Raw genomic sequence first — 72089 nt, forward strand, 5'->3', positions numbered from 1 at the left:
GGAGCGTAATCACAACTGATATTATTCACTCTCCAGGAATGTGCAGCTGAAGCTGCCCGGCTCCGGGCTCCCGGAGAACAATTGCGCAGCTGACAAGTGGGAGGAGTTTTACATTCCCAGGCCTCTTCCATTCTTTGCTCTGTGATGACTAAAGGGGACTCCAGGTCCAGGTATCCACAGAAGGAAAATTAACTTGTAGTGAATTTCACTGCCGGAGACTGGGGAGGAAGAGAGGGGGGAGGAAGAGAAGGGAGAGTTCTTTGATGTTCATTCAAAAGGATGCAGCTATGGGGCGAAATGCCTGGCTTACCTTTTAAGATGTTCAGAAATGATGCTCAGTGGAGGAAACCCAGATGGTTGAGTTACACGGAAAGGAGAGTCAGATCCTGTTAGATGGCACAGAGGATAGAGAGCTGGGCAAGGAGGGAGGAAGAACTCAGTTCAAATCCGGCCTCAGATACTTACCAGCTGTGTTACTCTGGGCAAGTCCCTTCACTTTACCCCATTTATAAAATGAGGATAAAAGTATCACCTACCTCCCTGGAGAGCACAGTGCCTGGCACATAGTAAGTGCTTAATAAGTACTTATTTCCTTGCTTTTTTCCCCTACTTTATGGGAAGCACATCAACTATTCTGTCCACCAGGTTCTGCTCAATTCAACCCAATAAACATACATTAATCACCTATTAGATTCAAACTACACAAGCTGGGAGGAGCACCAGCCCTGGATTCAGGAGTACCTGAGGTCAAAGCCAGCCTCAGATACTTGACACTTACTAGCTGTGTGACACTGGGCAAGTCACTTAATCCTCATGGCCCCACCAATAAACAAACAAACAAACAAATAAATGAATGAATGAATGGATAGATAGATAGATAGATAAATAACTACCTTGGGGGCAACTAGGTGGCTCAGTGGATAAAGCTGGAGTACTGAATAAAGGAAGACCTGAATTCAAATGTGACCTCAGACACTTGATACTAACTGTGTGACCTTGGGCAAGTCACTTAACCCTCATTGCCTTGCAAACAAACAAAACACATACCTTTCAGTACCTCAGGGGTCTGGACACAAATGCCTATAAGGCAAAATTTATTCAACAAGCATTTATCAAATGCCTACCATATTCCAGTCAGGGAAGCATCTTGGTGTGGAGAGGAAATGGCCCTTTGAATTAGGCATAGAACAAAGGTTCGGGGAGTAAAGCAAATGGTGGTGCCGCTAACAGAAAGCATGAAGGCAGGAGAAGCTGTAGATTTAGGGGGAAAGATGAAGCCCATGTTAAAGATAACTCCTCTGTGTTCTATATCTTGGTGGGGTTTTTTTGGTGGGGGAGGGGGGAGGGCAATGAGGATTAAGTGACTTGCCCAAGGTCACCCAGCTAGTAAGTGTAAAGTGTCTTGGCCAAATTTGAACTCAGGTCCTCCTAAACCCAAGGCTGGTGCTTTATTCACTGTTCCACCTAGCTGTCCCACCCCTTTGTTCTAGCAATCTTCCATTGCTGCTTCTGTGCCTTTGTCTGAGCTTTCCTGCCCTGGAATGCTTTCCAAGTTCACCTCAGCCTCTGAAAAATCTTTAGCTTCCTTTAAAGCTCAGCCTTATCTCCAAAGGGAAGCCTTTCCTTATCTCCTGGCTGTTAATCCTGTCTCTTCCTCCTTCTCAAATTATAATGTTTGTGCTTGGGGGCAGCTAGGTGGCACTGTGGATAGAGCACCGGCCCTGGATTCAGGAGGACTTGAATTCAAATCTGACCTTAGACACTTAACACTTTACAAGCTGTGTGATCCTGGGCAAGTCACACATTGCCCCCACCCCCAAATTATGTGCTTGTCATAATAATACTCATCTGTCTATATATTTTATCCCCCAGCAGAATATAAGCACCTTGAGGGCAGGGACTGTTTTTTTTTTAATTTTGTCTTTGAACTTCTAGCACTTTGGCACAGTGCCCTGCACGTAGTAGGCACTTAATAAATGCTCCCTGGATTTGTTTGTTAAAACAGGTAGAGATATCCAATGGGCATTTGGAAATATGAATATTTCTTCCCATTGTTTCCCCCCATTAGATTGTAAACTCCTTGAGGGCAGGGACTGTCTTTTACTTGGTTTGTTTTTTTTTGTATCTCCAGCATTTGGCATACAGTAGGCACTCAGTAAATATTTATTGACTTATGCGTTTGATCTGGAGAAAGGTCAGGGATGGAAGTATAGATTTAGGGATCATAAGGACCAATGTAAACCACCAGGAGATACTCCTTCCCTTCATAAGCAACATCTGTCAAGTGGGCAGCTGTTTCATTCTGTCATGCTTGCAGGAAGAGCAGGTCCTCAGCTTCTCACCTTGACTAAGCTTTTCTTGGTCTGGCACCCATGTAGGATGGGAGAAGCAAAGTCAAGAACTAGCTATAAAAGCTCTAATAGGGTGGGCACTTAGACATTTCTGGAGTGGAGTAGTTTGACAAACTTTAATAGTGAAATGCATTTGGTTCATTCAGAATCACAGAAACACAGAAAATGTGAGTTAAAAGGGACCTTAGCAGACATCTAGTACAACTCCCAAAGGACCGCTCCCCACCATAATAGTTACAGCAAAGGCTAATTCAACTATTGTTTGAAAACTCCCAATGAAGGGGAAACCATTACCTCTAGAGAGACACTATTATATACTTTGGGACAGCTTTAATTGTTAGCAAGCTTTCCCACCCTGGCATCAAGCCTAAAATAGCATCTTTACAACTCCCTCATTGCTCCTGGTTCTGCCCTCCCAAGTCTACCAGAACAAGTCTGATCAGGAATCAATGAAGAGTGAGCTGCAAGAAAGTATTGCTCACCAATGACAAGCTTCTCACTCTGACATGAATATCTGAGACTTTCTCTCAGTGGCTAAGCATCTCCCACACCTATTTACTAAGAGACCTAATATCTTAGGTTCTCTCCTTTTCAATCCCTCCTTTCCTAGGCCACAATTCTCCAGGCTAAGTCCTAGTTCTTTGGACTGCTGTTTTGGGCAACATGGATAGTTGAATTAATAAATTATTAATAAACTATCATGTTTTGTCTTGGGTCATATAACAGGACTTAAAAATAATAATTCTACTTTAAAAGTACATTAAGGTGTGGGCAGCTAGGTGGTGCAGTGGATAGAGCACTGGCTCTGGAGTCAGAAGGACCTGAGTTCAAATCTAGCCTCAGACACTTAACACTTACTAGCTGTGTGACCCTGGGCAAGTCACTTAACCCCAATTGCCTCACCAAAAAAAAAAAGTACATTAAGCAGGGCAGCTAGGTGGCACAGTGAATAAAGTACCGGCCCTGGATTCAGGAGGGCCTGAGTTCAAATCCGGCCTCAGACACTTGACACTAGCTGTGTGACCATGGGCAAATCACTTAACCCTCATTGCCCCGCCAAAAAGAAAGAAAGAAAGGAAGGAAGAAAGAAAGAAAGGAAGGAAGGAAGGAAGGAAGGAAGGAAGGAAGGAAGGAAGGAAGGAAGGAAGAAAGAAAGAAAGAAAGAAAGAAAGAAAGAAAGAAAGAAAGAAAGAAAGAAAGAAAGAAAGAAAGAAAGAAAGAAAGAGTACATTAAGAAACATGGGCTAAATTTTATGTTTACAACAGTTGGTTTTGACTCTTCTGATTTTAACCTTCAATTTCTTTAAGGGATGTAGACATTAATTTTTGTAATCAAAGTTAATTCACTTGAATGATTAAAAAACATTTAAGGTAGGGGGCAGCTAGATAGCACAGTGGTAAAGCACCGGCCCTGGATTCAGGAGTACCTGAGTTCAAATCTGACCTCAGACAGTTGACACTTACTAGCTGTGTGACCCTGGGCAAGTCACTTAACCCTCATTGCCCTACAAAAAAAAAAAACAAACAAACAAAAAAAACATTTAAGGTCTATGATCCAAGTCATGAAACAGTGTGTTAAAGACAAAGTAAATTTATGTTCAAGTAAAATAAATAATCATGTCTCCTCCCCTACTACTTTCCAAATCACTAATGCTTTGCCGAGGAAGCTGGTGACTTTTAAAAGATGAACACACAACTCAGTTCTTGGTATTTACCATTGAACAAGATTCTAAAAGGGGTGAGCAACTCCATGCCCCTCCTTTACATTTACTCAAACCTGGGTTATATTAGAAATGGGATGAGGAAATGACCAGCCTGTTTCTCCCACTTGGCTCCAGCTCACACATTCTCAATCATGAAATGAGAGAACAGACAAGGGCCTGTGGGCCAATGCTTTATTTAGAAAGAATGAGAAAGAGAGGGAGACAGAGAGAAATGCTGAGAATAACTTATCAGAACACAGGAGAATATTCTTTCCAAACAGAAATAAAAAACATGCATCATAATAAAGAATGAAGGCACCCGTCTGGATCTCAAGAGAAGATGCAGGGGCCAGATATTCTGCAATGCTTTTCTCCTTCATAGCCTTTTCTTTGGGATTTTTAGATGTTTTTGCTTGAAGCTCTCTCTTGTCTTTTCCCCTTGAATCTTTCCTTTACCAAGTTCTGAATAACATTGATTTTTAAAATCTTATTAAAAAATGTTTACATTGCCTAGATTTCCCCTTGTTTTTTTTTTCTCCTTCCCTCCAAGAGAAGCAAGTCTATAAGCATTAATTGCTCACTATGTGCCAGGCATTATACTAAGTGCTGGGGATATAAAGAAAGGCAAAAACTGAGTCCCTGATCTCAAGGAGCTTACAGTCTAATGGGGGAGACAACATGCAAATCAATATTTACAAATAAAGATATTTTGGATAAACTGGAGATCATCTCAAAGTGGGATTGGGAGAGACTTCTTAAAGAAGGTGGAATTTTAGCTGAGACTTGAAGAAAGCTATCGATTACAATAAAGAGCTTTTTAAAAAAATAAGAGAAAGAATAGGAACATTAAGAACAAGAATAACATTGTAAAACTCAGAGGAAAAAATCTGAAGAGAAAAATCCAGCAAGACCAATTGACATATGGAAAAAACAAAATCAAAACACCTTCAATAGGCCCCACGTCTGGAAATGAGCAGGATGCAGAATCTGCTCACATATCTTCTTTGGGGCCAAACTTGTTCCTTATAATTTCAAAAACCCCTGTTTCATTGTTTGGCTGCAGAGGCTGTTTCATTGACATTGCCATAGTCATCAGACATGTGGTTTTCCTGGATCTGCTTTTTTCACTTTGTATCAGTTCATGTAAGTTTTTCTGTGCCTTTCTTCATTCATCATGTTTATTGTTTCTGACAGTACAGTAATATGCCATTACCTTCATGGACAGAGATTTATTTAACCAGTCCCTGATCCACTGACATTTAAAGAATATCCATAGATCAGAATATCAACACTTCAGGATTCAGAAAAGAGATTTTTTTTTCTCTTAATCCTAATATTTTATCCATCTGTGATGAGTAAAATCTAATGTTTGTGTCCTTACTTGCCCCTCCACCCCTGCCACCCCCCAGTGTGGGGGAGAAACTAGCTAGGATTTACTTCTAAATTAGAAACTTCAGCAACAGTGTTTGGGCCTTAAGCATTTATTAAACTATATTAGAAGTTAGTAAAGATTGAACACATGGAGTACAGAAAGTACAGAAAGAAAAGCCTATTTCCCTTAGGGTTCAGAATCAATTCCTTCTTCTTTCCTTTCTGCCACCAACCAGAGGTCCAGGAATGAAAAGGGCAGGTCTCTGGGGCCAGCCTCCCTTCCCACTTCCTGTCTCCCTCCTCTGAAGGGGTGGTCCTTCAAGCTGATTGATTGAGGGTGGTCTCAGTGTTGATATCATAGTCCACAGCCTCTGAGAACAACACCCCACTCAGGGCCAGCCAGGAGTGGTCTCGATTTAATCAAACTTAAGTAGGTTCTCAGTTAGTCTGTCAGTCAGTCTCACCCAATTCAGTCAATTCCAAATCAATCTTCAGGTGGGGCCCCTGGGCTCTACCAAATCCCATTATTTTCTCACACATCCAAGGTGGTAATTTTTTTTTCCTGGCACCTGCTTTCTTTAAACTTATCTAGGAGGTATAAAAAGGCAGAATTCTTGCCTTAGCTGTTAGGCCTGTCCCAGATTTCAAGTCAGAAGATTGGGGTTTAACTATTCTAGCTCTCCCTCTTACTGGATGTTTGACCTTTGAAAAATCACCTAACTTTTCTGGGCCTCAGTTTTATCATATGTGAAATAGAAGCAAGAATATTTGTGCTGCCTACCCCCACAAGGTTGTTTTCATGTTCCTATGAATATACATGAGTTTATATAAAGATAAGTTATTATAATTGTTTTGATCAGGAGTTCTTAACGTTCAGGAGTCAGTGGATCTTTTGGGAGAGGGACCTGTGGATAGACTTCATGGGGTCCAGGAACTTGGATGGCTAATGTGTGTGCGTGTGTGCGTGCGTGCGTGTGTGTGTGTGTGTGTGTGTGTGTGTGTGTGTAAAACTTTATTTTTATTTTCACTAAATTTAGTATTTCCTTTTGATTATTTAAAAAGACTCTTCTGAGGAGGGGTCCATAGGCTTCACTGGACTGCCAAAGAGCTCCATGAGACAAAAAAGGTTGAGCCCCTGCTCTAACTTATTCCCATATTTCTTCCTTTTTCTCTTTTCCTTGGTATAACTAACTCCTCCCCATTTTCTTGCCCTAGCCTTTCCTCTGTCCTACCCCCATGCCTTAATGATGTTTTCCCATTCTAATACAAGCCATCAAAAATTCTATGCACTGCTTGACCAACATTGCATGAGAAGGGGTAGGATAAGGAAGAAAGGAAAACCAGCCAACTCACCCATAACCAAAATATTTTGCAACCTACTCAGCTGATATTTCTGTGTCAAAGGATGTTGACTTTATACGGAGAGCCCAATGGACTGGGATGCTCCTGTGTGATTCAGGCTGTCCCTCTGGCAGGATGCCACAGCTAGAGAATACAAAGGTCACTCCTTCCCCTTGATCTGGGGGGATTCCATGCAGAATAGCCTTGGTTGAGCCACAGGAATCACTGGGCTTCTGTGTCTTTGATGGTAGCAGAGCTTTAAATAGGGCCCAGGAAATCAATGTTGTGGAGGTTTATTAGGGCCAACCACATCCCCTTTCTGAGTTATACTTCAATGCAAATCAAGATAAGCTCAGAGTAAACAGATTATTAAAGCTAGAAGAGAATGGAGATATCATCTAGCCCTACCCCTTCTTTCACGGATGATCAAACCAAGCCTTAGAGACCATGGGATTTCCTTGTTGCCTCAAAGCTAGTTAGGGACCAAAACCCCAATGTTCCTAATTTCTAGTCAGGGTCCTAACTAGCAAAGGGCAATTGGGCCTTTTTCCTGGGGCAAAAGTTGTTTCTATCTTTAAGGCACTTAGGTAGTTCAGTGGATAGAGCACCGGCCCTGGAATCAGGAGGACCTGAGTTGAAATGTGGCCTCAGACACTTACTAGCTGTGTGAGCCTGGGCAAATCAGTTAACCTCCATTGCCTCAATTTAAAAAACAAAACAAAACTGTGTTATTTGGTATATAGATGATAGAACCAGGCTGACCAAATATGTCAAGGAAGTTTCTGGATTTGAAGTCCCTTAAACTTCCTGCCCTAATTCTAATGTAGTACTTCTAGAGCTATTTCCCTAATCGAACACTCAGATTGGCAGGTTGTGTTCCCCACGGAACAACTGACGACTCCTCCTCGAGGTTCTAGAAGTAACCATGGGGGTGTAGTGTTCTAATACCATTAGCTCCTTTGCCCCTATGCAACTCAATAAATGAGCAACCTCAAGGCAAGCCCTTGTCTATGCCAGATAGAAAATTTTGTATCCCTGTTCCCAGTAAAATCTCAATTGACCAAAAGTGTTTGGGGTTTGGAGGAAGGGAAGATGAAAGATTTGGATTCATTGAATTTTCTGGTTGACTAAGAAGTAAGCAGAAAACCTTTTGTTTCAATGTTCTTTATAACACGTGTTTCCATGTTTTAGTACGTTGAAGTCTGGCTGATGATTATAAATTTTCCAATGCTTAAGAGCCACTCTTCTCAACAGAAGCAGTATGGTGACATGGAAATAGTCAGAAAATTTGGAGCCTGAATATAAAGGCGAGCTCTTCTTACCTGTGTGAACTCAGGCAAAGCCCTTAACTTGCGTGGTTTTCAATTTCCTTATTTTTAGAAAGCTGGGAGGAGGTTGGGGGGTGGTGGGAGAGGCAGAACAATATGCCCATTAAAGTTGTTTCTGATTCTAAATATAGGAACACTGACTTTTACAGTATAAGAGGAGGCGTGTGTTAAAGTGTTAAGTCTGTATCTGGGCCTCAGTTTCCTGAGACCGTTTGTGAAGTGGGGAGTCCCTTCTCTAGTCCTTGGTTCCTTCGTGGCTAACACATCTTCCTTTACTCTAAAGTCACTTCCAGCCCCCAGCACCTTTGAACACAGGAGCTGCTTAATAGATGTTTGTTGGATTGAATTAAATTAGATTTGAATTGGGGGGCAGTTAGGGGGCACAGTGGATAAAGCACTGGCCCTGGATTCAGGAGCACCTTTTCAAGTCTGGCCTCAGACACTTGACACTTACTAGATGTGTGACTCTAGGCAAGTCACTTAACCCTCATTGCCCCACAAAAACAAAAACAAATAAACAAAATTAGATTTGAATCTCAACTCTAACATATTGTCTCTGAGGGTCCCCTCCACCTCAAAATCTATGAATGATGAGAGAGGTGACCCAGTGGGTAAAAGTACTGGACCCAGAATCAGGAAGACCTGAGTTAAAATCCTGTCACAGGCACTTACTAGCTCTGTGACTCTAGACAAATCACTTAACCTTCCTCATCATCAATTTCCTCATCTGTAATCTATGGAAATAATAATAGTTACCTCACAGGGATATTGTCAGGATCAAGTAAATACACAGTGCTTTGCAAACCTTAAGGCTCAATATAAATGCTAGCAATTATTATTGTTATACTACCTGTGTGATGTAAGCCAAGCAACTTCACTTATCTGGGCTCAGCTTCCTCAGTAGAATGAGTGAGAATGGTAGACTGGATAAATAGTTAATTTAATTTTAAAGCTTGAAATCTTCTGGTCCTAGGATAGCTTTCTTTTTTCTTTTCTTTTTTCTTGTTTTTAAAATTATTATTATTATTATTATTATTTGGTGAGGCAATTGGGGTTAAGTGACTTGCCCAGGGTCACGCAGCTAGTAAGTTAAGTGTTAAGTGTCTGAAGCCAGATTTGAACTCTGGTCCTCCTGACTCCAGGGCCGGTACTCTATCTACTGTACCACCTAGCTGCCCCCCTAGGATAGCCTTCAAGTAAAAGATGTGAGATATTGAGCTGAATTTGTTTTTAATAAAAACCTGATATGTATTTTTATAATTTGTGTATTTCCCCTTTACAGTGTGGAAAAGAAGCTGTTCCGTTAAATATGCCAGTGGAAGGCTTCAGTTACTTACAGCTAACTGAATGGTTCAAGCTATTTTTTTTTCTTTTTTTTTTTAATGATTTTGAACATGTAGAAACTATCAGATGAGGAAGAGGGAATCAGCACAGAGCATCTATGATGCTGTGACCCAAGTGACAAATTAAATGTCAGAGGACCTGGGTTCATATGTCGCCTCTGCTGTATACTACCAGTATAACCTTGGGTAACTTATTTAACATCTTTGAGACTCAGTTTCCTCATGTGCAAGACAAAAGGCTTGAGCTGAATCACCACTAATATCCCTTTTAGCTCTAAATTCACAACCTAGACTTTGGTTCATTGTTTTCTTCTCATTAATTCCCCTGGGATACTTCTTACTATTTTGGCAATGAGATTAAAGTCAAAAGTGTGGGTTTTTTTTTTATATACAAAACTTATTTTCTCCTCTAAACAAATAGCTTGACATTTTTCTCTTTTAGCATCTTCAGCAAGACCCCACCCCCAACCACAGTTTTCATATTTTCTTCTGGGATTTCAGGGTGATAGGGGCAAAAAATTAGGTCTGTTTCTTGTTAGATGTGCTGCTTCTTGCCCCCCTCCTAAGTGCATTACATTAACTCAGAGGAGTTCCCAGAGAGAAGCTATTTTCTCAGCTTTCTCAGCTTCCCTCATTTTAGGAGTTGTGGTACAAGTGAAAGGTCTAATGTGTAAGGCTAGGGTGACTGACTAAATCAATCGAGTCATTGCACCTCACCCCACTTAAAGTAAGTGATAAGATATTCAACCATTAAAATTTCAATCATGGACTTGATGTTAAGCACACAGTTTTCGAAACTGGAGTGACTTTACAAGAATTCTATAGACACTGAAGAAACTTGTTCCCACCATAGGAATCAGCCATAAATTATCAAGTGAGTTTAACAATTCCAGAAATTGTAGCGAATGTGGAATACCATCTAAACTCCAAGAAAGAACTGGGGAGCAGGGGTTGGAATGAAGAGAGATTTCTGCAGCAGCTTTGGTTTAGGTCTCCTCCTCCTCGCCACAGACAGATTTTGGACTTCCCATCAACATTGTAGCAACATCCTCAAATCAGCCACCAGTTGTGCCTGCACTGGGAGCCAAGGACAGATGAGACCTAGATTCACATCTCTGCAAAAGAATAGAGCAAAAACGTCTATACCATAACTAAGGGGAACTTCTTAAGCTCCCCAAGATACCCACTCTGCAATCTAGCTATACTTGCCTACTCTCTCTGTTCCAAACATCCACGGATGATCCAGTTTCTGTCTGATTGACTTTGCATGGTTCTCCATGTTTGAAATATACTCTCTTTTCTCCTCTACCTCTTGGCATCCCAAGTTGCCTTTAAGATTAGGCTCATGGGCCACCTTTGCTATGTAAAGTCTTTCCTGATACCCACAACTGATAGTGCCTTTTCTCCCCAAACTACATAATACTACATACATATATGTATATTTTATTGTTATGTTTTGTTTTTACATCACCCAAATTTCCCTTTGTAGGCCTCCCCCTCCCCTTCCAAAAAGTCTCTGTGTGGGGGTCTTTCTCTCCATATGTGTTTATATGTGTGTGTATAAAATGAATATATATAATTTATACACATATATCTCTCTATATGTACATATGCGCATATATGTATATAGTACACATGAGTACGTACAGATGTACATTTATGTGTATATACATGCATCTGCATATACATATATGTATATGTGTATTTGTTTTGCTGGACTACTCATTTATGTATTGATGACTTTTTGTTTTTTAAATTTGAACATGGGGGAAGTGAGAGAATAAAATAGAAAAGGAAATAACATATATAATAACTATATATTATAATATATGAGACAGATTAATAGACAGAAAAAAGAAAACTTTTAATTATTAATAAGTTACTAATTCTTGTTGTTGTTCAGTCGTTTCAGTTTTGTTTGACTCTTCATGGCCCCATTTAGGGTTTTCTTCAAAAAGTAGCTTGCCATTTTCTTCTCCAGCTTATTTTACAAGTGAGGAAACTGGGGCAGTGTGAAGTGACCTAGGATCACACAGCTAGTGTCTGAGGCAAGTCTTCCTGACATTAGGTCCAATACTCTATCCACTGTGATAACTAGCTGCCCCCAAATTGTTAATTAATTAAAATAATTATATTCAATCAATAACATTACATTTTAATTAAGGATTAATAAAAATATCTTTCTTTTATTAATCTCTCACATATATTATACATAATAATTATATATCTACCTCACTTTTTGTTCTATTTGTTTCATTAATCTGTCTCACTATGCAACTCTCCCCTACCCCTGACCAAATTAAAAAATAAACAAGGGGCAGCTAGGTGGCACAGTGGATAGAGCACCAGCCCTGGAGTCAGGAGGACCTGAGTTCAAATCTGGCCTCAGACACTTAATGCTTACTAGCTGTGTGACCCTGGGCAAGTCACTTAACCCCAATTGCCTCACTAAAAAAAACAAAAATAAAAATAAAAAACCTAACAAACAAAATAGAATCCTCAATACAAAGATGTATAATCTAGCAAAACAAATTCAATGAGATTACTTTTTAAAAAAAACAACTTTGGCAGACAAACTGTATTCTCTGATAAATTGTTTGTCCTTCATTTTTGAAGGGGACCAGTGACATCACAGGGTAATGCCTTGACTCATGAGTGAATTGGATTAAAGTGAGGCAGAGTTGCACAAAATAATCAGCCTCACTCTCTCTTCCAGTCATTGAAGTCCAGTGGGGGGACAAAAGTCAAGATGACTGGGGATGATTTGGGATACAGTAGATGACCTTGGCATCTTCCACGTCTGACCAATCTTTACGTGCTCTACAGTGCCTGCTTCAATTGCCTTCATGGCCATTGGACCTAATTGTTCTTATCCACCCATTCCTCCAGAGAGAGTCTTCACATGCTTGTGGTAAACATTCCCTTAACTCATTGATGACTTTGTGGCCAGTCAGTTACCCTCAATATGCTTTAACCCATCTGCCAAGAAGGTTTTTTTTTTTTTTAAGTGAGGCAATTGGGGTTAAGTGACTTGCCCAGGGTCACACAGCTAGTAAGTGTTAAGTGTCTGAGGCCGGATTTGAACTCAGGTCCTCCTGACTCCAGGGCCGGTGCTCTATCCACTGTGACACCTAGCTGCCCCCTGCCAAGAAGGTTTTACTGGAGTATGGCTGCTGTGCATGCCACTACTTCTTGGAGCTACAGGAAAGAGTTGGTTGAAAGGTGGATACCAAAGGTGGATGAGCATCCCTGAAAAGGGCTCAGCAAGCCCTCACACTAAAGATGCTAGTCCTCCTTGAACACTCATATACCCCTGATAAGTAGAGCAAATTGGGGAGAGAGATGAGCAATGCCTGCTGAGAAAGCATGTGCAAGGACTAGGTATTCTCACTAAAGGTGGGGACTTAATCTCTATGACTAAGTGTCTTTATGTGTCACAGGGATGAGATAATGTGTGTGAAAGTACAAGTATGTAAACACAAGATAGCATATTGTTGTTATTAGTATTATTATCATTCACCAGTTTCAAAATTTCAACTCTTAGAATCAAGGATGTAAATGGATTTTAAGTCTGAGCCACAAGTTTAAATTAGTACTGCTTAGGGCTCAAAAGCTAATATGTATAAATGACAAGAGTTGAGGGATTTAATAGTAGCTCCAATTACCCATCTTCTCTTAGAAATAATCTCAGGATCAGGATTAGGTTCCCAGGGTAACAGTGTATTTCTGATAGTCCTTTTGTCCCGAGGTCAAGCAACAATATCCCCCTATATCATTTGCTCACCTGATTTGCTTCAGAGTGCCCAGAAGAGCTTAACTGAACTGAGCAATGCCTTAATCTTTTGGGAAAGTACAAAGCAAATGCCCTGGAAGTGGTGGGGAAGTATTTAATAGAGTGGCAAGAGACGAAACTGGGGTTTGCCAGAGCTGGCTTGGGAGAGCTGATTGTTAAATTTTTCATCTATACATTTACACCCTGGAAATCTGCAAACCCTACAAATCAGGGCTTGACTTATTGGGATGGGGGGGGGGTGGGCAGAGGTTGTCAGGACTTAAGAAAGTGATGGAGAAACCATTAAAAATGCTGATTAAACTTAAAAGTATGTACTGCCTAATTTTTTTTCTTCCTCCCAGAGAGCTGGCTGTGAAACATTTACCAGTATGCCCTTAGATGGAAGCTAACAAGATGAAAGTGATAACTTTTAATGTTCTTATCCTCAAGTCTCACTCTTTTCCCAAAATGCAGCCCTGGGCATAAGGTGGTCCCTACCTGATATCAGGAAAAAAAAAATTGATCTTTTGAGGAAAAGCTTTCGTTAAGGGCATGTGTTTGGGGAACATAAGCAAAATAATAAGAAGAATAAGAATAGTCTTACTCTTACATGCATTATCTGAAGACTATAAAGATGCCTTTTGTGGAACCAATTTCTTTTTGGGGGGATGAGGCAATTGGGGTTAAGTGACTTGCCCAAGGTCACACAGCTAGTATTAAGTGTCTGAGACTGGATTTGAACTCAGGTTCTCCTGAATCCAGAGCCGGTGCTCTATCCACTGCGCCACCTAGCTGCCCCATTAAAGATGCCTTTTGGAAACATTACTTTTTTTTTTTTTTTTTTGCGGGGCAATGAGGGTTAAGTGACTTGCCTGAAACATTACTTTTAAAGGGTTGGATTTTATAAGTTGAAATATTCTCTGTTTGGTCCTCCATGCACAGTTTAGCCAAAAAGAAGTGATTGAAAAATCTACGTGAGAATGCTTACAGTTTGATATTTCAGGAATGCTTTGCGTAATCATAATTATTTCTGTAGCCATGGAGTTTTTATAAATTTACAGCTGATGTTTGCAAGTTAAGGAATTATAATCTTTCCTTTCAGTGCTTGTCACAGTCAGAAATCTCTTATGCGTACCATTCATTCCTTCAATTGATATGCATTTATTAAGTACCAACTATGTGTAAAAAAGACAGTCCATACCCTCAAGGCACTTCCACTCTAATGGGTGGGGGAAAAGAGATACACAAAAAGTCAGGAAAGGGGAGGAAGACTGCGTGGGGAAAATAAGGTACACTGCATTGGGTGGAGTTAAAACGGGGGAGGACACCAGACAGAGTACAGTGATCTATACAGGAAGGCATTAGGAGAAGTTTGGGGGGCAGCTAGGTGGCGCAGTGGATAGAGCACCGGCCCTGGAGTCAGGAGTACCTGAGTTCAAATCCGGCCTCAAACACTTTACACACTTACTAGCTGTGTGACCCTGGGCAAATCACTTAACCCCAATTGCCTCACTAAAAAAAAAAAAAGAAAGAAAGAAAGAGAAATTTGGTACCTCCCAAAAGTGGGGAGGTAGAGTCAATCAAAACTCGAGTTAGAAGTACAATATATACAAAGTTATAGCCTAATGTAGTGAATAGAGCAGTGGTCTTGGAATTAGGAAGACTTCTTCATGAGTTCAAATCCATCTTCAGATACTTACTAGCTACTGATAGTCTACTAGATACTGGGATCCTGGGCAAGTCACTTAGCCCTATTAACCTCAGTTTCCTCCTCTGTAAAATGAACTGAAGAAGGAAATGGCAAACCACTCCAGTATCCTTTGCCAAGAAGACCCCCAATGGGGTCACAAAGAGTTGGACATGACTGAACAACATAGTGAACAGAACTCTGGACATGGAGTGAGGAACACAATGGGTTCAAATCCCATCTCACATACTCTAGCTTTCCAAGTCTCTCACTTTTCTCATCTGTGGAATGAGAAGGTTGGACCCCATGGCCTTTAAGGTCCCTTTTTGCTCTAGGACCTGATGATCCTAGTAACAAAAGGCCTCTTGTAGGCAGTGTCACTTGAGCTGAGTCTTTTTTTAAAAAAAACAGTTGGGGCAGCTAGATGGCGCAGTGGATAGAGCACTGGCCTTGGAGTCAGGAGTACCTGAGTTCAAATCTGGCCTCAGACACTTAACACTTACTAGCTGTGTGACCCTGGACAAGTCACTTAACCCCAATTGCCTCACTAAAACAAAACAAAAAAACACAGTTAATGTGATGTGCTCAAGATAATATTGACAATATGGCTGAGACAGAATTTGTTTTTGTTTTTGTTTTTGTTTTCGCAGGGCAATGAGAGTTAAGTGACTTGCCTGGGGTCACCCAGCTGGTAAGTGTCAAGTGTCTGAGGCTGAATTTGAACTCAGATCTTCCCAAATCCAGGGACAGTGCTTTATCCACTGTGCCACCTAGCTGCCCCCTTGAGCTGAGTCTTAAAAGAAGTGAGAGATTCAGAGGTGGAGATGAAAAAGGAATGTGTTCATCACAGGTCCTTGGCACCCAACCACCCACTTGGTAACTCCCCCTTCTTGAACAAAAGATTCACCCAATTCCTACCTCTCTTTCAAACCTCCCAATTTCTTTTCTTTTCTTTTTTGCGGGGCAATGAGGGTTAAGTGACTTGCCCAGGGTCACACAGCTAGTTAGTGTCAAGTGTCTGAGGTCACATTTGAACTCAGGTCCTCCTGAATCCAGGGCTAGTGCTTTATCCACTGCGCCACCTAGCTGCCCCCCAAACCTCCCAATTTCTCTGGAGAGTACCACCATCCTTCCTAAGCCTCCTAAATTTGCATCCCCAGAAATGTCCTCCATTCTTCTCCCTCATCAAGTTAGCCCCCTTAGCTCATAGACTGCCTCTATAGCATCTTGCATGTGTTTGCTTCTCTCTATTCCTATCACATCATCCTAGCTCAGGCCCTCACCACCCTTACCTAGACTGTATGTAATAAGAGTCTCTCTCCTTCCAGGTTATCTCTGCTCTGCTTAATTTTCCATATACTGATCAACTTAATCTTCCTAAAATATTAGTTTGACAATGTCCTTCTCCTATTCACAAACCTTGCATGGACTCTAGGATAAAATACAGACTTCTGACACTGGCTTTTAACATCTTCCATAGTGATAATTCTCATTACCCACATTCACGTTTAAAATCTAACCAACTGCTCTAATAGATTTATCCCAGACTTTATATTTTGTCTCCTACCTCCAAGGCTTTGCTGGGGTCATTCCCTATGCCTGTGATTTTTCTTCTCTTCTCTAGTTATATTTAAAACTAAGTTCAAAAGTTACCTTCCCAGGGCAGCTAGGTGGCGCAGTGGATAAAGCACCAGCCCTGGAGTCAGGAGGACCTGAGTTCAAATCCGGCCTCAGACACTTAACACTTACTAGCTGTGTGACCCTGGGCAAGTCACTTAACCCCAATTGCCTCACCAAAAAAAAAAAAAAAGAAACAAAAGTTACCTTCCCCACATGACACCTTTCCTGATTACCTATATTTGGGGTGTTTTCCCAACAACCTGTCTTTACTTCGTTACAGGATTTCTAAGTCGTTTGGTTTAACCCCCTCATTTTATAGATGAATAAACTGAGGCCTAGGGAAGTCAAATGATTTGGTCCAGGTCACCCAGGTAATAAGAATCAGAGACAGGATTTAAATCTTCTGACTTCAGATGTAGTGCTCTTTCTTTTCCTCAGGGCCTCCACATTTTTATTTACTTTTTATGTATTCGTAAAGACTAATCTGTGCAGGAAGGGCAGCTAGGTGACACAGTGGATGGAGCACCCAGGACTGGAATCAGGAAGACTCATCCTCCTGAGTTCAAATCTGACCTCAGCCACTTAACAACTGTTTGACCCTGGGTGAGTAACTTAACCCTGTTTGCCTCAGTTTCCTCATCTATAAAATGAGCTGGAGAAGGAAATGGCAAACCACTCCAGTATATTTGCCAAGAAAACCAGAAATGGGGTCACAACTGAACAACAACAACAACAACAAAAGAGACTGAACAACAATCTGTGCTCATTGTTTTCCCACCCTCCCTGCAGAATGCAAAATCCTTGAGGGCAGGAACTGTGTTTTCTTTTCTTCATCAGCAAATTGATAGCACCTGGCTTTTGGGAAGCTCAAAACTCCAAACAACATTTCATGCATTTCCCCAACATTCCAGAGAGGTAAGGATGTGACTCACTTCAAGGAATCAAATGGAACGGAGCATAACAGGCATTTTTTAAATGCTTAGCAATCGAAAATGAATGCTGCAGAATCACAAAGAACAAGCTGGGGCCCCTAGAAATCACAGGAAAAGACACCTTCCAGAGATGGGGATGAGGGGTTGGAAAGAGGAGCCACTTGAATGGTGGATTGTGTATGTTAGCAGATGTTTCGGTTTTGCCGATTTTTTTTCTTTTAAAAAATTTCTTTGTTATATGGTATTGTTCTTTGGAAGGGGAGATGAGAAAGAAGACATATAAGTCAGTAGCTGCTATCTTCTATGTAGTAGTAGTGGTGGTTGTTGTCACTGTGGTTCGGTTTGGTTTTGACACTGGTACCAGCTACTATTTTTTCGTATCTTGGCCTCTTTGAGATGATCATACAAAATACGATCATGAAACACGATCATGAAAAAATCCTTGAGAGTTTTAAAAATTGCATTATGTAAACCAGATCTCTTCTGGTTTGCATGTAGTCAGCTCTAACTTCTTAACTTCATCTTCATAATGATATCGACGCTTCCTTACAAAGAATATTAGAAACCAAGGTGGCATAATCCAGATGTACTGGTCCTGCTATTATTGCTAAGGGGAACAAATAATAGTAAAACAATGGCAGATCTGTCCCATTTTGTATGTAATTGTTATTCTTCCGGTTCCATCTACAAATACTCTTTTAATGATCTAGCTCAGATATGTTTCATGCTAAACCCCTTGCAAGCTTATTTTCTCAACAGCCTGGTATTTTTTTAAATTTGAGGAAGCCACACTCTACAGATTCTCTCATTCTCTTCTGTAAAGTTTTATAAATGAGCTTTCACTCTAAACCAGGGAAGAAGATCAAGGATATTCTGGCAAAGGCAAATTTCTGAATTGTTTGGCTTCTTCAACGTGACTGTTTTATATCAGTTACATATCCCTAAGAAATAGTGATGGCCAGCCAATTCATCTTGTGCTATCTATTCTTCAGTTAACTCATTTAAACAAATATATCATAGTTGCAATGCCTGTGTCCTTCTCACCTCTAATTTGGTACTAATTATGAGCTTTATTCTAGCCAGTTGATGATCTGACTTCATTAAGCAAGTGATTCTGAAATAACTTCCATGTCAGTACCAAGTTATTTCTTACATGTTAGATGTAACCAATTTCATTTTTTTGTGTTGTTATTCAGTACTTGACACATCTGCTGCCTCCTAAGTCACTTCTTGGAGAAAGCCATGATAGACATGTGGAGGACTTTTGAGCAGTCTTTGATCTTGTTTACTTCTTGCTCTTGAACCCTTTTATCTAGTGTAATTTTCACCATCCTTCTTTGTACCCACATTCACATTGAAGTCAAAAGAGTAGAGGAATAAGATGTATTTGGAAGTTCTTGCCATATTGGATTTGAATTGGATTCCTCTACTTCTTCCTCTTCTTCAGATGCTGGTGCTTTAGTTGTAATTATCTTCAAAATGATCTGTCTCCAAATACTGATCATGAGCAATGTAAGACTGAAGGGGGCAGCTAGGTGGCGCAGTAGATAAAGCACTGGCTTTGGATTCAGGAGGACCTGAGTTCAAATCTAACCTCAGACACTTGACACTTACTAGCTGTGTGACCTTGGGAAAGTCACTTAACCCTCATTACCCTTCAAAAAAATAATAATAATAAATTAAAAAGACTGAAGGACCAGATATCCCAAGAAATTATGTTTCTTATTGCTTTTGGTGAACGCATGATGAAGTCAACTTAATTGCTTTATTTCTTCCTATTCTATGATCCCTCCTTATATTTTCTTTATGGCTCCTGATTCCATTTGTAGCAAAAATGTCCATAGAGGTATAGTTTGATTCCTGCAATAATATATCAACTCTGTCATTGGAACTATTCAACAGAGAAAATTAAGAGGTTGGGGAAGCACTAGAGATTTTCCATTTTTAATTGTTTTTTAGCTACATCTCATATCATGCCATAAATAAATTCAGAACCCGGCCAGCATAGGTTTAAACTGCTCAAGAGTTTGAAGCTATGGGGCAGCTATGTGAAACAATGGATAGAGCACCAGCCCTGGAGTCAGGAGGACCTGAGTTCAAATCTGGCCTCAGACACTTGACAACTTACTAGTTGTGTGACCCTGGGCAAGTCACTTAACCCCAATTGCCTCACCAAAATAAAAAAGAGTTTGAAGCTATAAGGCTGGGTAATGTGGAAGACTTCCTCCTGCATAGGTCAGAGACTGACATGAGACCCCTGGGTCGGTGATTTGAGAACAGTGCTACCTAATGGATAATTCTGATATCATACTCCCATGCTGGATAATTAATATAGTGACACATTGCCTTCCTGTATGATTAAGGAAGGCAATACAAAAGCCTGTTTGGGTTTATACTATTACAGTGTCCCGAGTCATATAATATATGCCAAAATGTCACATACATGTTCTTGAGCATCAAAATAACAATATCTCACATTTAGAGACAGCTAGGTGGTGCAGTGGATAAGAAGGCTGAGCCCAGAGTCAGGAAGATCTGATCTCAAATCTGGCCCTAGACACATTGATTATTCGACCTTGGGCAAGTTGCTTAACCTCTGTTTTCCTCAGTTTCCTCATCTGTAAAATGGGGGTAATAACAACACTTACTTCCCAGGATTGTTATGAGTATCAAATTAGATTAAGAAATCATTTCAATTTTCTTGATCTTTTTTCCCCCACTATATCGCACAATATCAATTAGGGATCCAAGAGGCCAGAAGATACTTGGACAATAGATCCTTGGAGAAGTACATTATGATGATAGGAATAGTTTACAGAATCAAAGTCACTAAGTTTGGACAACCCCAGGGGAGAGGAGAGAATAGAGAGAGGTAAAAAATGTTGTCTAGTCTATCAGGGACCTGTGATTTCATTGGCATGAGAACTCCTGCCACTTACACATCTCTAAGACTTTAGAGAGTTGCCTGACCCTCAGAGAGTTGTTACCTGGCTATCTTCACACAACCAGTAAGTGACAAAAGCAGGATCTGAACCCTGGTCTTCTTGACTCTAAGTTCAATATCCCATGATGCCTCACCAGAATGCTGTAAGTAAATGAAATAGAAAAAGAATAAACTGCTACTTCAACCTTCCTGCTACTTGATCAATTTGTGATACTGTAAAAGTAACTACTCCCCCAGTCATGTGGAAATAAAGTGCTCTAACAGCAGCTAACAATAGAGAGGGTGAATTTATATATGTTAGAAAAAAAATCTTTGCATGCAGACATATGTGTAAAGAATGTCTCTGTGTGAGTGCAAAGAATTTTTTTCATATGGCATTTTATAAGTATATACATACATAACATTTGTACTTATAAAAATACCATATGTAATGAAAGCTATGTGTAAATATTTATAAAAATACCTTCATCTAAGTAGGGCTGTAACATTTCATATTTTCAATAAATTCAAGTATAAAACTTGTATGTTAGTGCCAAATGGAACATATAGTTTGAAAAATGAACCCAGAGCAAAACTGTCAGGAGCCTAGTGTTAAATTCAGGTATCAGCCAAAGGAAACTGAAGCCGTTGTCATTTAAAGAAGGGAAACACCACTGGAGTCTTATCTTCATGAGCTGTTTTCCTTGTAAAATTTCTAGCATGAGTTCGGCATAGTTTCTCAGTTGACTTTCAACCTTATGGCCCTTTGAGGCTTTTTACACTCCACCCACAAATTTTATTTTTTTCAGAACAGTTGTCCCATTATTTTTCTTGTCACTGTGAGTTTGCAGCCCCGGTGGTTTGTTTTTGTTTTTGTTTTTTGTTTGTTTTTTTGTTTTTTTAAGGGCTCTGTCAATAGGTTTCAGGAGTACCTAGAAGAGTATCAGTTTTAACGATCGGAGGATAACCAGGTTGCTGCTGCCTAGGTTCCTCAGTGGATGTTTTCCCATACGATCTTGTGGGACAGAACGTCAGTCCAGTCTGAATGTGAGGTCAGGGACTGTCTTTAGCTTCTTTTTGTATCCCTAGTGCCTGGCACAATGTTAGGCGCTTGCTAAATGTTTAATTGAATTGATTGGTTTCCCTAGGGATCAAAGGGCTAGACCGTTCCAGCTCCCTTCTCTGGTCCTGTTTGCTCCCAAGTGCAGCCCCCAAACAGCCTGGACTGCTAACTCGGAATCACTACCCCTCACAGTCTAATTTGGCAGGCATAGATAAGGACTGAAAACCTTTCCCTTTCTTCTCCTCTATTCCTCGTCATCAGATAAGGAGAGGAGAGTCAGCTAAAGGAATTGCTGTGGTTATAAAGTTCACGAACTAAGATGGGTTGTTTCCTCTAGAGGCGGGGGTGGGAGTTTGTCTGTGTGTGTGTGTGTGTGGGGGGGGGGGATATAAGCAGCACTTTGCAAGTGATAGGAGGGCACAGGTGCTCCTGCTGCAATCGCTCCCCACACCCATAAAACCATCCACTTCAGACCAGCTGCAAAGCTTCTCTTTCCGGAATAATCATTCCCCACCAACAACCCCTCTCCCCCACCTCCGCAGCCCAGGGTGCAGGTGGGAGGGAGACTCTTCGTGCCTAAGGGGGTTACCGTACGGGAAGAGAACCCATTGATCCCAGGAGAGCAAATGCTTCCTCCTTAAAACCCACAAAGCAAGCAGGACAAAACATGCTCTTTGCTACTGCCCGGGCTCCACCGGCCCTAACCATGAGAAATCCACTTCTCCGGGTTTTCGTGCCTTCTCGGAGGGGAAGGCTCCAGAAATTGACAGAACTGGATTTCTACGCGGGAGCTAAACCTGGAGAGGGATGGGGGAGTGTATGGAAGGGAGGAAGGGAAGATGGATAGGCACGGAGCCAAGGTGGGGCGATGGTTTGGGTCTCCCTGGCATTGCGCCAGCGGGATCCTTGATGTCCAGCACACAGTTTTCCCTGGTAGGTTCACCAACCTCACTGGGAATCCACATGAAACAAACCGGCAGACTTGGTTTGCAGCGAGACTGGCAACCCGGGACCCTCTAAGAGGTGGCTTTTAAATAATAATGATAATAATCTGGCATTTCTTTAGAGATTTAAGGTTTGCAAAGCCATACATACATACGCACAGAGATACCAAAAGGGCAATCAGAGATGCATTTATTATCTTTGGAGACAGTCAGATCTACTCCCTGGGGACCACCCTTTAAACAAAGGTATCTCTAAGACGCGTACAGATAATCAGAGAGGAAAACTCTTGGAGGCTGGGGGCGGAGAAGGGAGAATTGTAGCTTCCCACCCCCCCCAACCCCCACCTCCCAGAGCTAGGTGCTTACATTCTAAAGGGATCCTCCGGCACCGCGTGGGACTAACAATGGAGCCCTATTGTTCTCCCGCAATGCGCCCTTTTCCGTATAAATAAACCAACTTCAGCTCCGAGACAAAACCTGCCAGCGCCCTCCCTACTCCTCGCCCAGGCTCAGGGTGGGGCGGCCACTTGACCCTGGCAGCGGCAGGACGCAGCCCAGGTGAAGTGGGCGTGGCTCTAAGGCTGCTTTCCCCAGCGCTCCTCCCATCTTCGTCTTGGTCCCTCCCCTTCTCGCTGCCTCCACCCATTTCAGGTTCTGTCCCCTGCGTTGGAGGCGAAGCTCCCTCATTCTCCCTCCCACCTTTTCCCTCTTGGCCTCAGCTAAAACGACTAGAGGGCTGCGCAGTCTGTCGTCCGCGCGGCTTGTGGGAGTGGGCGAGCCCCGCCAGCTTTGGAGGACGACGCGATAAACTCAGTGCCAACTGCCACCTTCCTGTACCTCCACCTTTCGCTCCGTGCCCGGCTCCTCGAGGGTGAAAGGAAGCGAGACAGCGGCACCGGTTCTCTATAGCAACTGCGGCTGCAAGCGAAGCAGCGAGCTCGGCTGCTCAGCCCGGGAGCAAGCCTCAGGGCTGGGGGCTGCCAGTCTCTAGGGGCCGCGGCAGCTGGGCGGGGCAGCCAGCTCCAGAAGCCGAGACCAGGAGCTCAGCCGGTGGCTGTGGATCACCAGGGACAGACAACTCGTAAGTTGTTTCCAAGCTCACCACCCTTTCCCCCCTATGTCCACGGGGATCAACAGCTGCGGTGTCGGGTTCCGACTGCCGCTTGGCTTGCCTAGGGGTGGGGGTGGGTGGGAGTGGGATTCTCTGGTTAAGAGGGTTGTGAGGCTCAAATCTGAGGGAGGAGAGCTGAAAAAAATTACATTAGCAAAAGGATCACAGTCTCCAGTGGCAGTAGAAGGACAGACACAAGGGGGCATAAAGCCGCCTGGAAGTGGGGGGTGGTGTTGAAGGCATTAAGCCAGAGAGCTATATGATTTATGCCCACCGGTTTTCAGGGTGCGGCTGCCTGGGTACAATGCACTCTCGCTGGGCTGGGGACAGAACCATTCTTGGATGCCCATTGTGTTCTCGGGTTTGGTAACAGCACCACACATGACTGTAGGGTTCTCTCTGGGCCAAGGGCACCGGGAAGAGAACTGCAGGCTCCCACTGTGCCCTGTGATCCAGGGTTGGCGTCGGCCCTACTGTAGCCTGCCTGAGAGAGAGGAGGGGAATTCAGATTGCTGCCCTAACCTGCTGGTCTGAGCGCTGAATTGCGCTTTTTTTGTTTTGTTTTGTTTTATTTGGGGGGGGGGGCAGTGAGGGTTAAGTGACTTGCCCAGGGTCACACAGCTAGTAAGTGTCAAGTGTCAGGTCACATTTGAACTCAGGTCCTCCTGAATCCAGGGCCAGTGCTTTAATCCACTGTTCCACCTAGCTGCCCTCAATTGTGTTTTTAAAACTGGTTTCTGAACAGCTGAAGCTATTTGAAAGACTCCCCCTCCCCCCAAAACTTCTAAGTGGCTTGTCTTAAAGGACCATCACTCAGATGGAGAGGGGAGTTGATCTAATAAGAGCCGTTTACTGAGGAGGGATTATTATACCGGCTCTCTTCTCCTCCATCCACTCCCCCTTCCTGCTTTGAGAGGCATGTGTTTCATCATAAAAATAGAAAGGAGCATATTTTTTTGGCAGGACGTCCTTCTTACTGCTCGGTACGGAAGGGGTCAGTTTAAAAATAAATACATACTTGAATGTTACATTACCTAACCAGACCAAGACTGTGACTTTAGGCTACAGTGTAAAGGGAGATCAAAGCCTAGAATACAGCTGTGTTGAAAGGCGCAAAACCCCCATACTCCCGGGCTATGCTGACAGCCAAGCCATTCCATTTGACTTTAAGACAAAGCAAAACAAGAAACAGTAAGTGAATGAATTAAAATGCTGCTCCAGCAGCAGCAAGAGCGCTGGCTAGAATCATGAAACCGTCAGGTCCTGATATGTTCGGGTGAACTGGATGCTTTTTGTGCACCCAAGAGGGGAGGGAGGTATTGGGAAGAGGGGACTAGGCAAATGTTAGCTCTAAGTAAGCGCTTAAAGCTCAGAGGTCTCTCCCGTCAGTGAAGAATTTTTTTGGGGGGTGCTATCTATAAAACAATCAGTGAGATCTCCTCCTTTTTAATAAGAGGAAGTCTTAACATCACAGGAAATCAAGGGCGGGCTGCTGGAGGTCCTGTAGCAAAGAATCGAGAAAAAGATTTCTTGTGCCTCAGAGATCCAGAGTAGTGGCTTGAAAGAAATAGACGTCTAACATTTATTTGTGAATGTTCTTTCATATTGCAGTCAGAGAAAAGGTCCTTCCCTTCCTCCTACAGTTTTGGAGGGGTCCATCAAGAAGTTAACAAGTATTGCTTAAGTATTTGTGAAGTATTTGGGATTCTGAGACAAAAAGCAACAAAAGAAATCCAATCTAGTGCCTCCCCTCAGGGGGTTTATGTTCTATGATGAAAAACATGTAGCCATGTTAGTAAACACAAATATATGTAAGTATAGAATATAGTCATTTAAGAGGCACTAGCAGCTGGGGAGCAGGGGTGCCGGAGAGAGAATATGTATTTGAGGAACTCAAGCAAAAAAGAATATTCAATTCCTCTATTTCAGACAGAGTGCTAGGCATTGGGGTGGGTCTTTCGTGGAAGGTGGTACTTAAGGTGATCTTTGAAAAGAGCTAGGAATTTCAAGCAGCAGAAGTGAGGGAGGCCCTACTGAACTCTCATTGCACTGGTAATTGGGATAGATTGTTGCTCTTGGGGTTTTTTTTTTGTTTGTCTTTGTTTTTAAGGGCTGTTCAGGCTTTTATTCAAATGTATAGATAATCAACTCTCTAAACACATTTTAAAAACCTAAAGATAAGATGGGAAAGCAATGTAATTTTTGGAACTGGCACATTAAAAAAAGAGAGAACATATAGTAGTTTCTTTATTATGTATCTTGACAAGTGTAGGTTTCCCAACAGGTCCCAACACTTGCTGAATCCAACCACTCAATTACAGGTTAATGTCTATCCTGAATTCAGAGGTTAGAACTTTCAAACAAAAAAAACGTCAGGATGGAGAATGAGTTTCTATTATTCCCAGGGTATAATTAACTTATTAACTTAAGTAGTAAGATATTAGTATAGAAACATATCTCATTCTACATACAACAGTCATAAGATTAATTCTGTCTCCTCCCCCCCCTTCAAAACAAAACTACCCTGATTATTGAAATTCTATTTCCCATCCTAGTTTAATTCAGAGAGAGTCAGCTAGACTGCTGTTCAAGGATTTGGGGAGGGTCTTTTTTTTAAAAATAGATTTACATGTGATACAGGATGAATAAATATCCAGTCTTTAAAAATCCTGTAGAAGGGTGTCACATAAGTTGAATTGCTCTATCTGCTATGCAGCCTTTTCTTTAATGTGGTATTTGGTTTTACATCCAATATGTTCCTAAAAGCAACTCTTATTGCTGACGAAGCCCATGGTGTTAGCCAGCCTTGCCTATAGAGTAGTTGTTTTAACTTCTCCAGAAGTTTTTACCAGACCACAGAACTTTCACAAGCTCATCTGACACTTGTCAGCCATGGCAGTGACGCAGTGGATGGCAGAGGGAAGACGGAGCAGGAGAAATCCAGGACCACTGTTCTGGATAGTATCTTCCATTGTAATTTAAATGATTGCTTAAGTCTGGTTTCATTTAGGCCTATCCCAATTTCTTTCTGGCCATCACTCAGTGGGCCTGTTACTGTTTTTTTTTTCAAGGAAGGAACAAGAATTTAAAACTATATTTAACTGTATTACTTAAAAAAAACCCCAAAACCATACAACTGCCTGAGGCCAGATTTGAACTGAGGTCCTCCTGAATCCAGGGCCGGAGCTCTATCCACTGCACCAGCTAGCTGCGCCACCAATTTTTTTTTAAATGTGTTTTTATTGTTTGTTTGTTTTTTTTGCAGGGCAATGAGGGTTAAGTGACTTGCCCAGGGTCACACAGCTAGTGTCAAGTGTCTGAGGCTGGATTTGAACTCAGGTCCTCTTGAATCCAAGGCCAGTGCTTTATCCCCCACCAATTTTTATAGGAAGCAAAGTGGGAGAGTGGAAAAGGTCAGAGTCTTGGGTTCAGATCACAGTTTTGCTGTGATGTTGGACTTAATTTCCTAATCCATAGAACAAAGGAAATTGGATTTGGTGACCTCTTATAGTCCCATCTCTAAATCTGTTATAATACTATGCTCTCTTTTGTTTTTCAAAGGTAGTTTCTAAGCACAATCAATAAGCATTTATTAAGGGTTTACTGGGTGGCTCAGAGGATAGAGCCCTGGACCTGGAGTCAGGAAGACCTGAGGTCAACACTATGTGTTGTGTGACCCTAAGCAAGTCACTTAACCTCTGTTTGCTTTAATCCACTGAAGATGGAATGGCAAACCATTCCCAGTATCTTTGCCAAGAAAACCCTGTGAACAGTATTGATGTGCTATATTCTATAGGTCACAGAGTTGGATATGACAACAACAATAATATGCCGAACTCTGACCTGAGCTCTGGGCTTACAAATAAAGGCAAAAACCAGTCCCTGCCCTCAAGGAGCTTACTTAAGAGTTAAGCTGCTGCTAAATCCTTTTAGTTAAATCCCATTTCGGGTTTTCTTGGAAAAGATACTGGAGTTGTTTACCATTTCCTTCTTCAGCTCATTTTACAGATGAGGAATTGAGGCAAACAGGGTGATGCGATTTACCCAGTGTCACACAGCTATTAAGTGTTTGAGGCCAGATTTGAACTCGGGAAGATGAATCTTCCTGATCCCAAAGCCAGTGCTCTATTCACTTTGCCACTTATTGGCCCTTATGGGGGTTTGCAATAAGACTAGAGGGAAATAAGGGATACCTATTAATACTGGTGCAGGTACAGTTATCTGTAGCAAAGTTATGGAAAGAAACCCTTGAGTTATGAACCCCTGAATTAGAACTCCACATTATTATGCCACATTATTATAGCTTTTGGCTATGAAGCGATTGCTCTCCTTGCCTTCACCAAGGGATAAATGAGAGTAATAGTTACCAGCCTTTAGGCAATGTGGTGTGGATTAGCTAGTTGGTGACTGTCAAGTACCATATAAGTGTCTTTCTTGTGGATGTGGGAAGCTTAGAATATGATGGGATGGGCCAAGACTAGAGAAAATGAAGAGCAGTAACAACGATGGATTTGGAAAGGGTGCCATGCCCACAACTAAGAACAAGGACATTTAGGGGAATTCTGCTGGAGATAGCATCTTAGTAGGGAAAACGAGGGGAAGTAGTTTTCTTGGAATAAAACAAACAAGACTGTTTAAAAGAGCTAGAAATAGCTCTTCTGCAGATGTTTCTGTCAGATGTCTGACTCCCAAGATAAAATGCAATACAAGGAAGAATGGAAGAAACTGACACACCGTTTTTTAGATATTACAATAGACAAATGCCACAAAACTGGCTAGATAAGAGGCTGGTGTGAAAGATAGAGGAAGAAGCCCTTTGGAACTCTGAGAACTAGGCTGGATCACCCAAGTGGCCTGTTCTGGCCACTGTTATCTTTGTTAAGGTTGTGATTAGCTGTAGGACTGTACCAAGGCAGGTCATGGTTATAGAGTGGAGTAACCATTTAAAAGTAGGCACGCTGCCTTTGGAAAGGAATGGAGAAATCAGTGGAGCTGTCCAGCCCCATTTGGATCCTTTAGTTCTTTCTATTGAGAGAGAGAGAGAGAGAGAGAGAGAGAGAGAGAGAGAGAGAGAGAGAGAGAGAGAGAGAGAATGAGAATTATTAGAAACAAACTTCACAATTTATTTGAATTAAAAAAATAATAATTAATTCTTGAACATTCCAACTGATGTTTCTTAGTACTGTGGATATTCCCTCCCTGGATGTGCATCAGAACTCATCATGCCTTTTTTTTCATCTTATGCAATTCTTTTCCATTGTCTTTTATAAGCCCCCATTACAAGGTCTAGACAACATGTTGTGGACTTTGGTGAGGCCATTTTACATTCCTTGGGTATCAGTGCAGCCCTTGGTCTGTCAATCTGTTACCTCTTCCTTTTGCAACACACCCAGCTCCTTTCATAATCATTCATTTCCTCATATCTTTATGTTAATTGTGTGTTTTTAGAAATACGCATCATTTATGTGTGCCCACTGTGCGTCTCTCCATTACTCTTTGAGTCATCCACAACTATGATTCTTCAGAGAATTCCAAGTTTTGCAATCATCCAGCATCATTTGCATTTTTTTTTTTAAAGGATGGACTTTTGTGCTAGAAAACAATTTTGTTGTGGTGGTGGTTCAGCAGTGTCTGACTCTCCATGACCCCATTTGGGATTTTCTTGGCAAAGATACTGGAGTGGTTTGCCATTTCCTTCTCCAGCTCATGTTTACAGAAAAGGAACTGAGATAAACAGGGCTAAGGGATTTTTGCCCAGGGTGGTCACACAGTTGTTAAGTTTCTGAGGCCAGATTTGAACTCAGGAAGTCTTCCTTACTTCTGGCTAGGCACTCTATCCAGTGCACCACCTAGCTACTCCTATAAAAAGCATCATTGAAAACGCTGCACAGTTTTCCCAAATGAAAGTTAGCCTACTCTTAACCTCCTGAATTCTGGCTCCAACTCCTTTTCTGTTTGAAATACCCATCTCGGGGGCAGCTAGGTGGCATAGTGGATAAAGCACCGGCCTTGGATTCAGGAGGACCTGAGATCAAATCCGGCCTCAGACACTTGACACTTACTAGCTGTGTGACCCTGGGCAAGTCACTTAACCCCAGTTGCCTCACCAAAATAAATAAATAAATAAACAAACAAACAAATAAATAAATAATAAACTAAACTAAAATACCCATCTCAGATATTTATAGATGAATTAATGCAATGGAATGACCATACTGTGGTATGTGAATAGTCTGGAAAAGAGGAATTTTTAATTCATTTGTTTATTCCCATAAAGATGGTAAGATCACATTCTTGAGTAAGCATGGCTCTCCTTGAGAACACCTAATAGTCTGGAGCCTTGATGTACCCACTATAGTATCATCTACAAATAGTAACATCTGGAGGGATGGCTGCACCATTCACAGGAAATCCTTCTCCTTGGACTGTTCCTTATGACAGTGGCAAACACCTTGGGCAGGCTTGAGTCTTCATATTTCATTTCTCAGACTATTACTGAAAAGAGTTTTTCCTGTGGTTCCATTGTTATCAGTGAATATTTTAAGAATTTTGCGTGTATCTGAGAAATTCTTTGTTGGAAGGGAAGCCTTTAAGACTTTATTTTGCCCTCCTAAGTCAATTTTTAAAAAATGTAATTAAGAAATATAGGGGACATCTGTGTTCTCTATAATATTAATTGGTTGGGTGAGGGGTTTTTTTTGGGGGGGTTGGTTTTTGTTGTTGTTGTTGTTGTTGTTGTTTTGCGGGGCAATGGAGGTTAAATGACTTGCCCAGGGTCACACAGCTAGTAAGTGTTAAGTGTTTGAGGTCGGATTTGAACTCAGGTACTCCTGAATCCAGGGCTGGTGCTTTATCCACTGCGCCACCTAGCTGCCCCTGGTTGGGTGAGTATTAAAGATATGGTCTGGTACCAAAAACAATTTGTAACCCTTCTCATCTCTTCCTCAAAGATACTTAATGATACATGTGTAGAACAATCTTTTCATAAGAAAACAATGGGAAAACCAGGTGGATAGTGGATAGATTGTTGGAATCAGGAAAGACCTGAGATAAAATACTGACTTGGACATTTACTAGCTGTGTGACCCTGGACAAATCACTTAATCTCATCTATAAAATGAGAGGGGTTGAACTCATTGATATCTGAGGTCCTGTCTAGCTCTGATCTATGATCCTATGAAAATTTGTGGAAAAGTAGGCCCCACAGCTAGTAAGTGTCAAGTGTCTGAGGCTGGATTTGAACTCAGGTCCTCCTGAATCCAGGGCCGGTGCTTCATCCACTGCACCTCCTAGCTGCCCTCTCATGTAATTTTTCTGTTCTTTTTCTATTTTCCCTTTTCTGATAAATCTTGCAAAACAACTTCCCAGAGCTACCAAAATTTTGCTGCCTTCAGGATAGATGTTCTCCGCATATATAGTAGTAGTCCAGCTGTTCTTTTGAACATCATCTTCTACACATCTGAGACTAAGGTGTTAGGGTCCAAATGGGGGTAGATCCATTGTCACTGATGAAAAAAGATGTCATCAAAACAGTAATAGATGGGTTTTCTTTTTCACTTTGCTGTTTTCTGGACAATTCATTTCATCTTTGAATGCTTTTGGGATGATGTGGCATATTGGGCCTCCCATGAAATTTTTTGTAGACTTATTTCCCCTGCTTTCTATTGTTGCGCAAGACGGTGTTGCTCATAATCTCCCACCACTGTTCCACAGTATTTCTTTTGTCCAGTCGTGTTCAACTCTTTGTGACACCATTTGGGCTTTTCTCGGCAAAGATACTGGAATGGTTTGCCATTTCCTTCTCCAACTCATTTTACAGATGAGGAACTGAGGCAAACAGGGTTAAATGACTTACCCAAGGTTACACAGCTAGTGTCTGAGGCTGGATTTGAATCAGGGCCTCCTGACTCCAGGCCTGGCGCTCTATCCACTTCACCACCTCGCTTCTGTAACTTAACTCTAGGTAGTCTAAATGTGAGATGATATCCAGTGGTCAGTGGGCTGGCACACTGTATGATAAATGAACCCTGCTAATACTGATATTCTCATAACTGAAATACAAAGACAGAAGAAAGTTGAAGTTAAATAAATAGGATAGCTCACCATTCTCTTGCAGAGACAAAGGAATCAATTTCATCCTGTACCTGAAGTCAATAAAAAACATCTTTTCATGAAAGTTGTTAATTATCTTGTCTTGGCATTGCTCACAATAATGAGCAAAAAGACAACCATAAAGATAATTGCAGCTTATCTGAAGAGGGGGAAATTCTATGACTAACCTGAAAACATTCTTCAAAGCAAGTCAATGCACCTGTTAATGTCAGTGACTTTAACACGAAAGTGGGCACAGGGGAGGATGGTGAGAATCATGTTGGAAAATGATGACTCAGACATGAGAAATAAGAAGCCAGAGAGTTGTGAACTATTCAGAACCTTCATCTCTCTTAAGAGATTTTGGAAGAGACTCAGAAAGCCCAGCCTTTATTGAACCAATGACTGGTTGCTGAAGTGAGTCCTAGCAAAATCAACTTGAAGGGGTGTGGGGGAAGGAAGTGGTGTCACACTGTTAACTAGTTGGAACAAAGGTCAAAATCATCATCCGATTATAAGGGGTAAACATGTGAGGCTACTTTGTACAATTGTAACACCTTCAACCTGACCTGTTCAAGTGAGCTGCTGATGCTAAAAAAATGAAAAATTTACAAAATATATTGACTTGAACATGATTTCCTGAATGTCTCTGATAAAAAGCAGTCCCAACAAGGATACCAAAAGTGAAAAGAAAGCACTATAGCTGGTAAATATTGATCTCATCAAGTGGAAACATATATAATATATATCTACAGGATGGGCCAAAAAGTCAAGAAGGGGTTTCGATATTTAATAACTCCTTTATTTTTTGTTTCTAATTTGCATGCCACAGCATCATATACAGTATAATATATATATATATATATATATATATATATATATCTCCAAGGTTTTCTTTTTAAAATTTATAAAGACAGATAAAGAAAAAAATAATTTTCAAAAAGGTATTAAAACATCAGACCCCTTCTATGACTTTTGGCCCATCCTTTATTATAATATGCATTATACTATTATATACTATATGTATTTTACATATACTATATCATTTTATGTACTGTAATAGTATGTATGCTATTATGTTGTATTATACATACTGGAGTATATGGGGTGTTCTGGGAAGAATAGCACCTCTGGTGTGACGGCCTGTCCAAGCCCTTTTCATCCACTTTTGGCATGCACCTGGCACTCAACTCTCTCACCTGTGGCTCCAAGGATCTTTGCCAAGAAAACGCCAAATGGGGCCATGAAGAGTTAGAAATGACTGAAAAGAAAACAGCAACAGTTAATATTTATAGATGGTCCTAGAAGTGGTACCATCTTGGGACCCTTTCTTTGCTCTTTCTCATTCCACTAGTCATTGTGGAAGGGGGTTCACATAGCACTGGGGACCATTTGTCATATTTCCTTGTTTCATGGGTGGTTGCCATTTCCAAAGAATTCCATTGGTCTCTTGGTGATGGTCCTCATACTTAGCTAGTATGTATAGCAGAATCTGTCTTGAAACACGTGGAGCATCCTAGAACCTGACAGCAGTCCTCTGTCAAGTCCACCGGGCTTGCTTAAGAGACCATAGTCACTCTTACATTACATTGAGGCAGTGGAGTAGGACTTTGTGGAGAAATATAATAGCGAATAATAAAATTTATGAAATTTGTTGACCAAATAGAACTGTTATTCTGAAATCTTTTTTTTTTTCATTTTGAGTTTTGCCAAGGGCCAATCTAAACTTCAAAACTAAGTTAAATTAATAGGAGACAAGTTACTGTTCAGAAGCCCAAATTGGGGAGTCAAAAGATCCTGCACCTTGTTCCAATTTCCCCACTATATAAACGTGGGGCAAGTCACTTTTACCTCTCTAGGCCTCAGTTTCTTCATCTGTAAAAGGATGAGGTTGGACTGTATACTTTCTTTTTTAAAAATTTTATTTTATTATTTTTTTTTTGTGAGGCAATTGGGGTTAAGTGACTTTCCCAGGGTCACACAGCTAGTGTCTGAGGCTGGATTTGAACTCGGGTCCTCCTGACTCCAGGGCTGGTGCTCTATCCACTGCGCCACCTAGCTGCCCCAACTGTATACTTTCTAAGGTCTTTTGCAGAAGTAATATTCTAATATTTGATTTTATGTCGGGGCTCACAAACCCACCAGACCAGACACATCATTATCTGTTCCTTCCCTTGAAATAGTCTTCTTTGAAGTTGTTATCTGGTGAGAACATGTCCTTATCATTTCTCTGCTTTCCTTTAAGCATTGGACACCATTCATCTTCAATGAAGAGAAAGCAAAAAACCTTTGCTGCCCTGCCTAGGCTATGGGACATTCAGTTCCACTGAGACCACCAAGAGGTTGCTTCAGCACTCATGATAAAGGATGGGGATGGGGGGGGGGAACTTGCTACAGCCAGCCGGGAGACCCCATTGGCAGGAGGATTAGCATTGTTGAGTCTCTTAATTACAGATGGTACCCCATACCTCAGCCAGCTATTTCAGATATGTATGACATTTTAGTCATATGGTAGATTGGATCCTCATTTGTCCGAGGACCTATACACATCTGATGCCTACCCTATGCCCCTCCCCTTCCTTACTGAAAAACCCACCGGAATAAATAATAGTAGCCAACACACACACACACACACACACACACACACACACACACACACACATAATTATATAGAAATGTATATAGAAATGTTGGCTCTGTGCTAAGGGCTTTACAAATATTGTTTCATTTGATCCTCAGAACAACCCTGGAAGATAGGTGCTATTATTACCCCTATTTTATAGATGGAGAAACCGAGTCAAACAGAAGTTAAGTGACTTGGCCAAGGTCAAGAAGCTAGGGAGAGCTTGCGATTGGATTTGAAATCAGTCTTCCTAACTTCCAGTTCCACAGTTCTATCTGCTGCATCCCGTAGCTGCTGAAAATATTGGACAGAGGGCCAGTTTACACCTACTACCTCTGTATCTCCGAGCCTCAGTTTCCTCAACTATAAAATGAAAGGACAGAAGTAGGTGGCTTTTTAAGGTTTTTTCCAGCTCTAAATCAAATGAACGATCCCATGAAATTGTGTCCTCCTGAGCATTTGGGAAGCGGGTCGTATGTCCATGACCAGACTCTGAGTTTAAGTGCATCCCAATGTAGGTTGGATGCTGCTTTGTGGTCTTATTTGCCTTCAGTTTCATGTTTCCTCTTATATTAGAGGGAGAGTTTCTTTACTCTAACCTTAGTGACCAGGTACCCTTTCAACAAATGTTGTTTGAGTAAAGGAGGATTCCCTGAGGTGGGACTAATGGTGGATCTAGTGTGAGAGTCAGTCAACAACCTTTAAGTGGCCACTCATTATACTAGGCTTGGGAGATAAAGGAAGGCTAAGACGATCCCTGCCCTCAGGGATCTTATAGTCTAATATTTGAAGCTTGAGAATCAGTGGAGCTTCACTGCAAAGCCTTATTACCTGCTGAGGTTATTGGGAATGGGGTGAGGGGTGTTCTTGGGAGGAGGGAAATACAGACCTGTGCTTTAAATAGTTTGGGAGAACTTTTGGCCTGGAAATCCAATCCACTTGTTGTTTTGGTGGTTAGTCGTGTCCAACTCTTCCATGACCCAATTTGGGGTTTTCTTGGCAAAGATACTGGAGTAGTTTGCCTATTCCTTCTCCAGCTCATTTCACAGATGAGGAAACGGAGGCAAACAGGGTGAAGTGACCTGTCCAGGGTCACACAGCTGGTAAGTGTCTGGGGTCTAATCTGAAATCAGTTCTCCTGACTCCACATTCTGAACTCTATCCACTGTGTGGTAGAAGCCACTGTTCGCTAACAACTATGAGAATACACTATAGGACGTGAAATCCAGAAGCAGAATATTTAATGATTCAATTCACTGAGCATTTGACTTTGTAAAATAAATATTTGTGTCTCCAGAGCTAAACTCAGATGTATCCTCAAAAAGGGAAACAAAGGGAAAAACAAAATGGTTCCTTGCCCTCAAGGTGTTTACTGTGGAAGTGGACTCACTAGGTATTTGAGGAAGGGGGAAGGACACGGGGAGGGGGGGGGAGGGGGGGTGCAGGCGGCTTTCAGATTGGAGGTGGCCCTAGTGCCTCCTAGGAGTCTAAGAATTGTGAGAATGCTTTCGGGGCCTGGGGGAGAGCCTACGGGTGGTTTCTTATGGAATGCTTGAAACAATATGGTTGCCCTAAATGCCCCCTTCCCCCCAAATAACAAAAAAGTTGGGAGTCAACTGCTTTAGCTAACTAGTCCTAACATAGTCCTCATTTCTAACATCTTGGTAAGGATTAGAAAAGGTGCTGATTTTTTTTTTTTAGTAAAAAATAAACAAATGTAAACCCACCCACCCCCCCCTTTTTTGAAATTTCCTTACAAAGATGCTTTTTTTTTTTAAGTGAGGCAATTGGGGTTAAGTGACTTGCCCAGGGTCACACAGCTAGTAAGTGTTAAATGTCTGAGGCTGGATTTGAACTCAGGTCCTCCTGAATCCAGAGCCAGTGCTCTATCCACTGCGCCACCTAGCTGCCCCTGATGCTTTTTTTACATAGAATTTTATTTTCCAAAATATATGTAAAAACAAATTTTAACATCAATTTAAAAAAAAAATTGTTCCAAAGTTTTTTTTTTCTCTTTGACAATTCCTCAGTCTGAAGTTTTGGGAGTTTTTTGACTGTTTTCTCTCACAACCTAGCTAATGTGGGAATGCTTTCCATGACTGCTCATGTATAACTTATTTTGAAATGCTTGAGTTCTAGTGGGTGGGGGGTGGGAATGGAGGAGAAAGAGAAGTTGGAACAATTTTTTTTTAAAAGATGCTTTTTAAAAGTCTTGAAGTTTGCCTTGTCACCTCCAGAAGGAGATTAGAAACTAGAGCTTTTGAAAGTTATATACTCATTCCTTCTCCCCAACGTACATAACATCATGGACAAATTGAGACCTAGAAAAGGGCTTAGGGATCCTCAATTCTATGGAGGGGGGAAGGGAGATCACCTGATTCATTAGTTAACGGACAAAAAACCTCAGCTAGAATCTCCTGGTTCCCTTTCCCCACCACTTTACTAGGCCCTAATCTATTCAAATCATTTGAACAAACACTTGTTAATTTCCCACTTAGTTCCCGAAGATAAATAGAGACAGACTTTACCCTCAGGGAGCTTACTCTACTCTAAATAAAATTAAGTGCTAAGTGGGAGAGGATGAGAGTTTCTATCTGGGGGCTGGGTCACTGTGATTAGAAAGATTAAACACAATTCCATCCTACAACTGTGTTACCCAACTTGTTTTTAAATCTATCTGGGGCTGTATCAGCTTTGATCTAAGACTGTAGAATCTTGAAGTTGGCAGGAACCAGAACAGTCAGTCACCTAGCTCAAGATTCGTCTCCGCAGAAATTCCACTGACAACATTTCTGACCTGAAAATTTCCTCCATTGGTGCGTACCCTACTTTAGAAGATGATTCCATCATTGCATAGGGCTGGTTGTTAGGTTCTTCCTTGGAAAGAAGGGAGGGAATAGTTGTTTATTAATTGCACTGTGTTAAGCGCTTTATAAATATCTCATTTGGATTTCACAACAATCCTGTGAAATAAATGTTATCATCCTCAATTTACAACTGACAAACTGAGATGGGAGGCTGTGACTTGCCCAGGGTCACACAGCTAGGGGGTGTCTAAGGTCAATTTGAATTCGGGTCTTCTAGACCAGGACTTTTTAAACTTTTTCTACTCGTAACCCCTTTTCACCTGAGAAATTTTTACTTGACTCGGGATACATAAAATAGGTATACATAACTTTACTGTTGCCAAATTTTTCATGACTCCATGAAACTGTGGGTCTCAACCCACAGTTTAAGAAGCTTTGGAGCTAGACTTCAAGTCAAATGCTACTGCAGCTCAGGAGATAGGGACCTCAGGGGCCTTCTAGTCTAATTTGGACCAGAATAATATTGGAGAACAAGGACTGTTTCTGCCTTTCTCTTTATCCCCAGTCCTCAGCACACTTGAGTGTCATATAGGAGGCATTGGCTGTCTGAATAAGAATCCCCTTCTATAGCATCTGCAGCAAGTGGTCACCTTGTCTTTGCTCAAAGACCTGAAATGAAGTGGGGGAAACTCATTCTTTCCCGAAGCAGAACATTGTTGCTTTTTTTAATTTTAATTAAATCTAATCGGCTTCTTAGCAACTTGTACCCATTTCTCCTAGTTTTGTCCTCAGGCCAAATAGAGGTGGAATCCTCCCTCCACCTAACAGCCTTGAAGATGGTTTTCATACCTGACCCCTGCCCCCTCCCTCCCCCAGACTTTACCCCCGTTAACCATCTCTGATTTAAAAATAACTAATGATGCTGTGTTGCCTCCTTTCTTCGGCTAGAATTAGTACATAGCAGAGAAATTTATTTGGCTTTGCCTCTCCTCTATCCCAGCTCTGTAGCTGAGTAGTCATTTACCCCCAAGGTTCTTGTCATTTCTTCTCCCACATCTCATTCCTCCTTGTGGGTTCCAGTCAGGTGCACAATGGCAGTTCCATTCGTCATTCCCTTCACCTTGTAAAGGATGCAATGATTGCGAAGGCCAGCCGCTTTGCTTAGTGACTCTGATCTTGGCAGAGGGAGTGACGGCAGATGTACCCTATCACCATTGTCTCATGCTTCCGTGCCAGGTTTGTGATCTGTTTCTAGATCTCTGATTCCAATTCTTCCTTCTGTCTCGGTCAGCTGTAGTATGTCCCCACGAACGAGTTGCTCCTGTTCGTTTCTACATGAACACATTCCAGCTGGGCAAGTTAATGATCCTCTCAGGGCCGGAGGCAACTCTTTAAAAACTCTTCTGTCCAATGCTATCACAACCTTCTTTCTCTCTACATCAAACCTTGCCCAAATACTTCCTTGAGTATTCCTGTCCACCTCAGGTTCTTGGTTCTTGACGTAAAAGTGTTCTGTCCCAGTTTTTTAAACAAGGCATACCTTTTCTGGAACCCAGTGTGTAATGTAGAATTTCCTCCCTTGTGTCAGGATTGATAATTTACCCTGGTTATTACCTGGACTTAAAATCATCTACATTTAGACGTCTGAAGCCATGGGTTTTATACTTGGCTGCCTTCAAAGATATTGTCTTCCACGAATAACTGGTCTTAATGCTAGTCATCATCTTAAGTCAAACCGAAGCCCCTCTGTGATTCCAAACTTGGCAGACCAAGAGGAGAGGTTCCCCTTCCTTTGTTTGGTCTAAAGCCTTCTTGATTAAATTTTCTCCCAAGCTCTTTGTGTGTGCAATCCATCCCTGGCCAGGAACCTTGTGTTATGTTACTGTGTTTTAAGTCAGGGTCCTGAAACCCAAACCCTGTTCTCAGACATCCTCTTCATCAGCTGTTCACTTTCCAAATCCTTTTCTCCTTTGAGTCTCTTCCATTCATATGACAGCGTGTTTCAAAACACATGTGCCCATAATGTCTTCAGTTTTTTTGTCTAGGACTCTCATGATACTTAGTAATGCTTTCTAGGTTTACTATGGTGGCATTTACCCCCAAAACAATAAATTACCAGAAGTGAGCAGTCATCGAGGTTAATAAGTTTAGGGGAAATGTTGTCCTGGCTATGATAAGTATTACAGGAAGACAGACCTTTCTATTGTTAATTCTAGTTGACAAATAGTGGCGCCCTTAGGAAGTTCACCATCACCATTATTCACCCTTCCTCTGATGACTCCTGGATGATGCCTCTGTTTATGACACCTCTGCATCCCCATCATCATTTGTCAGAGCCCAAGAAACTGTTTCCTCTTCCGGGGTTCCAACTCCCCATACTATAGGAGCCTCGGCTCTATTATTTGGCTCTGAGTGAAGCCTAGAGATTGCCACCGCAGTGGTCCCCTCCCCTTCTCCTTCTTCAGCTTCTTGAATTAGTTTTGGATTTGGATTCAGGAAAACCCATTAAACACTGTCTTGGGCATTTACTAACTGGCCCTGTCAAGTTACTCGACCTCCCCAGCCTCAGTTTCCTCATTTGTAAAATGAGGATAATAGTATATCTACTTCACAAGGTTGTTGTGAGGATCACACGAGAACATATGTAAAGCTCTTTACAAAGTCATTTGCCAACTTTATCTGCATCACATTCCTCTATCCTCCAAACTCCTTATGTGTGTTAAAAATCCCCTTTTCATATCCTATTGACTCTCTTTGGTCTCCTTGATGTCTTTTTCATTATTTCAAAGAGCACTTCATTCTTGATCATCCAGATAATAGAAACACACTCCTCCAGCCTGTGCTTTCTTCTACCCTAGGATTATGCTTTTGAGTATCATGTGAGTTATAATAATTTTAACTTATGGTATTGAAAAGTTGCAAAACACTTTCTTCTTTATAACCCTGTATATGTGTGTGTGTGTGTGTGTATATATTATCCATATGTATATGTATGTGTGTGTGTGTAACATACATATGTGTGTATTGAGAATGTGATACCTATTTTGCGGATTACTTTCTTCATTTGCCCATGGTCATATAGCTAGAGCAAAGCTTCTTAGTCTGGGGTCTGTGAATTTAGATTGGGGTGGAAGCAGAATTACATCCCTCTTGGACCCCTTGAGCAATATGATGAAGACTTCTCAGAATATTTTTAAATACAGAAAATAACATTCATAGAATTACAAAGGAAACAAATTATATTGAAAAATATTCATCAAAATATTAAACATTAATGGCTCTCAAGTTAAGAACCCCTGCTTTAACTGAAGTTTTAGGATTTCCTTTAATTATACATGTTTTTTAAAAATGATTCTTTTATGAAGGGGTTTATAAGCTTTACCAGACTGTTCAAGGAGTCCATGGTACAAAAAAAAGGTAAGAACCAATGAGCTTGAGAACATGGAGGTAAATTTGGACATAAGGTCTTCTGTCTCTAATCCAACATAATACCCCCCTTCACCCCATTGCTTCATGAATATGTGTGTATATGTATGTGTATATTTGCATATGTTTGCATGTATATATGTATGTATATAAGTGTGAATATATGCATTACTTGATATTGACAAAGACACCCATATTTCTCATCTTTTACTAATACGTAGTTTGTTTGGTTTTTTTGGGGGGGTGTCTATGTAGAGTGCTTCATTTTCTTGTGTTCTCTTGGTTATAGAATGACCAAGAGATGCTTGTGTCCAGACCAGCCCTTTGATCAATAGGGAGTGTATGAAGGTATGAAGTATATATCAGGTGTTGTCCAGGGACAACAAAGAGAACTGAAAACAAGTACTGCCTGATGTTCCCCAAAGGTTTGGGAGGGCAATGACAAAATGACAGGAGTCAGAGGTCCAGAATAGAGAGAACCCAGAGGACTGGGGGGAAAAAAAAGAAGGCACAACTAAAGACTGGGAAAAGAGCAATGATCAGCTAAGCTTTTCCTAGAGCAGAAAGTGGGCCCAGAGAAGAGTAACTGAAGACCCAGCGCTGACTGGAGCAGCCGGTGTGTGGGTGTTCCCTTTTTCCTGTTTGTATAAAAACTGGGACTATATGGGGGCAGATGGATTTCTAGAGGTAGAGGAAGTCTTCAGAGCCTGGCTATGGGGGTTTCTAGGAAAGGTAGCAATTTTAGTAATCTTTTTTTTTTCTTTCAGTGGTGTCTGAATTTTTGTGACCCCATTGGGGGTTTTCCTTGGTAAAGATTTTAGAGTGTTTACCATTTCCTTCTCCAGCTCATTTCATAGATGAGGAAACTGAGGCAAACTGGGCCGAGTGACTCGCTCAAGGTCACACAACTAGTAAGTGTCTGAGGACAGATTTGAACTCAGGTTCTCCTGACTCTAGGCACAACACTCTATCCACTGCACCACCTAGCTGCCCCTAGGAAATTTTAAGAAATAGCAGTTTTCTTCTCCCCCACTTCTTGTGAGGGATTGAGATTGTTAAGGTTCCATCCAGGTGCAGATCCAGAAGTGTAATTAGTGGAAGGATGTTCTGCCATGCCAGGAGTGTGGGGGCTAAGTTGAAACAGTGAAGGGGGAAGCTGGTTATGGTGCCAATTGGGGGCAAAAGCTTACCCTGTTCTATAAAATGACCTTTATAACTTCTATTTAGGTTAATAGAAATATAATTTTGCCAGCTAGGTAAATCCAATGGATCTAGTTGGTGTTGATCTGTCTGTTGCCTTATTTTTAAACAGGAGGATGCAGTTGGGAGGAACAGTATGTGGATAATATTGGTGCACAGAGATGAAAAAATGACTGTGGTTTGAGCCCTAATCTCCAAAAGTTCCCAACTTTCTCCTGGCCTAAAGACTGACCAGATTGAGAGAGAATTTCAGTTTTGCTTCATTAATTTGGGATAAATTTCCCAAAAGGCAGAACTAAGCTGGATCTAGTATTTTTCCTTCTTCTCTTCAGGATAAATTGAGTCACAGCATTATTATTATTATTTTTTTTTTGGGTGAGGCAATTGGTTAAGTGACTTGCCGAGGGTCACACAGCTAGTAAGTGTTAAGTGTCTGAGACCAGATTTGAACTCAGGTACTCCTGACTCCAGGGCCGGTGCTCTATCCACTGCGCCACCTAGCTGCCCCCACAGCATTATTTTGATACCTGGAATAGGACTGAGTGTCACGTCGTAGGGTCTCAGTCATCTTTCCTCCTCCATCAAGCATAGGTAGAGTCACTGATGACTAGGGATTAGAAAGTGTCTGGTGGGCGGGGGAGGGCGGGGGGAGGTATGGCTGGACCTGGCAAGCAATGTCCCTGTCCCAGAGGTGGGAGCCATGAGAGAGAAGGAGTATCTTTTTCCTTTCCAGCTCTCCTTCTTCCCTCAATCTTATATCCAGACAGAGACATCTTTCTAGTTTAGATTTTCTTGGGATTCTGGGTAGAGCCAAAAGCAGACACTTCTCCACTTAAGGTAGCCTGTGATGTTTTAGGGGAACCCGGTGTAAGGGTTACATTTTGCAGTTTGGGCCATTATGGTAAGAATATTTCCGACATATCTGAAGATTCTGACACTATTGCCCACTCTGTCCTTCTTTGGTTTCAGTGACAACCATCTCTTTTGGTTCTCCTCCTTCCTAATATTCCTCTTCGTTCTTTTGCCAGCATCATCATCCATATGTTGACCCCAATGCTCTTAAACACTTTCCTTGCATCTTTTACCCCACGTATAGAACTTCTACCTCTTTAAAGATTACCCATCCTTTGAAGTTCAGCTCAGTACTTCTTCCATGAAGCCTCCACTGATAGTTTCAGTCAGTAATGGTCTTTGTCCTAACTTTATGGAGCACTTTATACTATTACCAGACTCTCCTCCAAGCATTATACAATCCAGTGATTCTGGCCTCACTGTTCCTCCAAACAAGACACTGAATTTCCCAGCTCCTGAGCATTTTCTTTTTTTTTTTTCACTTTAGAAAAGGTTTACTAGAAAAGTCCTATGCTGGTTCGTAATAAATTACTTCAATAAGTGTGTGTGTGTGTGTGTGTGTGTGTGTGTGTGTGAATGATATAATTTTTTTTTAAATCCCACACTGAACCAGTGTTTTCACTGGATGTCCCCAGGGCCTAGAATTCTCTCCCTCTGTCTCCACTTCCTGGCTTCCTGAGACCTGAAGGTCGCAGCTAAAACCCCATCTTTTACTTGAAGCTATTCCCTACCTTCCTCAATGTTAGTCCCTTCCCTCTGAGATTACCTCTAATTATCCTTCATATGTCTTGTTACATTTGTTTGCATGTTGTCTCCCCCGTTAGGTCGTAAGTGCCTACAGGCTGGGACTTTCTTTGTATGCACTGTGCCTGACACATAGCAGGTGATCTATAAATGCTTGTTGACTAAACTAGATGAGGAGCTTTATGAAGGCAAGTGGCTGTTTCCTTTGTGTCTTTCTGTGAGCAAGTGTGAGTAGTAGAAAAGTAAGAATCTGCAAGGTGCAGTCATAATGCTTTGAATATTATAGGTGCATTTAATTGAATTGCTTGGGATATGGGAGGAAAGGAGTGGAGATACTAGATACTAGATTTGTGTTTTGCAAGACTATTAAGGCTTACTCAAAAAAACCACAATTTCCTTGTCAATATTATGGTTTAGTCTAATGAGAAATCAAACTTTTGCAGCTAGGTGGCACAGTGGATAGAATGTTGGGCCTGGAGGCAGAAGGACTCTTCTTTCTGAGTTCAAAACTGGCCTCAGACATTTACTAGCTTTGTGATCCTGGACAAGTCACCTAACCCTGTTTGCCTCAATTTCCTCATCTGTAAAATGAGGGAAAAGAAATGCAAAGCAGTGCAGTATCTTTGCCAAGAAAACCCCAAATAGAATCAATCACAACTGAGAAAAACAATGAGAAATTCTCAGAGGAATGGACAGAATAAATGACCTGTTGATATTACATCCCCTTTGTTTCTTGATATTCACAATTTCTGTTACAGCAGGGGTCCTTCATCTGCAGGCCCTGAACTTTTAGTTCCGCTGCAGAGCAATGAGGGTTAAGTGACTTGTCCAGGGTCACACAGCTAGTGTCAAGTGTCTGAGGCCAGATTTGAACTTAGGTCCTCCTGAATCCAGGGCCGATACTTTATCCACTATCACATAACTGCCCCCTGAACTTGCTTTTTAAAAAATATTTTGTTAACCATATTTTGATAGAATGGGTTCCTTGTATAATCACATGTATTTTATTTTATATAATATTTTTTAAAGTTCTAAGAATGGTGCCATGGGCTTCCCCAGACTATCAAAGGGGTCAGACACATACAAGAAAGGTTTTGAGCCCCTAGTGTGTACCATTTGACAATCCAAGCCAGAGCCATTAATTATGGAAATCATCTAGGTCAGCGGTATCAAATTCAAATAAAAACAGATGAATATTGACTTAAGGGGACCTCAAATTAACGTTATCTGTGTTTTATTGTATTTTTATTTATTTTATTAATGTATTAATTTATTAATTCCCAATTACAGTTTAATCTGGTTCCACTTTAGCCTTACTTTTTTTTTTTTTTTTTTTGTGGGGCAGTGAGGGTTAAGTGACTTGTCCAGGGCCACACAGCTAGTGTCAAGTGTCTTAGTCTGGATTTGAACTCAGGTCCTCTTGAATCCAGGGCTGGTTCTTTATCCACTGTGCCACCTAGCTGCCCCTAGTCTTACATTTTCACCTCTGCTCTAGATTAACTTTTTCATTTGACAGATGAAGAAACTGATCTTGAGAGGTTAAGTGGTTTTTCCACGGTCACACAAGTTGTTGTTCTTGTTGTTGTGTTTAATAACCTAGGAAACCTACTCTCTGAACCTAAATTCTCTGACAGCAAATCCAGCTCTCTTGCAATGGGCATCATGTGAATAACTCTCTTCAGACAGTTGAACTATAGCCTACAGATAGGGCATCAGCATGTGTGGATATGGAGAGAAGAGACATTTTTTCATAGGATTTTCCTATCTCCCCCTCCCCCGAAGTCTAGAGCAGAATAACCAGAAGTATGAAAGACATTCCACCAGAATGCTGTTTATTGGATATTTGGCAATGGCTACATTTATTTATTCATCTTGACTTGCCCAAGAATTCCCATGTTGGATTTTTCTTTTAGTCTTAATACTTTTAAATTTTAAGGAGGCATCTTACCACCCCTCCCCCCACCCCCAATAAACTCCAGGTGGCTATTATCACCTCCAGGATCAAATATAAAATCCTGCCGCCCTCACCTCCTTTCCTGTTTTCTTGTACATTATTCTCCTCCATCTATACTTCAGTGCAGTGACACTGACCTCCTTAGCTGTTCCATAAACCGGACACTCCATCTTTTGGTCCCTGGCATTTTGACCATCCACCAAGCCTGGGATGGTCTTCCTCCTCATCTCTGCATCCTGAGTTCCCTTGGCTCTTTTTAAGTCCCATCTAAAACCCCATCTTCTACAGGGAGCCTTTCCCAAGTCCTCTTAATTATAGTGCCTCCCCTCTGTTAATTATTTCCAATTTCTCCTGAACAAATCTTATCCTTACAAGTGTTTATTTACTAGTCTCTCCCATTAGATTAGAAACTCCTCCAGGGCAGGGACTATCTTTTGCCTTTCTTTCTATCACCACAGTGCCTGGCATATAGTAAGCACTTAATAAATGAATAAATGCTTTCCTTGCCAAGATTGGGGACTAGCAATGTGGAACACTGCATATAGTAATCAAACTGTTCTGATGTGTTGGTTAGTTTTGCTGATCTTCCCCCTACCCTTTTTTATTCTTTGTAAGAAGGGGGGTGGCTCCCTGGGAAAGGGAGAGAGATGGGATACTATGGGAAATGTAGGTAATGTAGAAACAAAAGGTATCAGTTTTCATAAACTGGGTCAGATAAATCAGGTTGGTGAGCATAAAGTCTGAAGGAAGGATCTTAAAATTCACAGTGAAGGGAGAATAAGAAAGTGATGGATGCTTAAAAACCGCACCAAGACTTTGGGGACAGCATCTATATGGACACAAAGCAGAGTCTGTAAGGAGGAGGTCAGGGTGGATCAGAGAGTTAAGAGGCACAAGAAAGTTAAATGCTGACTGTGACACAAGTACAAAAACTGGGGAAAACCAGAAAACTGTTCTCTACAACAAGCACCCCTCCCACCTGCCTTTTTTTTTTTTACCCATGTGTGTTTTAAATTAACATTTCAACCTATTTTGTAAGATGGAAGAAATGCTTTTTCTTCTCTCTCCACAGAGAATATTTTTTTAACTTGAAAGACAGAACAAACATGCCTTTCTTAAAATAAGTGGAATCTTTGAATACCAGCATCTTTCCCCCAACCTCCCCCTTCCAACCCCTATGAGTTGCCAATATAGTCAACTTTCAATTACTCAGTGACTGATTTATCCAGCCTGGCAGTAATCCATACTTCTTGCTTCTCCTCCTCCTTCCTTCTGTTGCCCTTTCCTTCTCTCCTTTTACCAGAGGGAAGATGGGGAAGAGGAAAGAAAATGGATCAACATTTGGACCATTTGCTACCTGCTGGGTTACTATTGAAATTCCCACTGTTGTTCATGATTATAGTTTCTGTTCAACCACAGATTGGAAGGAGTTTGGTCCAGTCCACTTTGCTATATATCATCGCTGGCTCTGTTTGGTTGTGATCATGGCCTGGCCCGCTCTCTTCCCCATTCAGAAATTGGCTCTGTCTTTCTCTTGGCATGCCCTTATGCCCGTGGTGCCTTTGTTTTCCACCTTTCTACCCTAATACCCTCCTGGGGAGCCTGTGCATTTCAGTTGGGGGACCTGCCCCAGAGCAAGGACAGCCACTTCTTTCTGACCTTGACTGAAGCAGAAGGACTTAGCTGAGACTTGAATCTCTTTGTTGACAAGGCCTTTCTACCCAGAGCTCAGGACCTTTGGTAGGCATCTGTTTTCAAAGGAATCTAATTTCCAGAATGAATATTATCTAGGGTGTCATCTAGAGGAGAGAAGAAAGAAAAGAGCAAACATGTTCCCAAGCACTCTGAGAGGCATTAGAGATTGTGGGGAGTTCAGATTTCAGGGTCAAGAGGAGGGTTTGAGAGAGCAGAGGAGACATAAGAAGATTTTAAAGATTGGGGGAAGATAGGAGGCAAAGGAATGATAGTAATGTAAAGGAGCGCTGAGGGGATAAGAACAGGAGGGGACAAAGGAAGAGAATTCTTAGTGCTACAAGTGATGTCAAATCAACAGGGAAAAAAGCCCTACCTAAAAAATAAATATCCGGGGCAGCTAGGTGGCGCAGTGGATAGAGCACCTACCCTGGAGTCAGGAGTACCTGAGTTCAAATCTGGCCTCAGACACTTAACACTTACTAGCTGTGTGACCCTGGGCAAGTCACTTAACCCCAATTGCCTCACTAAAAAAAATAAATAAATAAACAAACAAACAAATAAATAAATAAATGTCTGTACTCTGCAGGCAGAGTCTAACATTTTGGTATTTCAATAAATGTAAAGTGACCACAGAATCATAGCTCTAGGGTTAGAAGAAATCTTACACCATCTGTTCCAAGCCCTTTATTTTACAGATGAGGAAACTGAGGCCCAAGAAAGTTATGACTTACCCAAGGTCTCCCAGATCATGAACCCAGGTCCAACTGACTTCAGAACCAGTGGTCTTTACATTGTACCATTCTAATGCTGTTGAATAATTTGGTTCTATAACATAATAACACAACAAATACCTTATCAATATTTGCTTTGGCGATCCTTGAAATGTCTACCTTCCTTTGCTATTCTTGACTTTTTGTTCTTCCAAATGAATTTATTATTATTATTATTTTATTATGAAGAGAAATGTCTTCATTCCCAACAGCAACCATAATAGTATTTATATCATGCTTTGCATGTTATCTTGTGACAACCTGGTGAGATAGGGGAAAGGAAAAGGGAGTAAGCATTTAGATAGCCCCTAAAATGTGCTAGGAACTGTGCTAAGGGCTTCACAAATATTTGATAGGTGCCATTAGTATGCCCTTTTTACAGATGAGAAAATTAAGGCTGACAAAGATGAAGTCATTTGCCCAGGTTCACATAGCTAGTATGAGAGGTAGGATTCAAATTCGGGTCTTCCCTATTCCAACTGTGATGTTTTATCCCCTCAACCATGGGCTGCCTTGCCCGGTCATCCCTCCCTTTCTAAATCCCACTCTTACCCTAATTTACATTCTTTCCTGTTCCTTTCTGTAATACTCTATTGCTTCTCCCTGTATCCCGCCTCCCCCTCTCTTTAGTCCATCCTGAATGCCCGGGCCAGAATGATTTTAAAGTGACCCATCAGCTGGTTTCTTTCCATCTCTCAGGACCTCAGCTGCCATGCTACTTCCTGCAAAACTAGGGGGTCATTTTTTAGGGACCTTCTGAGCCGAGGAGGATCAGATAATAGATTGTGATCCGGAAGAGATCACACAAACCATCTGATCTAACTCACCCACAACCATGGTGATGAAACTGAGGCCCAGGGAGGCATGTGGTCTCATGCATGACAAATATCATACCCCTTCAGTGCTGTAAATTATATGAGTCTGTGTCCCATCCCTAGGGACTGAAAAACCTTCTTGGCTCCCGTTGTTCATGGAATCAAACCTGGCTTCCTTAACTTGTCATCCCAGGTTTTCTACAATCCACAGTTCCCACTATGCTATTCACAAACCCTCAGTTCTAGCCAGACTAGTTAGACAAAGTAGAACAGAAGTGCTCATTCAGAACTGTCCCCTCCACCCACCCCTGCCTCCATCCTAATTTGGGGATTCCACCTGTCCCATTTTTACTGATTTGAATCCTACCTATTCCTCATGGCCCAGCTGCCCTGACGCCAACAGTATCAGCTTTTACCTGGCTCTTCTATCTTATTAATTGATCCTTCACTAGCTATTCCAGGGGAGTGTCCTCTGAAATTCTGTCCTTGGTCCTCTTCTATCTATCCTTAGCAAACTTATCATGGCTACAACTATCAACTCTCTATGTATACTTCTCAAGTCTGTATCTCTAACCCAACTCTCTCTCCCAGACTCCAGATCTCCATTTCCTTTTAGGTATACAACAGCTACATTTCAAACATAAAATGTCCAAGTCCAAGCTTAGTATCTTTCCTCTAAACATTTTAATTATTATATGTTTTGCACGACTTCATATGTGTAATGAGAATTGTATTTCTTGCATTTTTAATGGATTGTGGGAGGACAGGGAGGAGGGAGAGAATCTGGAACAGAAAATAAAATATTTTTTTGTTTTTGTCACACAGGGTCACACAGTTAGTAAGTGTCAAGTGTCTGAGGCTGGATTTGAACTCAGGTCCTTCTGAGTCCAGAACCAGTGCTTTATCCACTGTGCCACCTAGCTGTCCCCTAAAATAATATTTTAAAAAGAACACGTTCTAATGATAAGAGCTGATCCCATGCCTCCTCCCACTCCAATCCACGGACCTCCAGAAAGCTGCCACGGATTGGAGGCACTTTGATTTCTCCATATTCACAGGTGCACCTTCTTCCAAAACTCACTTCAACATCAGTTGGGGAAAGGTATATATGAAGGTGTGTGTGTGTGTGTGTGTGTGTGTGTGTGTGCGCGTGTGTGTGTGCGTGCGCGCGCGTGTGTGTGCGCACTTGCAGCACACACACATACACAATCTGAGTAATTAGGATTTCTGGGTAAGTACAGACTTACATGTAAGGAATACATGCATGTGGTCAGAGCGTCACTGGGGCAGTTCACACCTCTGACATTCTCCTCTGATGCTTTTTTTTTATGCTTCAGTTTCTTCCGCAGGGTATTTATTGCCTCTCTTTTCTCTACTGGGTGTTGTGTTATCTCTCTTCCAGTTTCTATGAGCCTGCTCTCTGTCAGCTGCTGATCTTCAGTTTAAAGGGCCTCTGTGGGTCATGGGCTGCTCTCTCCTATCATCTGCAGGGATGCAGTGATTAGTAAACCTCATCCATTCTAGGGAGGGCTAACATTCTTTTGCTCTACTAACATGAGGCCAATATGGCTACCCCACCCCCACCCATGCCCCCCAGGCAGCTAGTGTGAGCCAACAGATAGGGCCTGGTTGAGGGTTATTCTCCTTTCATCTCTCCTTCTGGCACATTCGTAGAAAATTTCTGGGCCCAGCCAACCATGTGAGTCTGTTAGAAAATTCCTTCATTCATGTTAAATCTGACTGTCAGTTTTCTCTTAAGGGACAGCATCCAACAAAAGCACAAAGATTATTTGGGGCCAGAGAAAGTTATCCCTTCTGCCCCCTTAATGCTCCTTCTTGCCATGCAAATGAACCTGGGGCCAGGAAGAACTGCAGGTATTTTTTTAGGTGAAACTATATGACCCGTTGACCTTGACCTTAGGGCCTTTGTTTTATATGTTGGAGACAGGATAAAAATCCAAGGAAAGTGATATTTGGACTAGGGAAGAGGAGAGAAAAAATGGTTAACCAAGGCACCATTATCACAGGACCTGTGTTAGTCACAACTCTTCTTGTTAACTGAATAAACTTGGCCCAGGCATCTAACTTCTCTGGGGTCTTTGATTGTTCACCTGTAAAATGACAGGGTTGGGCTAGACTCATCCTCATCCGGCTTGAAGTCCTGAGAACCAAAAAGATAAGGGAGGAGATGATAGGGAGAGCACCAAGCTTCTCTTTCTGACCGATTCAGTTCAAGTCACTGGGATATTGAACTCTACATCTCCAAGTCCTGAAAGAATTGGCAAGTATGATTGCTGCCCTGTTAACAGCAATTTTGAAAATTCATAAGAGAATATAAGACTGGAAGTAGACAAAGGTCTCTATTTTCAAAAAAAGAGAGAGACCGGGGATCTTCAAATCATAGCACAGTGAAATTGCCTTGAATTCCTGAAAGGATTTTTAAATGCTTCATTTAAAATGGAAAGGGAATAAATAAGCATATTTCTATATCACCTGCTATGTGCCAGGTACTTTATAGATACTATCTCATTTGATCCTCACAGTAGCCCAGAGAGGTAGGTGCTATTATTATCCCCATTTCACAGTTGAGGAAATTAGGTATACAGAAATTAAGTGGCTTGTGTGGGATCACACAGCTGGTTAATGTCTAAGGTCAGATTTGAACGCAGGTCTTTCTAACTCTAGGGAAGCTAGGTGGCATAGTGGTAGACCTGAAGTCAGGAACACTCATTTTCATAAGTTAAAATCTGGCCTCAGACACTTAGTAGCTGTGTGACCCCAAGCAAGTCACATAACCCAGTTTGCCTCAGTTTCCTCATCTGTCAAATGAGCTAGAGAAGGGAATGGCAAACTAATCAGTGGTAACTGCATCCAGACAACAGTCCTCAGTGTATCAGTGGCAATGTGAAAGGAGGTCTCTACTGGAATGTCCAAAGGCTCTGTCCTCACCCTGTGCTGCTGGGTAGTTTTTTTGTTGTTGCTTTGTGTCAAAAAGGAAAAGCACCTAAAATAATCTTTCCTCCACTAGTAGAAGCATTGTGTTCAAGAATGAAGGAGATAGTGCAGCCTCAGTGCATTCTTCCCCAGTTAGGCTGCCGGTTAAGTCTGCAGTATAGTTCTAGGAACCACATTTTAGGAAAGATCTTGACAGAGTAGATCAAGTTTGAAGGAAGGTAACCAGAATGGTGAAAGAATTGGAGAATACAACATTTGAGAATCAGCTCAAGGGGCAGGTAGATGGTGCAGTGGATAGAGCACTGGCCCTGGATTCAGGAGAACCTGAGTTCAAATCTGGCCTCAGACACTTGACACTTACTAGCTGTGTGACCCTGGGCAAGTCACTTGACCCCAATTGCCTCACCAAAAAAAAAAAAAAAGAAAAGAAAAAAAGAAAAAAGAGAATCAGCTCAAACGTTTGAAGGTCTGTCAGGTGGACAGCTAGGTGGTACGGCAGATAGAGCACTGGGGCCTGGAATCAGAAAGATCTGAGTTCAAATTTGGCCTCAGTCACCAGCAGTGTGACCCTGGGCAAGTCACATAACCTTGTTTGCTTCACTTTCTTCATCTGTAAAGTGAGCTGGAGAAGGAAATGGCAAACCACTCCAATATCTCTACCAAGAAAATGCCAAATGGGGTCATGGAGAGTCAGACATAACCGAAATGACTGAACAATAACAACATGTGGAAAAGGGATTAGATGTGTTCTTTTTTTGGCCCTAGGGGTTTTAAAATATTCATTATTATAATATACTTTTTTAAATCAAAGAAATTCTGCCTTTCCCTCCCACCTCTTTCCCCCAACATTGAGAAAGCAAGAGAAATTATTGCAAACACATAATCAAGTAAAAGCAACAACTATACGGGTCATGTCCGAAAACCAAATGTCTCAGGCTGCCTTCCTGAATTCTTCACCTCTCTAAGTGGAGGTGGATAGCTTATGTCTTCATTAGTCCCCTGGAACTGAGGTTGGTCACTACATTGGTCAGAACTGCTCATTCTTTTTGTCTTTATGGTATTGTTATCATAGTATAAATTGTGCTCCTGGTTCTGCTCATTTTACTCTGCATTAGTTCACACAAGTCTTCTCAGCTTTCTCTGAAACCATGCCCTTCATTATTTCTTACAGCTCAGTAGTATTTCATCACATGCATATGCCATAACTTGTTTAGGAATTCCCCAAATGATGGGCATCCTCTCATTTTCTAACTCTTGGCCACCATAAAAATTGCTGCTATAAATGTGTTTGTGCATATGGGTACTTTTCCTTTCTCTTTGATTTTTATGGATTTTAGACCTAGTAGTGGTGTCATTAGACCAAAGGGTATGTATAGTTTACTAGCTTTCGTGGCATAGATCCAAATTGTCTTCCAGAAAGGATGGATCAGTCCACAGATTCAACAATGGTGCATTAATGTTCCAGTTTTCCCATGAAAGTCCCTCCAGGTCTTTTTCATTTATTTATTTTGATAGTGTAGGCAAGAATTCTTAATTTGGGCTCAGGGAATCTTTGAACTCAGATGAAGTGGGAGCAGGCAGAAAGCATCTTGATTTTCACTAATCTCTAATTAAAATTAAAATTTAGAATTTCCTTCAATTATTTAAAAACATTATTTTGAGAAGGGTGACATAGGTTTAGATTTGGGATCCTTATAAGGAACTTCCTACCAAGGAGGGCTATCTAGAGGCAGAACAGGCAGTAGTGAAGGCTGAAGGTTCCCTATGTTTCTAAAGCCATGGTTTTTTGACTCGTCAGGGCTGTTATAGGAGGCATTCCTGGTATTTTTTGTTTGTTTTTTGTTTTGTTTTGTTTTGGTTTTTTTGCTTGTTCCTTTGTTGTTGTTGTTGTTTTTGCAGGGCAATGAGGGTTAAGTGACTTGCCCAGGGTCATACAGCTAGTTAAGTGGCAAGTGTCTGAGGCCAGATTTGAACTCAGGTTCTCCTGAATCCAGGGCTGGTGCTTTATCCACTGCGCCACCTAGCTGCCCCGGCATTCCTGTTTTGGAGCAGGTTGGCCCAGATGACCTCTGAGGTCCCTTTCAATGCTAATATTCTGCAGTTTGGTGTTATGCCTATTTAAACATGACCATTTCCATGAATGGTACCACCATTCACCCAGTCCTTGACCCTTTTTTGGACCTCACTTCTCATATGTCACTGGGTACCAGTATTTGGTCAATTCTCCCTCTGCAAATGGTGCTTATGTATGACCCACCTTGATATTTCTACTGCCACCACCCCAATACCAGAACCTCATCACTTAGACTGTTGTAATAGCCTAGTAATAGGCCTTCCTACTTTTGGTTTCTTCCCGTTCTAATACAATCTTTATGCTTCTGCTAGACTAAGCAAAAATCTTCTTTGGCTCTCTAAGTTCAGGCATATTGTCTCTCTTTTCCTTGGAAACCATTGAAATGTCTCAAATACCAATATTTTGCCAAATAGCAACTGAATAAAGAATTGACATTTACATAGTGATTTAAAGTTGGCAAATTATTTTGCCAGCATTATCTCATTTGAATGAATCAAATCAGTGGGCACTATAACAAAACTGTCGCAAAAGTCTGGGTGCCACAAAAGATGGAGGATCTCATTCTAGCCCCTATACTGTTCATCTAGAGCATGTCCACCATGTTTACACATGTGTTGGGTGCAGTGTGCATGATTTGCAGTTCATAAAATAGGGTCACAAAGTATATATGGCTATATATAGATATTTGCATGCTCATCTTATCTCCTCTGTTTAAAATAGAACCTCCTTGAGCACAAAGAATCCTGTCTTCTTGCATCTTTGTACTCCCAGCGGGGCTCATTCAGTCACTACCTATGAGACTTTAAGCAAGTACCTTTTTGCATGTTTCCTCATCTGTAGAACTGGGGATTGTAACAAAAGACTTCTTTTTTTTTCCCCTTCCAGTTCTAGAGCTAAGATCTGTGAATGGGCCATAGCAGATGCTCATTACATTTACATTTCTTGTTTTTGTTTTTGTGGGGCAATGAGGGTTAAGTGACTTGCCCAGGGTCTCTATTCACTGCACTACCTAGCTGCCCCCATACAGGGAGTTTTTAATGAAATCACAGGTCCCATAACTATCCACAAATGGAAGGAAGGCTGAGATTGTAAAAAGTGAGCTTCTATCCTGGATCCTTCTATATTTTGACTTTCTGGTGCCTAGGAGAACATATTTCCAAAGAACCAAGCCCTGGACAGCATGAAAGCAGAAATATTTTTTTCCTATTCTTCTCCAAATATTCAAATGCTCTCTTCCTAGGGCTCATCTGTTACCCAGGCTCATCCCCATCTTCTCTGTGCTAAGCCAGAAGTTGTTGTTTTTTTTTAATTTACAATTATAAATGCAGTTGTTATTATCATCATTATTTCAGTGTCATAGATGCTCTGGCAGTCTGAAGATAGTGGACCCCTTCTCAGAATAATATTTTTAAATGCAGAAAATAAAATACAGAGGATTACAAAGGAAACCAAGTATATTGAAATACAATCTTTACACAGAAAGAATGCAATCCATTGTGACCAGCAATGAGTCTGATAACTATAATCATTTTGAAGGATTGAAGAGTATTAGTAATTAGTATTGCAACGACTGTAATGTGATATGACAGTACCCAACTTCTATTGGTGACAGACACAGTTACTGCTAATGCTAATGTGGTTTGTCACTTATATTCATAACTGAAGGGAATGACAAATGTTAGTTGGGAAATTAGTGAAAATAAATATGACATTTTTTCCCATCCAAGTTCATAGACCTTCTCAAAGCTTCTTGATAAACCTTTATGGAGACTGGGTAACCGGTTAAGAACCTCTGATCTCTTAAGTCTCAGGGTCAAGTCTCTTGGTCATTATACACACAGACAGTTCAACCAAAATTAAGCCCTACTGTGTCCTAGGCACTGTGCACTAAGGGTCTTTATCCTTTCTTTCTTCTGGGCCCCTTTGCTTTCTCCCCATCCATCATTTACCAACATACTGCCAAAAATCAGGCCTTCCCAGTGAGACTTCCTTGAGAAATCCTTCTGCAAATGATTCAGTTCATAGAAATATCAAATAGTGCTCTGCTGTATGGTTGGTTGGTGCTGCTGTGTTTTCCTCTGCTTTTGGATTTGCTTGTAAACTTGGCTTGGCACACCAGTCTCTGTCCCCATGTAACCCACACTCCACAAGTCAACCGCAGATGGGCTTTGTAAAGCTTTTGAGATGGGGGGAACACACTGCATGGTCTCTATGGCTGCGATGCAGGGGACTTCACCTCCCTGGGGGGATGTAAATCAGGGATCTCCCACAACCTTTTACAGAGATTGGCTCTTGGTTGCTGCTGTCTGAGCTTCAGCCGCTAATCAAGTTAACAGCTTTATGTTTGATGCCAGAGACAGAAATACCACCCATGGAAACTCTGCCTTTTAGAGTGAGGAGTACAGAGAGGGTTTCTTCTGAAGATTTACTTTTGTGGCAGTTAGTAAAGACCAAGGAGTTTTTTTCTGACATTATTTCCAGGGCTGGGAGGTGGGATTTAAATATGTTCCTGCTCCACAGGTCCAAAGAAAGACAGTAAAGAAATTGATGATTAATAGTTAGAAGCATGACTTCACGCATTTCATTTTGTTTCATTGCAAGCATTTTTCTTTTTGAACTAGACCTGTGAATTCAGTGGTATAGAGTAATCCCAATGAAGAAACTATCAATGTAGATGCTTAGGCTCCCAAGGGATTAAGAAATTTGCCCTGGGTCACACAACTAGTATGTGTCAGAGGCAAGACTTGAACTCAGGTCTTTCTGACTCCTACTCTACCATCCTGCCTGCTAAGAAAATATTGTTAATATTTGATAATTTGTGGCATCCCAAGAGAAGAAGAGGAACTGTAGGGTTTCCACTGATTCCAGGCTGGAAAGATGATCTGGAGAATCAGTAAAGGATCACCTGTGTAAAATAAACATTCATTAAGCACCTGCTGTGTGCACAGTGCTGAGCCCTAACACAGAAGATGCAAAATTGAACTGAAAATATTCCTTCTATGAGCTTATGTTCATAGCCTGGAAGGAAACTAGGGCTTCTTGTAGAGTATATTCCCAGGTGAGGTATCATTTATGCAAAGTCAGGAAAGTGGAATGTCATGTGCAAAGACTAGCTAGCAAGATAATCTGCTTGGAAAAGAAGGATCTTAGGTTTTGAGCTAGAAAGGGAACTTAGAGGTTATTTAGTCCAATAATGCCATTTTCTAATAAAGAAACTGAGGCCCAGAAAGATCCTACAACTTGCCCAAAGACACAGGTAAGAAATGGAAGAGCTAGGATTTGAACCTAGGATCTACTGGCTCCAAATACAACATGTTTTCCACTCAAATGACTATGAAACAAGAATGGTGAAGTATATGGACAGCATGAGATGTTGGAGGACTTTAATAATGCCCCCTAATTCTAGGTCAAGGATTCTGTATTTTATCCCGAGGAGCCATTCGAAGCTTTTGTTGTTGTTGTTGTTGTTGTTTTTGCAGTGCAATGAGGGTTAAGTGACTTGCCCAGGGTCACACAGCTAGTAAGTGTCAAGTGTCTGAAGCCAGATTTGAACTCAGGTACTCCTGAATCCAGGGCCGGTGCTTTTACCACTGTGCCATCTAGCTGCCCCCCATTCGAAGCTTTCTAAAAGAGGGTACACTAAATAGTTCTTCTGAAACTATAAGTTTGGCAGCCACATGGAAGATAGTTTGGTGAAGGAAGAGACTGTAGGAAAAGACCTTAAATAGACTATTACCTTAGCCCAGGTGTGAAATTATAAGGGATTGAACTAAGGGTAGAGACTGAGAGCAGAGAAAAGGCCAGTTGTGAGATGCCTAGGCGTAGAGTTGATAAAACCTTGCAAGTGATGGGATATTAGGGGTAGAGGAATTTCTTTCTTTCTTTTTTTTTTTTTTTTTTTTTTAGTGAGGCAATTGGGGTTAAGTGACTTGCTCAGGGTCACACAGCTAGTAAGTGTTAAGTGTCTGAGGCCGGATTTGAACTCAGGTCCTCCTGACTCCAGGGCCGGTGCTCTATCGACTGCGCCACCTAGCTGCCCCTTTTTTTTGTTTTGTTTTGTTTTGTTTTTGAGTACAGTCTATTTTTGCTGGGATGCTAGGTCTCTTTGAGGATATTGACTTAAGGGTACTGGAAAGGTGCCCACTCTTTCTTGCTTGGGTTTTAAATAGAAAAGTTCCAGCTCTCAAGGATGTCATACTCGATTTGGGGGAGTCATCACCAAGGGGAAGGTTCAGTTGAGGGTGTATGGACAAGCCCAGAGATTTTAAGAGTGGATGGATACAAGGCTTCATGTTCTGATCACTGGAGATTTAACAAAACAACAATGATGTGTAGCCCAAGGCTGAGTGAACCATAGTGAGTCAGTTAATGATCCCTGCTTTGTTTGTCTACACAGGTTTTCTCCTCTCCCAGAATCATCTTGACCACCCTGTGGCTGGTTGACCTGGCAGTCGGACCTACCCATCTAGATCCTCAGGAGAGACTCCTTTGTGAACTGCTGTCACATCAGGGGCCTTATTTGTTGTCTAACCCATTGGAGAAAATGATGTGATAGAGACCACATTGAAGCTCTTTTTGGAAAAGTGCCCACTCGCCCAAAAAAGAAAGTGGCTTTTTTTCTTGCCCTGCAGAACAGACAGTTTCCAATTCAAAGATGCCGGCCAAGACCCCGATTTACCTGAAAGCTGCCAATAACAAGAAAGGAAAGAAATTTAAACTGAGGGACATTTTGTCTCCAGATATGATCAGTCCTCCACTAGGGGACTTTCGACACACGATTCACATCGGAAAAGAGGGCCAGCATGATGTGTTTGGGGATATTTCGTTTCTTCAAGGGAATTATGAGCTGTTACCCGGGAACCAGGAGAAAATGAGAGTTGGCCAGCTCCCTGGGCATAGTGAGTTCCTAAGGGCAAACAGCACCTCTGACTCCATGTTTTCAGAGACACCTTCTCCGGTGCTCAAAAATGCTATCTCCCTTCCTGCCATTGGTGGTTCCCAAGCTCTCATGTTGCCCTTATTATCCCCTGTGACATTTAATACCAAGCAGGATTCCTTTGGGCCCTCAAAGCTCCCGAGGCTGAGCTGTGAGCCAGTTATAGAAGAAAAAACTCAGGAGAAATCCAACCATTTGGAGAATGGGACTGTGCACCCTGAGGACACCCCATGGAAAGGCAATGGCACAGCATCCCACTACAGTAATGGCCGAGACAGCCACTCATCCAGTCTCTCTGAACAGTACAGTGACTGGCAAACAGAAGATATGTTTGACAGCTCTGTTCCGTGCGAACTCATCAAGGAGAAGACAAACTCAGAAGAATCCCTCTCTGAGATCACAGGATCCCTGCTTTCCCTGCAGCTGGACCTTGGTCCCTCACTTTTAGATGAGGTTCTTAATGTCATGGATAAAAATAAGTTATAGGACCGCAGACCCATCGTCAATGATACTGACAAGCCAAAACCAACCCCAGTTGAAGGAAATGTACAAAGAGCTTCACTAGTTGTATTTGCAGTTCTGCAACGGGTTTTCTAAAATAAGTGTTCCTACAAAATATTTTTTTACCTGTTATGTTGTTTACTGTGTGATATGCTCAGAGCTCACCTTGTGAAACAGAGGAAATGAGTCAGAACCAGTTTTCTGCAGGCATTCTTGATGGGCAGATCAAGAGTTTGCTAGTAAATACACAAGGAATCTGGTTGGGGATGGTGTTTGGTAAGACTGCCTGCCTCATCACCGAAAGGAACTTTGCAGGACTCTGGAGTCCTCAGAGTGTTATCAGAGAAGCAGTGGAGGGAGGGAAGAAGGAAGCATCAAATTCTCTCCCTCATATTTAACATCTAAACCTTTTTTCTCAGTAGAGACCATTTTCTAAGAATTCTATCTGTTTGGGCTGCACTACACTGTAGCTAGGTCTTCAGTGTTAAACTATTTGTATGGTTTCATATTTGAACAACTTTATGGGGTTGGGATTTTTCTTTCTTTGCAGTTTGTATATCCCTACATATTCTATATCTCAGATTTTTGGACCATCAAATACATGTTGGGAAGATGACTCAAGCAAAGTATTACTGTAACTAAATTATTTTTAAAGTTAAAATATATTTTTATGTGCCTTTGGCTTTTTATTGCAGAGTCTACATTTTATAGGAATTGCATCCAAAAGTCATCGCTTGCCTCGTTTCTGTTTGGGGGGGAATCCATTGTAAATTGTGTGTGTGTGTGTGTGTGTGTGTGTGTGTGTGTGTGTGTGTTTTGAGAAGATGTATTAATACTTAGCATTATTTTTGTTTCTTCATCTATTATCACATAAGCGCATAGCACTGCAAACAACAGGATTGTAAAGTTTCAAAAAAAAAGGCACTGGTTATATTCACTGATGCTTCTGCGGAGACTGAGCTGCCCCACCTAATGTTTGGGGAAATGTGGCTCTTGAGACAATACTTGCATTAATTACATAGGTACTTCATGCAACACAATAAAAAGTAAATGTTAAAATGAGCCTGCCTTTTGACTGTCCTGCAAAGGTGTGGGACAAGGGCACTGGGGGATGGGGAGAGGAGAGGAGGGGAGGGAGGGAGGCAGATGATAAAATGGTTGCCTTAAACTCAGGGTAGAAGAATTTTACAGGAGCTCTTGAAGCAGGTCAACAGATAAAATAATTTTCATTTATTTGTGTTAAAAGATAGATAATTTTATTATTACTTGGATTCCTGAGGCTCCAGAAATTAGTCTTATCACCTCAGGAGAATCTGCCAGGCAAAAAAATCTGTATATGGTCAAGATGGAAGAACAAAACTTCATCGCCACTACCAGGATGTAGATTCTTGCCTCTCCATTGTCTCCTTCTTTCCCCAGGCATATAAATATGATCCCATCATGAGCTGCCATGGTTTCCCTTTCTCTGTGCAAGAAATGCTCTCCCAAACTGAATGGACCAAGAGGCAAAGTGTCAATTTCACAAGCAAGCATTTAATAAGTGACTTTCTGTGTTGGGCAATGTGTTAGGTTCTGAGTATACAAAAGGCAAAAGTGAATCTCCCTGCCCTCAGGAGGCAGACCTTCTAAGGTGAAACCCTATATGAAAGCAGACAAAGCCACCTTAATGGGGAAGGGAGGGCATGAACAACTCTGGGGTGGGGGCAGGGAGTGCAGGAAAGGCTTTGCACAGAAGACCTTTATTTTTTTTTCTTTTTCTTTTTCTTTTCTTTTTTTTTTTTTTGGTGTGGCAATTGGTGTTAAGTGATTTGCCCAGGGTCACACAGCTAGTATGTGTCAAGGGTCTGAGGTTAGATTTGAACTCGGGTCTTCCTGACTCCATGGCTGGAGCACCTAACTGCCCCAAAGACCTTGATTTCTTGAACAGACTAAGAGGTTAAGAGGGTAGCAAAGAGTACAATCCACCTTTTTGCTGGGAGCCTCAGATACTTTGAGGATATTGACTTAGGGGAACTGGAAAGCTACACATTCTTTTTTTTTTTTTTTTTTTAGTGAGGCAATTGGGGTTAAGTGACTTGCCCAAGGTCACACAGCTAGTAAGTGTTAAGTGTCTGAGGCTGCATTTGAACTCAGGTACTCCTGACTCCAGGGTCAGTGATCTATCCACTGCACTACCTAGCTGCCCCACACATTCATTCTTGCTAAATTTAGGATTATACTATTACCACCAATGGGAAAACACTTGCAATATGAAAGTTGATGATCTTGTATTCCCTGGCCCTCCCTACCACCTACCTTAGCACCCATTATTCATTTTACCAGCCTTCAGTGTAATGGAGAGATTGGCCAATGAAACTCCAGTCTCTAAAATATGCACAACATCTATCTAAAGGCTTCCCGAGCCTGTTTATGGAAAATCTTGGTGGAAGGGTCCTTCCCCTCCTCATTTCAGAGCAGACTTATAGGGGGCAGCTAGGTGGTACAGTGGGTAGAGCACTGGAGTCAAGAGGACCTAAGTTCAAATCTCACCTCAGACAATTAGTAGCTATGTGACCTTGGGCAAATTGCTTAACACCAATTGCCTTAAACATCTGGGGCCATCACCCGTTGTATATCTTGCCACTGGACCAGGTGACTCTGGAGGAGAGAGAGTGAGGTTGGCGACCTTGCACAGCCTTTCCTCACTTAAATCCAATTACTGCAGGCCATGATATCTCCTCCCCGATGTCATGGGCCTCTTCAGGAATGAAATACAAACAATAACAATAACAGCCTCATTCATTCTCCAGTCTGCTCCACCTGCACATTGGATACCCTGAATATAATCTCCTTGGGAATAGGGACTGTCCTGCCTTCTTGTTTTTGTAACACTGGGGCTTCTCATAGTAATTACTTCATAAGTGCTTTGATCTATCTACTCGCACCCAGAGACAGCATTTTTTAAAGCTCATGTGCAGTTAAAGAAGGGAGTTTGGATTGTCATCTCTTTTACATGCACACTCAATTCCAGTTTAGCCAATGAAAAAGCTTTTCCCCACTCAGGAGAAGCCAACAAAAATCTGATCATCTCCATCTGTTCCAAAGTGGGAAAGGAAAGGGGCCCTCCATGATGAATCTTTGGAAGCAGTCTCACCACGCCTCCCCAGTCTGTATGGGGGGTGCTCATTGGCCAGCCTCTCCATTACACTTAAATTGCTTCCTTCTTCCCTTTTCCTTCAGGGACCTCCATAGAAATGATTTAACAACCACTCCTGTTTATATTGGGCTTAATCATGATATTCGGTAACTCTGTGGCAGATACTGGGAATATTTTAGGAATGATCAAGCCAAGGTTTAGGGGCAAAGTGACTAGGCCAAGGTCAAACAGCACACAAATGGCCGAGCTCAAAGTTCCAATTCAGGTCCTCTGGTTTAGTGTTTTCTCTATGACCCCTAAGATCTCATTTGACCTTCTTTTGAGTCTCTATGCAGAGATAGAGTCTCTTGCCCTTTCATGCTATATGACAGACAACTAAATGAAATAGAAAAAGAATTTACCTTTGAACAGAACTCCATAGTAATTTCTGGATTTCCCAACGTGAAAATACTGGACAACCCTGTGTCCTAGGCTCTGTGAGAGCTGTCCACCTTAGTAATTCTGTTTCAAGAGCTTTTCCATATTCGGGTTGGAGTTAACTCTCTGTCACTTAAGTGATAATTATTCAATTTCCGTATTATCCAGACACTGAGCTTTCCTTTTCCTTGGTAGCTTTCACACTGGTTTTTGTCCGCTTCATTGCTATAGCAAATGAAAAGAGGATTAAACTCAGAACATTTTCAGCCTTTTTTTTTTCCACTCAACATAATTATTAAGTGCCTAGTGTATGCAGAATCTTAGGGAATATGCAAAGATAAGACAGCAGGATCCCTCCTGGTGGATTATAATAATTGTCTGAGCAGGGATATGAGATCAGCAGAGGGAAGGATCATTTTTGAGCTTCCTGTACAAGTGTTAGTGGGATTTTTTTACAAATTAGGAAATTTTTAGGAAGAAATTGAATGATGGATGAATGAGGTTTTTGTTCTACAGCATATTTCAATTTGTGCATTATTTCACTTTTGCTTTTAACCATGGATGAAAGAGCTGACTGTCAAATTGTTGGCTTGTGTTACATTTGACCAACATCTATTAAATTCCTACTATGCAAGTTATCCTATTAGATTCTGTGCATACAAAGATGAAAAGAAAATTGTCTCCTCAAGCAGGTTACCTTCTGCTGAAGGGATATGATATCGCTAAACAATAAATGAATGCAAATTATATTGTGGGGGCAGCTAGGTGGAACAGTGGATAAAACACCGGCCTTGGATTCAGGAGTACCTGAGTTCAAATCCGGCCTCAGACACTTGACACTTACTAGCTGTGTGACCCTGGGCAAGTCACTTAACCCCCATAGCCCTGCCAAAAAAATTGCAAATTAAATTATATTGTGGAGGGTGGGTGGGTGGGAGAGAGGTGATCAGGGAAGGCTTCCTAGAAGAGCTGACACCTGAAGCTAAATCTTGAAGGAAAATAAGGATTTTGAGTCAGAGGTGAGGAAGGAATGCAGAATGTACTTGGGCAGATGTCCAAAGGTTGGAGAAGAAATGTCAAACTTAGGATAAGATATGAGAAGGGCTTTGTTGACTGTTAGTGTTAATAATAATTATATATATATATATATATATATAGTTTTGTTTTGAAGCAACATTGATCAGGGAGGGAACTTGTTATAGCAGAAAGTGCATTGAACTTGAAATCAGAATTGGAGTCAAGTCCTGTCAGAGCTGATAATAGTTTTGTAATGGGGGAGGGGGTCATCAAGTACTCTATATCAGAGTATCAACATTTTCATAAGAGAAACAAATAATTTCTTCTAACATTCTATTGCTCTACCTAGTATCATACAATATATTAGGAAGTAGGAACTGGAGTTACCATTGGAAAACCCAGGTTGGAGCCCTAAATCCAACTGTAGTTACAATGATAAACTTGCAGCTAGAGTCATTATATATAATTACTTACATATAAAATATACACAACACAATACATATTATTTATATAATATAAACAATTAAACTAGTCAATAGTTTTTACACGATAAAATTTTACTTCACTCTGGTTTTTCCCTTTTCAAACAGAGATTAGATTTGTTTAAAGTCATACAACTTAGAAATAGGGGGCAGTTGGGTGGCGCAGTGGATAAAGCACCAGCCCTGGATTCAGGAGGACCTGAGTTCAAATCAAGCCTCAGACACTTGACACTTACTAGCTGTGTGACCTTGGGCAAGTCACTTAACCCTCATTGCCCGCCCCCCCCCCCCAAAAAAAAAGTCATACAAGTTGAAAGGAACCCTAGATAACATCTTCCACCCTACATTTATAGGTAAAGAAACTGAGACTTGAGGCACTAAAATAGTTGCCTGGGGTCATCAGTTAGTGGCCAAGCTAGGACTAAGTTTCATTTATCCATTCAATTTTTAAGTCTCCATCGATCAACATGGGAGGGCATGGCTAGTTTGACATCTGAATCATTAAGGACATCAGGGAATCTGGTCAGAGTAGCTTGCCATTACCCAAATAGGGTTTGGCTATGCAGATCTAATTTAAGTCACATTTATTCATAGCAATATCAGAATGGCCAGTGCCATTCTCTTTAATAAAAATAATTTTCCATTGATTTCTTGTTTGTTTTTTTACCTCACCAGTATCTCTCCTGAGAGAGCTTTCATATATGACAAGCTGTATTTTTAAAGACAAAAAAAAGAATAAAAAGAAAAAAATTAACATAATTGATTGGTATATCACATGTGGAATTTCCAACTTTGCAAAGGGATGGGATGGGAATGTCTTCTCATACCTCTTCTTTGAAGCCATGCTTTTCTTTATTAATTTGCAACATTCACTTTTCTTTTTGGCGAGGTCATTGGGGTTAAGTGACTTACCCAGGGTCACACAGTTAGTAATCGTTAAGTGTCTGAGGCCAGATTTGAACTCAGGTCCTCCTGAATCCAGGGCTGGTGTTTTATCCACTGTACCACCTAACTGCCTCCAACATTCACTTTTGATTACGTGTGCGTGTGTGTGTGTATTTTTTTTTCTTTACATTGTGGTAGTCAGTGTATATGTTGTTTTCTTGGTTCTACTTCAGTATTAATTCAAGTCAAATTGATTTCCATGTTTCTCTGTATTCGTATTTGCCATTTCTTATAGCACAGTAATATCCCATTACATGCATGTACCACAATTTATTTAGCTATTCCACAATCAGTGAGTATCTACCTTGTTTCCAATTCTTTACCTTCACAAAAAGTGCTACTATAAATATTTTGGTATATATGGGGACTTTTTTTATCAATACGTTTCTGGGGGCCTAAGCCTGGTAGTGGAATCTCGTCACTTTATTCTCATGATTCCAAATCGCTTTCCAAAATGGTGGCCCTGATTCACAGCTCCACCAACTATGCACCAGGGTAACTATCATCCTGCAATCCTTCCAACACTGACTCTTTCCATTTTTTGTTATCTTTGTGAATTTGCAGGGTGTGACCTTTAATTTCTAAAGAAAGAGAATGCCATTCTCAGAGGAAGGAGAGACCACCATGCCTGATCCAGCAATTGTTTCTTCCCTCTTCTTTGTCCGAAGCGCAGGTTGTTGAAGACTGGAGGCATATTCTCTTGTGTAGAGTGTTCACCATCTGTAGCTATTTAATTTTCACCTTATTCACAAAAGTACTAGTTGGAAAATAGATGTAAAACGTTCCTTGCTTGGATTGTCACAGTGTCATCATTATGCAATCAAGATTGGATAGAGATTGGCACATGGAAGGATAAGAACAAGATTTTCTTGATGAGGTGCCATGTAACAAGACAGCAAAAGTTTTACAACTACCATGCTGCATTCAATTATCTCCCATTTGGACTTGAAAGACAGGCTCCAGTGTCACATCTGTTTGCTTCCAACAGGGATCAATAACCATCATCCTTTGAATGTCAGCCAGATTTTGTTTTTGGAAAATGGACTGTCACCAGTGACGGATAAAAACATATGCATGAGCTCTGAGGCTGCTGAGTAGAGAGGAAGTTTGATACCCCCAGTGCCACAACATGCAAGTCAGCAGCAAGTCAAAGCTAGACCAGGCCAAATAAATGTTAAGCTCCCCATGAAATAGCTTTGGGGCCGTGTCATGAGACTTATGTGTGATTCGTTCACAAATAAGTCATATAGAAAGTGAATAGCATCAGTTCAGAGGAAGAAGAAAGAGACCACCATGGGCTAGAGTGAGCTGAGGCAGTTACATAAAAAAGAGATTTGATCTAAGTTTAAATAATGGGCTGGTTTGACCAAGTGGAGGGGAAGTAGGAGAGTGTTCCAGGAGACATCAACACCCAAAGTGGGAAGGGAAGAGGTAAGGAAAGGGCACAGATCTATTCTATCAGGGATCCTTGGGTGACCAACTAAGAGATAGAAATGTGTTGCTTTGTGAACTAATGGGCTCCCTTTCATTGAAGGATTTTAAGGCAAAGCTGCATGACTGCTTCCAGGATTCATTGTAGAAAGGATTCCTGTCCAGGAACAAATTGGACTAAATAGTACCTTCATACTCTGATATTTTGTGATTCTGGGATCTTCCTAGTTTTGCTTCTCAGGGACACATCTTTACTTGCTCTCTTTCTCTTCTGTGTCCTTTCATTTCAGAGAGAGAGACTTAGGAGAGAGAGAGAGAGAGATATTGAGATTTTATTAAGTGCTAACTATGTACCAGGCATTGTGCTAAATATTGGGAATATAAACACAAGCACACAAAAAATAGGTCCTGTCCTTAAGAAGCTTACAATCTAACTGAACGATCCCTTATAAGGGAACTACAAAATGTGGGGGAGAGAACCAATTAGAGAAGAACTTGGCTAGCATGAGTACCAATCAATGTCTCCAGCATGAGAAAGTTACTGAGTCAGAGATGGAAAAGTAGCATGGAGAGCTGTGATGTTATTTCAGGCATCTTGAAGCTACCAAGAATCAAAATTTCCTCCCTCTCTGAACTGGAACGCAACTTTCTCAAGATCCAGGTTGTGTTGGTGCATAGTATAAAACTGCTTCTAGAGGAATTTCCATTGGGAATTCCTTTCTTGGGTGATGAATGAGGAGCCAGATGCCCCTGAGGGCAAGGGTCCCAAGGTAGGGGATAGAGGAGGAGTCTTGTTAGAGAAGCAACAGATTGGTAAGGATGATTATTTAAGATCTATAGAATCCTGTTGATTGCCTACAAATTAGAATGGCCAACACAGTTATTAGATCTATTTTCCAAAACTACAATTCATTTGATCTGTCAGCAGCCAAAAGATAGGTCTTTAGTTTTTTCATTTTAAAAATAAAGGGGTTGGGGGAAGCTAGGTGGCGCAATGGATAGAGCACCGTCCCTGGAGTCAGGAGTACCTGAGTTCAAATCTGGCCTCAGACACTTAACACTTACTAGCTGTGTGACCCTGGGCAAGTCACTTAACCCCAATTGCCTCAGCAAAAATAAAATAAAATAAATAAATAATGGGGTTAAAAGGGCAGCTGGGTGGCGCAGTGGATAAAACACTGGACCTGGATTCAGGAGGACCTAAGTTCAAATCCAGCCTCAGACACTTGACACTTACTAGCTGTATGACCTTGGACAAGTAACATAACTCTCATTTCCCTGCCAAAAAGAAAGAAAGAAAGAAAGAAAGAAAGAAAGAAAGAAAGAAAGAAAGAAAGAAAGAAAGAAAGAAAGAAAGAAAGAAAGAAAGAAAGAAGGAAAGAAAAAAATGAAGGGGTTAAACTAAATCAGGAGCTTTGAACTTAAGGTCCATGGACTTCCTCACCTCCAACCTCAGGAGGTTCATGCATAGATTTCAGGGGAGTTGTGAACTTGTATGAGAAAAAAAATCACATCTTTATTGTAATCTCTAATTGTATTTTAGCATTTCCCTTAATTATGGCTTTTAAAAACATAAAAATATCATTCTGAGCAGAGGTCCATAGGCAGTTGGAGATCAGAGATTAGAGGTCAGGAGAAAGATTACAGCTGGATAAATAGCTCTTAGAAACATTTCTTTTTCTTTTTCTATTTTTTGTTTTGTTTTGTTTTTTTGCAAGGCAATGGGGGTTAAGTGACTTTCCCAGGGTCACACAGCTAGTAAGTGTCAAGTGTCTGAGGCCGGATTTGAACTCAGGTACTCTTGAATCCAGGGCTGGTGCTTTATCCACTGTGCCACCTAGCTGCCCCCTTAGAACCATTTCTATAGAGATGATAATCGAATCCATGAGAATGGATGAAATTACCAGACAAAATAGTATATATAGAGAAAAGAACGGGAACCAGGACTGAGACTTGGAGGACACCCAATGTTACCTGGTGTGACCTGGATTGAAGACCCAGCAAAGGCAGGACTGAAAAAAGGCTATTTGGTAGTTAGGAGATTATTGGTAATTTTGGAGAGAGCAGTTTCAGTTGAATGATAGAGGTCAGAAGCTGGATTATAGGGAGTAAAGCAGAGAGGGAGAAGAAAGGAAATGGAAGCACTGGTTGTAGATGGCCTACTCAAGGAGGGAGATTTAGGATGATAGCTAGCAGGGATGAATGGATCATGAGGTTTAGTGGCCTAAGGTCATACTAGGGACAGAACCTAAGACCTCTGACTCAACAACTAGTGCTCTCACCCACCCCACCCCCAATTGTTTCCTACTGGGTTTGTTTTTTGTTTTTTGTTTTTTTGGTAAGGCAATTGGGGTTAAGTGACTTGCCCAGGGTCACACAGGTAGTAAGTGTCAAGTGTCCCTACCATCACCTCTTTTTAACCTTAAAACACTTCAGAAACCTCTCACAATAATGGCTGAACTGCTTTGTTATTTGTTGAGTCATTTTTCAGTTGTGTCAGACCTTTCATGACCCCTTTTAGGATTTTCTTGGCAAAGATACTAGAGTAGGTTGTCATATCCTTCTCCAGCTCATTTTATAGATGAGGAACTAAGGCAAACAGGGTGATATGACTTGCCCAGGGTCACACAGCTAGTACATGTCTGAGGCTCAATTTGAACTCATGAAGATTAGTTTTACTGATTCCAAGCCCAGTGCTCTATCCACTGAGCTACCTAGCCATCCATGCACTAATTATAATCACTGGCTAAAATAATACACAATGCAAAGAGATAGTATGAATTAAGTAACACTTTTAAATGAATTTGTATTTTATTAATCACAGAAGTAACTACATATAACTGAAAATTTGTTACTAAACCCAAATAATGTCAAAGCAGGAACTCTTGTGTTACAGGCACTAAATAAAATCCAAATGGTCACATTTAAATTTAAATTCATGCAATAATTTAGATTCTCAGGTCCTTTGAAATAACCAGAGCCCCACAGGGTTCACTGACTATTGGGACCACCACACTTCCCCAATTTCTGTTACTTGTTATTATGTTTTCCTTTGTTCCTGTAGCATTGCAGTAAGTTTCTAGCATTCACTTCTTCTGCCTGATCCCTTTGAAATCCCTCCAAAGCTTTCCTTGAAGTTGGCTGTCTCCCTGTGGAATTCCTTCAGTGACTCAGGAACCACCAAGGATTACACACCCAAAATGCTTAATGTTGGCATCTTCATAGGCAGTGCTGACTTTAGATACGGGCAGAGTAGACAGCAGTTTAAGCAAGAGGATTTGAAGTGTAACAAGGTTAAAGTTGCCTAGAGGGGCCATGTGATTTTGTATAACTGTAGGACATCAATTCTTCTGATTTAGCAGACAATCAAGGGACTCCATTATCACAGAGTGCAAACCCAAGCTGGAAGTAGATCCTCTCTCTGCCCACCATACCCCTCAAGCTTCCCAGTAGGTGCTATGGAGGGAGGCAGGGATCGGTCTCACTTGCTTCAAGGACTGGTCCCTCTTGAGTTCCTTTCACCCATATTACAGAGGAGTTGGCAGGAAGCCCTCACTGATCAAAATATCTCACCTATGCAGCTGCCTCGGTGGTTGAAATTACACCCTCAGAAATTAATTCCAATCTGCCACATCAGCATGTGTATATGTGAGTGTATATACGCATAATATTATATATATATATATGTATGTATGTATCCTTTCCTCTCCTCCCACTCAGAAAGCCATCCATTAAAGAAAAGAATAAAAAAGAAAGTGAGAAACAAAATTTAGCTCAGCATAATTCACCAAAAATGCCAATCAAGACTGACATTAGGGGGCAGGTAGGTGGCACAGTGGATAAAGCACTGGCCCTGGAGTCAGGAGGACCTGAGTTCAAATCCAGCCTCAGACACTTGACACTAGCTGTGTGACCCTGGGAAAGTCACTTAACCCTCATTGCCCCACCAAAAAAAAAACACCTTTTTTTTTTTCAAAAAAAAAAAAAGACACATTATATGAAGTTTACCACATCCATAGTCCTCCACTCCTACAAAGAGCAAAGGAAGGTATGTTCTCATTTCTCTTCTTTGGGGTCAAGCTTGGTTATTATTATGTTACTCTTATTTCTTCTTGTTTTAATCCCAACTCAAGAAACACTTATTCTTCACTAGTGTTCTAGACAGAGAGAAGAATACAAAGATTAATAAGACCCTGACCTCAGGGAACTTACCATCTAGAAGGAGAATTCAACAAAACATCATTTTGAATAGACAACAATTAGATTTCCTCAAGGTAGGGAATTTAGTAAACTTAGGTTGGAGACTCAGCTTCAATACCTACTAGTAGATATGTGGGTAAATACTTTTCTGAATCTCAGGTTTTTTAGCTGTAGAAAGACGTTTTATTTTTACTCTCTATGCCATAGGGTGGTTAAAGCAAAAGCACTTTCTAAATCAAGTTTTGTATGAAGAAGAATTCTTGTTGACCTAGTTCTATGAATAGTAACATAAAACTTTATTACCAAATATTGGCATTTGTAAACATAACCTAACATTCTGTGCATGTGTGTGTCTGTTTCTCTGTCTCTCTGTCCTTTTCTGTCTTACTCTATCTCTGTCTCTCACTCTCTGTGTCTATCTCTGTCTCTGTTTCTGTCTGTCTCTGTCTCTGTCTGTCTTTGTCTATCTCTGTCTCTATCTCTGTCTCTGTCTCTCTCCCCCACCAGAATCTAAGTGACTTGCAATTGTGATCTAATCCTAGCAACTCCTTTTCAATTGAGTTTTCTATATTCTAAGGCAAATCATTACCAATTCCCCAGAAACTCATGAAGGCTCTGGGAAGACGGGAACACTAACATTAAAAATCACATATTGACTTTTTCATCATAAGCAGGAATGTTACAGTAATATTGGAAACTAAACATGAGCAGGGTTGAAAGTGTGTTTGGGGGTAGAGAATGGTTGTTTTCTAGCCCTTATTCCCAGTGCATGAAAAATAATAGGATAATATTGTGTTGATGGTAACTCAGAAACAGCATTTCTAGTGCTCACATAACTGCTTCCTCATAAATGACAAGAAGTGAGGGTAGATGAACTTGATCTTCAAGATGAGATTAAAAAGATGAAGGTCTCCCATCCTGATAAGAAGGACACGGTGACTACAGTGACCCAATAAAGCAGGATATTGGAAGAAGAACAATTCAATACCCTTTAAAAATGAATAAAAACAAAGAAAGCCCTGTGTTTACTCTAGATCACAATGTACTTAACTCTGATGGTTTTTTTGGACTTCAAAAGCACAGAGAAGACCCAAGGCCCTTCAAATTCAGCAGAGACTCCCCAAGACGTCTCCAGTTAAGCCTCATTGTCTTCCCTTTAAGATCTTCCCATGAGCAGGCCAAATGAAAAGACCAAATGCTTTCAGTATTGACTGGCTTCTCAAATTCTTCCTCCAAGCCCAACTAGTTCTAGAATCGGCCACCCCTGACAAGAGGCTGCGTGGATCACGTAGGGAGTTCAAGTCGATGGTCTCTAGGGTCCCTTTGAATTCCAGGAATCTATGATTCCCCACATTCCTATGCTTTTTTGAGTTCCTATATCTGTATTTTATTGTTTTCTCATCTCTGCTCATGCTGTCCTGTCAGCTGTTGTTGCTGCCTATCTGCCTGTCTCTATTACCACCTTCTAAGTGGGGCTAATCTGATGTAGCATCAAGGAGTAGTTGATTCAGAGCTGGCCCTGGAATCAA

General features: G+C 41.3%; 1 protein-coding gene across 1 annotated transcript; it reads left to right on the forward strand.

The window, feature by feature from the left end:
• Positions 1-23039: 23039 nt before the first annotated feature.
• Positions 23040-59978, forward strand: CDC42EP3 (CDC42 effector protein 3). The gene is made up of 2 exons (XM_043990125.1): positions 23040-23459; positions 57892-59978. Exon 2 carries the CDS (start codon positions 58150-58152, stop codon positions 58915-58917), a length of 768 nt encoding a protein of 255 aa, XP_043846060.1. The 5' UTR covers positions 23040-23459; positions 57892-58149; the 3' UTR covers positions 58918-59978.
• Positions 59979-72089: the final 12111 nt, after the last annotated feature.

This window comes from Dromiciops gliroides, chromosome 2 (genome assembly GCF_019393635.1).
Source record: "Dromiciops gliroides isolate mDroGli1 chromosome 2, mDroGli1.pri, whole genome shotgun sequence".
In the NCBI taxonomy this organism is placed as follows: Eukaryota; Metazoa; Chordata; class Mammalia; order Microbiotheria; family Microbiotheriidae; genus Dromiciops; species Dromiciops gliroides.

Excerpts from the sequence above, each read along its gene's own strand:
- CDC42EP3 (XM_043990125.1), top strand. The coding sequence starts at position 58,150 with ATGCCGGCCAAGACCCCGATTTACCTGAAAGCTGCCAATAACAAGAAA.